Source organism: Triticum urartu, chromosome 5A, assembly GCF_056163025.1.
Source record: "Triticum urartu cultivar PI428250 chromosome 5A, HENAU_Tu73, whole genome shotgun sequence".
NCBI classification, from domain to species: domain Eukaryota; kingdom Viridiplantae; phylum Streptophyta; class Magnoliopsida; order Poales; family Poaceae; genus Triticum; species Triticum urartu.
In genome coordinates, this window is record NC_141877.1 from 494795292 (window position 1) to 494867380 (window position 72089).

A 72089-nucleotide genomic window follows, 5' to 3' on the forward strand; every position below is an offset into this window, starting at 1 on the left:
AAGCTTGACCACGGCAGAAGAAAGAGGAAGGACGAAGGTCGTCCCCTATGCTCTTGTCATAGGCTCTATACGGTATGCCATGCTGAGTACCGCACCTGATGTGTGCCTTGCCACATGTCTGGCAAGAGGGTACAAAGGTGATCTAGGAGTAGACCACCAGATAGCGGTCAAAATTATCCTTAGAGGAATAAGGAAATGTTTCTTGGTTATGGAGGTGATAAAGAGTTCGACGTAAAGAGTTATGTCGATGCAAGCTTAACACCTGTCTGGATAGCTCTGAGTAGAGATACCGGATACGTATAATGGAGCAACAATTTGGAATAGCTCCAAGTGGAACGTGGTAGCAGCATCTACAATATGACATAAAGTTTTGCGAAATACATAGGGATCTGAATATGGCAAGACTCGTTGACTATAACCTCTCTCACAAGCATAACATGATCAAACCCAGAACTCATTGAGTGTTAATCACATAGTGATGTGAACTAGATTATTGAGTCTAGTAAACTCTCTGGATGTTGGTCACATGGCGACGTGACCTGTGAGTGTTAATCACATGGCGATGTGAACTAGACTATTGACTCTAGTGCAAGTGGAAGACTGTTGGAAATATGCCCTATAGGCAATAATAAATTAGTTATTATTATTATATTTCACTGTTCATGATAATCGTTTATTATCCATGCTAGAATTGCATTGATAGGAAACTCAGATACATGTGTGGATACATAGACAACACCATGTCCCTAGTAAGCCTCTAGTTGACTAGCTCGTTGATCAATAGATGGTTACGGTTTCCTGACCATGGACATTGGATGTCGTTGATAACGGGATCACATCATTAGGAGAATGATGTGATGGACAAGACCCAATCCTAAGCCTAGCACAAAGATCGTGTAGTTTTGTATGCTAAAGCTTTTCTAATGTCAAGTATCATTTCCTTAGACCATGAGATTGTGCAACTCCCGGATACCGTAGGAGTTCTTTGGGTGTACCAAACGTCACAACGTAACTGGGTGGCTATAAAGGTTCACTACAGGTATCTCCGAAAGTGTCTGTTGGGTTGGCACGAATCGAGACTAGGATTTGTCACTCCGTGTAACGGAGAGGTATCTCTGGGCCCACTCGGTAGGACATCATCATAATGTGCACAATGTGATCAAGGAGTTGATCACGAGATGATGTGTTACGGAACGAGTAAAGAGACTTGCCGGTAACGAGATTGAACAAGGTATCAGGATACCGACGATCGAATCTCGGGCAAGTATCGTACCGATAGACAAAGGGAATTGTATACGGGATTGATTGAATCCTTGACATCGTGGTTCATCCGATGAGATCATCGTGGAGCATGTGGGAGCCAACATGGGTATCCAGATCCCGCTGTTGGTTATTGACCGGAGAGTTGTCTCGGCCATGTCTGCATGACTCCCGAGCCCGTAGGGTCTACACACTTAAGGTTCGATGACGCTAGGGTTATAGGGAATAGATGTACGTGGTTACCGAATGTTGTTCGGAGTCCCAGATGAGATCCCGGACGTCACGAGGAGTTCCGGAATGGTCCGGAGGTAAAGATTTATATATGGGAAGTCATCATACGGTCACCGGAATAATTCGAGGGTTACCGGTATTGTACCAGGACCACCGGAGGGGTTCCGGGGGTCCACCGGGAGGGTCCACCTGCCCTGGAGGGCCCTATGGGCTGTGTGTGGAGAGGGACCAGCCCCTTAGTGGGCTGGGCGCCTCCCCCCTAGGGCCCATGCGCCTAGGGTTTGGGGGAACCCTAAAGGGGGGCACCCCCCTTGCCTTGGGGGGCAAGGCAACCCCTCTGGCCGCCGCCCCCTCCTCAGATTGGATCTGAGGGGGTCGGCCCCCCTCTCCCTTGCCCCTATATATATGTAGGGAGTGGGAGGGCAGCCGCACCCAAGTTCTGGCGCAGCCCTCCCCCTCTCCCAAGTCCTCCTCCTCTCCCGCGGTGCTCGGCGAAGCCCTGCAGGATTGCCACGCTCCTCCTTCACCACCACCCCGTCGTGCTGCTGCTGGACGGAGTCTTCCGCAACCTCTCCTTCTCCCCTTGCTGGATCAAGGCGTAGGAGATGTCACCGGGCTGCACGTGTGTTGAACGCGGAGGCGCCGTGGTTCGGCGCTTAGATCGGAATCAACCGCGATCTGAATCGCTACGAGTACGACTCCTTCATCCGCGTTCTTGCAACGCTTCCGCTTAGCGATCTACAAGGGTATGTAGATACACTCTCCTTCCCCTCGTTGCTAGATTACTCCATAGATTGATCTTGGTGATGCGTAGAAAATTTTAAATTTCTGCTACGATCCCCAACAAGAAATAAAAGCGACAGACTGCATAATAAAGGTCCATATAACAAGTGGCAATATAAAGTGACGTTCTTTTGCATTAAGATTTCGTGCATCCAACCATAAAAGTGCATGACAACCTCTGCTTCCCTCTGCGAAGGGCCTATCTTTTACTTTTATCTTCTACCTTACATAAGAGTCATGGTGATCTTCACCTTTCCTTTTTACATTTAACCCTTTGGCAAGCACAATGTGTTGGAAAGATCCGATCTATATAGCTAATTGGATGTGAGTCTTCATGAACTATTATTGTTGACATTACCCTTGAGGTAAAACGTTGGGAGGCAAAACTATAAGCCCCTATCTTTCTCTGTGTCCGATTAAAACTTCATACCCATAAATATTGCGTGAGTGTTAGCAATTGTGAAAGACTAAAAGATGGTTGAGTATGTGGACTTACTGAAAAGCTCTTATATTGACTCTTTCCTATGTTATAATAAATTGCAATTGCCTCAATGACTGAGATTAGAGTTTGTTGGTTCTCAATGAAGTTTATGATTCATACTTGAAAAATTGTGATTGAATTGTTACTTTAGCATAAGAGATCATATGAATATATATATATATATGTTGTTGTTCTAAGAATGATCATGATGCCCTCATGTCCGTATTTTATTTTTATCGACACCTCTATCTCTAAACATGTGGACATATTTTTTGATTTCGGCTTTCGCTTGAGGACAAGCGAGGTCTAAGCTTGGGGGAGTTGATACGTCCATTTTGCATCATGCTTTTATATCGATATTTATTGCATTATGGGCTGTTATTACACATTGTGTCACAATACTTATGCATATTCTCTCTTATTTTACAAGGTTTACATAAAGAGGGAGAATGCCGGCAGCTGGGATTCTGGACTGGAAAAGGAGAAAATATTAGAGACCTATTCTGCACAGCTCCAAAAGTCCTGAAACTTCACGGAAGTTATTTCCAGAATATATAAGAAATACTGAGCACAAGAAGTACCAGAGGGGGCCACCCACCAGCCACGAGGGTGGGGGGCGCGCCCTACCCCCCTGGGCGCGCCCCCTGCCTTGTGGGCCCCCGGTGGCCATCCGATGGCCATCTTCTGCTATATGGAGTCCTTCGTCGAGGAAAAAATTCATAAGCAAGCTTTCTGGAGGAGACTCTGCCGCCACGAGGCGGAACCTTGGCGGAACCAATCTAGGGCTCCAGCGGAGCTGTTCTGCCGGGGAAACTTCCCTCCGGGAGGGGGAAATCATCACCATCGTCATCACCAACGATCCTCTCATCAGGAGGGGGTCAATCTCCATCAACATCTTCACCAGCACCATCTCATCTCAAACCCTAGTTCATCTCTTGTATCCAATCTTTGTATCCAAACCTCAGATTGGTACCTATGGGTTGCTAGTAGTGTTGATTACTCCTTGTAGTTGATGCTAGTTGGTTTACTTGGTGGAAGATCATATGTTAAGATCCGTTATGCATATTAATACCCCTCTGATTATAACATGAATATGCTTTGTGAGTAGTTACGTTTGTTCCTGAGGACATGGGAGAAGTCTTGCTATTAGTAGTCGTGTGAATTTGGTATTCGTCCGATATTTTGATGAGATGTATGTTGTCATCCCTCTAGTGGTGTCATGTGAACGTAGACTACATGACACTTCACCATTGTTTGGTCCTAGAGGGAGGCATTGGGAAGTAATAAGTAGATGATGGGTTGCTAGAGTGACAGAAGCTTAAACCCTAGTTTATGCGTTGCTTCGTAAGGGGCTGATTTGGATCCATATGTTTCATGCTATGGTTAGGTTTACCTTAATACTTCGGTTGTAGTTGCGGATGCTTGCAATAGGGGTTAATCATAAGTGGGATGCTTTTCCAAGTAAGGACAGTACCCAAGCACCGGTCCACCCACATATCATATTATCAAAGTACCGAACGTGAATCATATGATCGTGATGAAAACCAGCTTGACGATAATTCCCATGTGTCCTCAGGAGTGCTTTACATCATATAAGAGTTTGTCCAGGCTTGTCCTTTGCTACAAAAGGGATTGGGCCATCTTTCTGCACCTTATTTACTTTTATTACTTGCTACTCGTTACCAATTACCTTATCACAAAACTATCTGTTACCTATAATTTCAGTGCTTGCAGAGAATACCTGGTTGAAAACCGCTTATCATTTCCTTCTGCTCCTCGTTGGGTTCGGCACTCTTACTTATCGAAAGGACTACGATAGATCCCCTACACATGTGGGTCATCAGTGAGCATTCCATCCACTACGTCAGCTCATCTTCTGACAGCGGCACCATGAAGGTCTGTTGCTAGAGCTAGGGTTAGGGTTTGTGATTTGCGGATTTCTCGAAGGAGCTTGTTCTGAAGTTCTTTTACAAATCTTTGGCTTTCCTTTGCACGCGCAGATCCTTGCTACCACAGGAGGACTCCAATTTCGAGGGCCTTGAAACTGACTTACATGTTTTGTGCCACAAACACAGGAAGGCAGTAGAGAGGCGTGTTGCTTTCGAAGGCATTATTAGTGGCAGGAGGTTCCTTGCTTGTGTTGAGAAGGTATTTGTCAAACTGATGCTAATTGTAAGTTCCTGGATTAAATATGCTTTTTATGTCATTGTTCAGTATTGAATGTGTACTGAGCAGATCTGGCATGTTTAGTTTGGTAGTTAAATAGTTGGCCAATGCTAAGTGAGGTCATTGTTTACTTTGGGTCTGTACTGTGCATAGGGTTGCGGCATGTTTATATGTTCTTTATATTTTAGGACAGTGTGGATGCATAGGGTTGTGGCACCGTTAATTGTTATTTTAGAGCATAGCTTGTAGAAGCACTCATAATTTACTTTGGCTATGTACTCCCTCCATTCCCTTATACAAGGCCACTATCAAAAATACATTTTGCATCAATACAAGTCCACCAACAGTAATCGAGGTAAAAATTAATGATGTTTTCTCATACTAGCAACTTTTTAATACTTTCATGCATGTAGTCATAATGACACTCAGCCACTTCCTTCCCATTCATTCGTTGTTTGCTTGTGGTGTATTAATGATCCCGATTAGTGAAAAGAAAAGTTGACTTGCAAAGAAGTCATTAAATTTTATCTTGGTACCTGTAATATGAGTTTGTGGCCTTGTATAAGGGAATGGAGGGAGTACTATAGACTTCCAAGCACTTAGTTTTTAATTAAGCTTTGCTTAGAGGCTGGTACTGATTTAGTTGATTATGTAGTTAACATTGAATATGAAATGTGTTCTTCTCTTGGAAGTGAACTAATTGCGGCATATAGCTCATATCTTATAGTTTAACACTGTATTTCTTTAGGAAGGTAAAAACCCATGAAACCTAGGATTCTTGCTTGGATGATCCTTCAAATATTTTGTTGTAACAATGCATCTAGAACCCTGGATTAGTATCTAGCACAACCTATAAGTAATCTCTAATCCTGGTGTACTGGGCCTTCTGATATCCTAAAACAACTCTCTTAGCTACCCTCTTACCCTATAGGGCATGTGGGTTGATATCTCCACTCCATACTTGCTCTTTTTAGTGTTAATTATTGTTGTGATTGTTGTGCATGGGGCATTCCTGATTGCCTCCTGACAATGTTCCGCAACCCACTTGGTAGTGGCTTTGGTGTTCTCTAACACATAAGGGCATGTGTGCACCAAATACTACTTCCTTATGGTAAATGTCTTCTCATTTGCAATCTGAGAAGCTGTTATATAAAAAGGGCACTGCTCATCTGTGCACACAACTATAATCCTATCATTGTAGTTTCTATGGTACTGAAAGTTGTTCTCTGTAATCTGCAGAGTTTCAAGGGCACTTCTGAACTGGTAAACATTAATGAAGCAAAGATGCTTCACAAATTGCTCCTGTGGGCGATCTCTATCCTCATCATACCATGTCCTTGGCTTCATCTTCTTTGCTCTGCTCTTCCTACCATTGGGCAACACGTATGCAAATGCCTTAGCCCCATCATCATCTTCCAGACCCAAGACTAATGGTTTCCTATTCTCATAAGATGATGGTATCCAATCCACCTCAAACAAGTGATCTAGACTTGCATGTGCTTTGCTTGTTGGGCCTTTTCTGACTCTCTTTGCCCTTTTCTTCTTCTGCACCTCTTGTCGCACCTCCTCATGTACTTCCTCTTCCTCAAATCCCTCCTCTTGCTCATCTTCCTCCTCTTCTTCCCCCTTTGGCTCATACAGTTCCTCCTCCTCCCCCCTCCTCTGTCTCATACATTTCCTCAACATCTGTGTCCCCTTCAAAATGCAGTAGTGGATCATCTCTCTATCTTTTCATCTCCTCAAGCCTAGCAATTATATCACCATATTCTGTCAGATTATCATCATCACTATCCTCTTGATTGGCCATAACTTCAGCTTTCCTTTTCAATGAATTGCCCTTCTCTTTTGGTTTCCGATTCTTCCTAAACATTTCAATCTCCTTTCTTCTAGTCTCCTCCATAGTTTTTTCTATTTTCTCTTGATCCTCTGAATTATTTGTTACATGATCTTCTACACCACCTAAAGCAGGCTACAAGCTCACAATGTTTGTGCTCTGCTATGTTTGAAACTGTATTGGCATTGGCTCCCATTCTGCTGTTGCGTCTGAATTTTCTGCTTCTACATCTATATTATATGCATTAAACAAGACTCCTTTCTCATCTATCTGATACAGTTTGGGCTCTCCAATTTCATCTAGAGGGACCTGCTGCTCAATAACATTGGCACCGTTGTTTACTTGTTTATATCTACCAGTTTGGGAGGATTGGCCCTAACAACTATTACATTCAATATTTTCTGCTTCTACATTACTAAGTGGTCTAGGATTTCCTCTAGCTTTTCATCATCATCATCATCATCTATTTATTTCATTCCTTCTATCCCTAGGCCAGGATCCCTTACATGATACATGAAATCTCTCACACCATATTCTTCTGTCTCTACCAGTGCTACTAGGTTGTAAAATGTGATGTCGGACAACATAATAGTTCTCTCAAGATCGTCTCTGTCATGAAAACGCATTCGCAATTCCCAAACCTCATCATCCAGACTACCAATAAACAAAATAACATAACAGTGCAAAGTGCTTAATTATAACTGTAAAATGCAAATGAAACAAAGTAGTGCAATATAAGTGCTTAATTTAAAAGGTGACAATGCAACATTGATGCGTATAAGAGAGCAGTGCAATATAAATGCTAAATTCATACTCTAAGCATCACAAAAATCGAGCAGTAAATTTCTGTTACACTAAATTCAAATTGGCCCTAACCCTAAATCACACATATCACCTAACGCTGGCATTCAACAGCACACTAACCCTAGAATAGCATGGCCAGACTATAATATGGCATTCAACAAACAGTACCCTAACCCTAGGGTTCAATAGCAACCCAATTTGAACTAAACGCACACAAACAGTATACAAAATTGAACAATTGGCACAACATAGCATTCAACATCACCTAATTTAACCTAAATCAGTTCGAACATTACTAAATTACAAACAGTAGGGATTTCTCCACAGTAACAGTAACACTAACCCTAGTCAAAGCAGTAGAGAGGGGAGAGGGGAAAGGGGAAGAAGAACTCATTATACGCCACCGAAGGATGACAAGAAGTGGTGGCTTCCCGTCGGATTGGCCTTCACCGCCGTGGCAAACACTCTCGCCGATGCGTATTCGACCGAATACTGTGGCGGCGTTGTCTCCATCGGCTTGCTAGAGTTTGAGTTCCCGCAAAGCTCGCCTGGCTCAGGATCCACGTCGCCTTGGCTGCCGCCTGGTTCACCGGAGTCTCCATCTATGGACTGAGAGCGGGGAGGAAGCGGGAAGGGAAGAGAATGGTGATGCGATGCGAGTGGGAGGGAAATAGATTTGGTCTAGACGTCTTCGTCCATCACTGTCTAACGGCGTGCGGCACGGCCCATTACACCAAATAGGTAGAAAACAAGCCACATCTATCATAAACGCACTCAACAGAGCCAAATTCGCTGATCAGTGTTTTTTACAAAAAAATACACAAGACATGATGGTTTTTGCCAAAAATATATAAAGTGTGTTTTTGGCTACCTATCCTTCAATGTGGTGGGTTTGTGCAATTTTTTATTTCTATACTACTTATAAAAGAGCAAACATTATCTTCTCTAAGTGCACCCCACAAAACGTACACGGATACATTACCACCGTATGATTAGTCCTACTAAACTCAATCTAACGGCTAGCCTTAACCTAATTTGTTATCTGTGTGCACTTAGCAATTTACATTGACTGACCGTACTCCACCGCGTAGGAAAATATGAAAGTCCACGTCCGGTCAATTAGGAAACTATAATCATGGACACTCCTATTAAGAAACTAATCACGGGCACATCTAATTATTAGGAAACTAATCACAAACGCATATTAGGAAACTAATCACGGGCGTATCCTATTATTAGGAAAATAATCACACACATCCTATTAGGAAATTAATCATGGACGCATCTAATTATTAGGAAACTAATCACGGACGCATCCTATTAGATAACTAATCATGAACGTATCTAATTATTAGAAAACTAATCGCGAGCGCATCCTATCGTCTCGGGAATTGCGATCGCGAGTCGTCTGCCGTCACTAGCCCACTACCCACGCGAGCCATAGTGGGAGACGTGCGAGGAGGAGCTGCGGCTTCCTCCGAACACACACACACGTGTCGTCGCCGCTTTCGTCTTCTGCCTGGAGGCCAGGTCAGTTTTCTACTGACTGCAACGACTTTGTCCACGTCCTGGCATGCTCTCCGGGAACCACCGGCATCCGCGTCGACTTCAGCTCTGTCCACAACACCCACACTGACAACCACCCACCGCCGACGCCCTTCAAGTGGGGGCAAAGCTGAGTATTCTGGACTAGTATAAGCGGGCCAAAAAAATCGAGTGAGGGGCGCCCCGGTGCATGCAGGGCGCCGCCTCAAAGCTGGATGACTGATTCACCTGCGTCGACAACGCCGCCCAGCTGGTGAGAGGACACGGTCGCCGCGGCCGCTCGCATGCCTGGACGACGGAGACGCTCGCCTTCACGCGAACGCGCCGCACGCACGCACTAATCAGGTAAGCACCGAGTGTTTTTTACTGTCATTTCTACCTCGCCGGTGGTGACACATCTAGAAGTACAGGAACTAGAGATGAGGCAATGAGAAATAGAGGCGCGCTGGAGCACACACAGTTAGATTTCAGGAAACCAATGCCTTCTTTCTTTCTTTATTTTTTCACTAATTTTCACGTACCTGTAATAGGCATCCCTGTTTTTTTAAGTACTGACTACCGGTTATTACATGGCCAACTCACGACTACGCAGTAGACTCACAGAAGAATTCGCTGAACCGAGACCTTACTTGCAGTCATGAAATTACGTGAAAAAAACCCAGAAGTTTGCATAAGTTTTAGTGGAAAAAAAATAAAGTTCGCATAAGTTTTACTAAAAAACCCTGAAGTTTCACATGTATTTGTTTGTCCAGCAGATACATGGCAATTGTAATTTTACATAAGCATTTTCATACCGTCCTTATATATAGTTGAGTTAACATGTTTTCCTGATAAAAAACTTGGACCACATACAAGAGAAGCAAAAAATGCATGTTGATTATGATGATGACGAATGTAGGATATTTTGTGGTCATGATAAATTCTCATATCATTTATTCTATTTCATTATTGCACTCTACATTACATACTACGCGCGACCACTTTGGTAGAGGTGACGAGTTCGCATCATACAAAGAGACCAACCATGTTTCTCCGAATATCTTGAATCATGATACTTATGACTTCATCTCTACTACTTATAAAAAGTACATTTTTCGTTTGACTATTTCCTGACTTGAGAGGTAAGGTATGTTTTACTCACTAGAGTTGCTAAAATTGGAAGCATGTCTGCAGTTTTTTCTTTCTAAACCGGCATTTGTTGGCCTTTTTTTGCCACTGTTATTCTTACAAGAGGTGACGAGTAGCCTACGCATGTTGAAGACCATTTCCAAATTATTTATCTTCATATCATTATTACTACAAACTGAGAGGATATTTGTTATATTGTCAAAATTTTAGAATGTTGAGCCCTTAAAGAAATGTGTAGTACTCAAGTAACAGTTCCAAGTTGTCGTACTAATGCTTTTGTCCAGCGAATAACAAGTATAATTATGCAATTTATCACTGTAATTTTTATTTGGTTTACATGTTCTATTTTCATAATAAAGTAAATCACTTTTTTGCTTCCAGACATTACGACACTTGTGTGCAATAGTAGAATCGGATGGTCCAACTAGCATTTTTTTGTCTTGTTTCACAGCTGATTCTATGCAGTCAAGACATCTCTACACTTCTTTATCTGACAATGGCTTCCTCTTTTCAACAAATCATTGAGGTCTCTTCCCACTATTGTGGTTGACACTCAATTGTAATAATAATTCTTGACTGGAGTTTGTTGGCAGTGAAACGGTTCCTTAGCTTGTCCTAAGTGACATTTTCATGTGTGATTATACTTGCATAAATGTGTGCATATGAAGAATCATGATGAATCTTCTAAATAATTTTGAGTTTTATACATTGGGAACACTGGGTGGTCTTTTAATACAGGAGACATGTTGATTAATGAGAAACGATATTTCAAATTGTTTGTACGAGTAGGGAATAAGAGATTGTGTATTTTATAGGGAAAATTCAAATTTATGAATAAGTTGCCTTATATTAAGTTTAGTATAGTGTGTTAATTCAAATAGACGCGTGTTGCACGTTCACACTTATTAGTTCAAATAGACGTGCGTTGCACGTGCACACTTACTAGTCTTGGAAAAAGACATAGCAGAGGCAAGAACTTCGTCTGATGGACCCGGAAAAAAAACTTCGTCCGATGGAATACCAGTACAATACGAGAGGCCAGGTAGACAATACAGGCGCTGAGGCGCAGCCCACAATACGGAAGTCCCACGCACGGACTTGCCTGGCAGGTTTTTTCCCAAAACCCTAAAAGCTCTGGCGGCGCCCAGGGCGATTAGGGTTTTTGGAGTGGAATCAAGATTTCGCCCGGGGATTCGTCGCCGGTTCGAAGCGAGACGAGAGAGAAGGAGGGCGCGCTGATGGCGGGCCGTGGCGCCGCAGGGAGGGATCCCGAGGCGGGCGCTGGTGCGAGGAAGAAACTGGAGGAGGCCCTGGGAAAGCTCGATATATCTGAAGAAGAGGCGACTCCTCTGGTTCTTGATGACCGGATCGAGGGAGGACTGGAGAAGTGGCTGTTGGCAGGGAAGGTACTGCACCGGAACCAGTTTCATATCCAGACTATCACCAACGCTCTTCGGCCAGCGTGGGGGAACCCGCGTGGGTTGCAATTCTGATCTGAAGGAATCAACGTGTTTGTGGCTGAGTTTGAAAACCAGCGAGATAGGGATCGTGTTTGGGGAGGATCGCCATGGCACATCAACAAGAATGCTGTGGTGCTAGCTGAGTTTGATGAGTGTATGAGGCCGGATGAAATTAGGTTTGACCGGCTGCAAGTTTGGGCTCGGGTCATAAACTTACCCTACAATTTGAGGGATGAGGCATGGTGGAATCCAATAGCCAAGAAGATGGATAAGTATGTGCAACTGGTGAAGTTTGATCACAATGGCGGATATCTGCGGGCGCGGGTTTCCATTGAGGTAGCAAAACCGATCAGGAGGTGGATCTTGATAGACTCTGCCAGGAGAAAGAAGGTGGACATGTACGATATTCAGTATGAACAGCTACCGTACTTCTGTTTCTCCTGCGGCAGATTGGGGCATTCAGATCTATATTGCCCTACCCCGGGCTCACGTGATGAGAATGGGAACTTGCCGTTTGGCCCTTCGCTTCGTGCACCGGATGAATTCAAGAAGCAGGGTTCCAATGATAACTCCTCTAAGGATCCGAGAGCAGGTGCCCAAAGCAAGGCAACCACCAAGAATTCAAGCACCAACAAGGATTCGGGAGAGGAAGTGGTGTCTCCGCATAAGAACAAGCAACAGCCAAAACGCAAAGAGGCTCCTACACATGTTTATAGGCCTGTAGCTAAAACTTTACTTCTTACTGATGGAGGAACAGCGGCGGATGGGGCAGGTACAAGCTTGAGCAAAGATGATACAACCTCAGCTAGCAATGAAACTAAGAGCGAGGGACTGTTCTGTGAACCGAAGAAAAAGAAACCCACTCCAGAAAACTCGGCAGAGACCGCGGCGCGGTCCTGCCAGGAGCAATGAGCTGTTTAAGCTGGAACTGCCGGGGGCTTGGGAACCCCGAGGCAGTTCGCAAACTTCGCAGTATTGTGAAGTTGGAAGGACCCACTCTTCTCTTTGTAATGGAAACGAAAATCAAAGCAAAAGGAGTTGAGAATTTGAAGCACTCGCTAGGTTTCAGTGGGTGTTTTGCTGTAGACAGTGCCGGCCTTAGCGGCGGTATTGGTCTCTTTTGGTCCCGAGATGTATCTATCGAGTTAAAAAACTATAGCCAGAATCACATTGATGTGGTTGTCAAGAGTAATATTCAGGATTTGACTTGGCGTTTCACTGGTTTTTACGGAGCTCCACGAGCAGAAGATAGGCATCATTCCTGGTGGTTCTTGCGTACACTACATACGTTACCACATGCTGCATGGTTCAGCATGGGAGACTACAATGAAACATTATACCCCTCTGAGCACTTTAGTAGATCAGCGAGATCTGAAAATCAGATGCGTGCTTTTCGGGAGGTGATAGATGAGATCTCTTTCCAAGACCTGGGCTGGTCCGGTACAGCCTATACTTGGGATAATCACCAAGCTGGAAGAGCAAATGTCAAGGCTAGACTCGATCGCACTTTTTCAAATGAAGCTTTCAGGCAGCTCTTTCAGCATATACGTGTCAGGCATATTCCCTCGGTAGAGTCTGACCATTGTTTCATATTTGCGGAGATTAAGGAGAACTTGTCAACGTCAACTCGGAAACAGAAGCAATTTAGATATGAGAACGTTTGGCAGACTCATGCAGATTATGACCGGTTGGTAAGTGATACCTGGCGGGGCATACAGTGCACACCAGGGCTCCGAGGCGTAGCGTCCGCGTTGAGTACCTTGCAGGCAACGCTGGAACCCTGGGGCTCCAAGGAGTTTGGCAGCCTGACATGCTCTGTTAGGCAGTTGCAGAAGCCTCTGGATCGTCTTCGTTGCCGGTCCATTGGTACTGGTCCGACGGAGGAGGAGAAAACTGTCGTCAAGAATCTAAAGGAGGCCTTGCATCAGGAAGAAATCTGGCTTCGACAACGGTCCCGTGTTCCATGGCTTCGGGATGGCGACCGCAACACTTCCTACTTTCAAGCTCAAGCAGCCCAACGCAAACGAATGAATAGGATATCGGGACTGAGACGTGCCGATGGATCTATTTGTGCTTCTGAAAGTGAGGACAAGGAAGAGGTACAAAATTTTTATCAGAATTTGTATCGCTCCCAGGGTTGGGGAGACTCCAGTTTTCTACTATCACATGTACCGAAGAGAGTCACCCCAGCCATGAATGATGAGTTGAATAAACCCTACACGGGAGAGGAGGTTAAGGTCGCGTTGTTTCAGATGGCGCCCTCCAAAGCTCCTGGTGTGGATGGTTTTACTGCAGGGTTCTACCAGCGTCACTGGGATTTGCTAGGTAACGAGGTGACCTTGGCAGTTTTGGATTTTCTTAATGGAGGGGAACCACCGACAGGCCTGAATGACACTTCGATAACACTGATACCTAAGGTACGTCACCCCCAATCGATCACACAATATCGTCCCATTGCTTTGTGCCCGGTGCTTTACAAGATTGCAGCCAAGGCTATAACGAACCGGCTACGAAGCTGGATGGATTTGATAATCAGTGAGGAGAAAAGTGCTTTCGTTCCCGGACGTCTTATTACTGACAATGTACTTGTGGCTTATGAAAGTATCCATACAATGAAAAGGACAAAGAAGGGAAAGAACTTCTCTTGCGCGGTTAAGCTTGATATGATGAAAGCTTACGACCGTGTCGAGTGGCATTATCTCGAGGCAATATTGTTACGTTTGGGTTTCAGTATGGGCTTTGTCAGACTAATAATGAAGTGTGTTTCCTCTGTCCGGTTTTCCGTACGAATCAATGGGGAACTACTTCCTTATTTTACACCCTCCATAGGTTTTCGGCAAGGAGATCCAGTGTCACCATATCTTTTTCTACTGTGTGCCGAAGGCTTTTCCTCATTGTTGAAACACTACAATGGGGGAACCATTGATAGGGGACTACGGGTGAGCTATAGATCACCGTGGGTAACCCATTTACTTTTTGCAGATGATAGTCTCATCTTTATCAGTGCAAGCAACCCAAGTGCTCTCCGGTTAAATGACATCTTGAGGATTTATGAGGAGGCCTCGGGTCAGTGTATCAATAAGGAAAAAAGTGCTATATACTTCAGTTCAAATACTCCCACAGATCTGAGACAACTTTTGAAGACAACCTTGAATATCCAGGTTGAGGCGTTTAATGAGAAGTATTTGGGTCTCCCTACTGCTGTGGGCCGGATTACGAGTGGGACATTTGATCACATCAGTGAGAGAGCCAGGGCCAGAATGCAGGGATGGTCGGAAAAATTACTCGCTTGTGCAGGCCGCGAGACCTTGTTGAAATCAGTGGTTCAAGCAATTCCGACCTATCCAATGAGTACCTTTCTGTTAACCAAAAAAGTTTGTAAGATTTTGACGGCTCCTATGGCCAAATATTTCTGGAGTAGTTCTCTTGACAAAAGATCATTGCATTGGGTGTCTTGGAAGGAGCTTGCAACGCCCAAGTGCAAAGGCGGTATGGGTTTCAGAGACCCACACTTATTCAATCTTGCCATGTTGGGGAAGCATGGATGGCGTTTTCTCACGAACCCCAACTCCCTTTGTGCAAGAGTATTGAAGGAACGGTACTTTCCTGACACGGATTTTATGCATGCAGCCTTACCCAAGTCGGCTTCGGCCACTTGGAAATCTATTATAGCATGAAGAGAAGCCCTTCGAACCGGCTTGATCTCCCGTCTTGGAGATGGCGCTACTATTGATGTATGGAATGATAAATGGATTCCAGGTACTATATCTATGTCACCTATCTCAAGGCCACCAAACACTGCTGTCCGAATGGTGGAAGATCTCATTGATACATCAAACTAGACTTGGAAGCATGAGGTGGTCCGGGAGACTTTCATTGCCCCGGATGCTGAGGCCATTCTTAATATTCCTATTCGGCAAGGGGGGGATGATTACCTTGCTTGGGCATTCGAAAGATCAGGCAACTACACTGTGAAGTCGGCGTACCGTGCTCTTGTGACTCAGAACGAGCATTTGGCTCTAGATGAAGGGAGGGCTACTGGTATCTTCAATGATGAACAACAGATGTGGAAAGCCTTGTGGAAATTGAATGTTATCCCAAAAGTGAGAGTTTTTTGGTGGAGAGTTCTTCGAGGGATTCTTCCAGATGAAGCTACTCTCAAGTACAGACACATTGCAGAAATTCATAGATGCAAAGTTTGTCTTGCTATGGATGAGGATCTAAAGCATGCATTGATACATTGCTCGCATGCTAAGCGCTTTTGGGAGGAGGCGTGTGCATGGTTCGGGCTCCGTCTTCCACGGCTACATCCGGACTCGTGGGCTCGCGACATTTTATGTGACCCGCGCTTTACAGATGATGACCGTGCAAAGATCACCACTATTATGTGGTCTATCTGGCATTCCAGGAATCATATCAAGCACGGTGAAGAAGGTCGAGACCCGACGACGACTATCCGAGCTACAAAGGAGGCCATTGCACTTCTTCACTTGCCGCGCAAGGATACGCTGGTCTTGCCTGACTACGGGTGGCGGCCTCCTGATGATGGGTTTGTGAAAATCACAACCGTTGGAGCTCTCAACCTGGCGGATGGCAGGGGAGGCGCGGGAGGCATTGCTGGATCTCCTACGACTCTTCTGGGTGCCTAGTGCAAGCCATATGTGGGGATTTCGGATCCCTTGATCATGGAGGGACTTTCTTTGCGAGATGGTGTTCGGTTCGCTTCTCTTCGTGGATTCTCGCATGTGATAATGGAAGTCGATTGCTTGGAGTTGGTGACACTCTGGACCACTCGTCACAATTCTCGTTCAATTGTGGCTCCTTTACTTTTAGAGATTGGAGAATGGAGAGCTTAGTACTCATTTTTCCTTTTTTGTTATTCAACATGTAAACAGGTCAGCCAATTTACCGGCTTACTTGTGTGCAAAACGTGCATGCACATTTAATGTGACCGAGAGTTGGCTTGACGAGACTCTAACTTTTTGGTGTCCAGCCTCATGGCTGATTGTTCCAAGAATGTTTTTACTCAATAAAGCTCTCTGAATTTCCCCGCAAAAAAAAAGGAAGTCCCACGCACGGCAGCTCTGAGCATCCACCGGCCCGTCTAGCGCGCGTTCCGTTCCGTACGTCGCCGGCCTCCGCTGATCGAGCAGGCAGGGGTTGCATCGTCCATGGAGGTGGTGGTGCGCACGGTGCCCGGCGTCCGGAGCTGCTTCGTCGCGCTCCCCCTCCCCGTCATCCAAGCCCTCGAGCGCACCGCCGCCGGCGGCTCCCTCCCCGCGGTCCTCGCCCTCGAGCTGCACGGCCCCGACAGGGCGCGCTGGCGTCTCGCCTGGGCAGGCGCCGTCTCCGCCTCCGCCTCCCCAGATGCCGTCGAGGTAAACTAAAAGCCGCCACCTTTAATGCGCCTCCTTCCTCCCATCGTACGCACGTAGTGCCCAGAGAGGATGGAAAGTTTTGATTACAGTTCAGCTGTGGTTCCTAGTGGAGCTTGAAATTCACTCTCCCTAAATTAAAATCGTGAGAAAAGATGCAAGCTTCAGAAATCCTTTCATCAATCAAACCCATAAACTGGGTAATCTGGTAGTGGCTGAACTGACGATGCTGCATGTTAGTTTATATTCTGACAAGTGGCTGAATTTTTGAAATATGAATGGTTCAGAATTCGAAGGTGTTTGGTATATGTTTATGATCTTCACATCGAATGGGTTCGGTGTTTGCTTGTTATTTGTGCAAAGCATGCAAATCCCAGAAAATCGAATTTCATGGATGATAAAGAATCTGAAATTCTGAATTGCCAGCAATGTTCACGCACATTCTTATTTCTAGGTTTCCCAACAATTTGCTGCATGCATTTTGCTACCTGACAATACGAAAGCATCACTGAGTGCTGTTTCTGTGTTGCCAAAAGCCAAATTTGTATCTGTGGAGCCAATAAGTGAGGAGGACTGGGAAGTATTGGAGCTTAACTCAGAGTTGGCAGAAGAGGCCATTTTGAAACAGGTAACATCATATTGGTCGGCGCATCTTAACCATTCAATTATCACCAAATCAGCATTACGATAAAATACTAATGAACATTTCTTTGGAGGAAGGCAAGATGAACATTTAGATTGCTGTTCGACGGTATTGCTCCATAAAAAGTATAGTGATAAATCGCCGAAATTTATTAGTTCTGTTCCTCAAAAAAAAAGTTATGATGCCATTGCAAACTTACGTACAAAATATTACATACATGGAAGCATGTTTTTTATTAGTTTTTCACGAATCAGGCTAGTCTAGTTTTACATGTGAAGCATCCTATGTAAAAAATCATAAGTTGTAGGCTGCCCATATATCCGCATCTAAAGCTTTCGTTTTCTTCTTCTTAACTTTTTTATGCTTGATGGCCACTTTTGGTTTTTAATGTAGGTTGGTATTGTTTATGATGGTATGAAATTTCCCTTATGGTTGCACGGCGATAATGTAGTGGAATTTCTTGTTATTTCAGCATCACCTAGTAACTCAATAGGTGAGTCCAATTAACTAATTATCCATCATTTTTAATGCATGTTAACCTTTTTGTTCCCTATTTTGTTTTCTTAGTTCAACTTGTTCCTGGAACTGAAGTTGCTGTTGCACCAAAGAAACGAAAAGGCGATGCATATTCTATCGAGTGTGCCCCTAAACAAGATTTACTCAAAGCACAGCCCCATAAAAAGGCACTCCTCCATGTTCAGGAAGCAGGAGGGAAATATGTAGATCGATTTGAATATAACGGAATTCAACTGGGTGTGTTTGTTACATATGCTGTACAGATTCACCCAGATAATGCTGTAAAATTGTCTCTCGGTAATCTTCAGTTGGTGAGTATCACCCCTAAATTCTCTCCAAAGGATAGTACAGAAAATGGAAAAGGATCTGATCAGCAGATCAAGGGTTCAGTGCCTGGTATGAAGAGGAATAGTCACATTGTCGTCCACATCATATTATCAGATTCTGTTGCTAAAGAGCATATTATGCTTCCTCAATCCATCCGCTGTTACATTGGAACATGTGTTCATTCATGTAAGTATCTTTCAGATCCTGACATAATGTGCTACACCCATTCTTTTTTGTTTTATTTAAATAGGTTGACATAATGTGCTACACCCATTCTTGTAAATAGTTTGTGCTGCTTGTACAAACTCTTTCGGACTTTTAACTAAAGAGCAGATTATGCTTTCCCGATACATCTACTGTTTCATTTAAATAGGTTGATATTTATTTTCTTGTTTCTGTTTTTTAAAATAAAATATAATGTTATAACTATTTGTGAGGCATATTGTTCTTCTCGAATCCATCCTCTGTTTCATCGGTTTAGTACAAAAATCAAGAAATGGAGAACAGTATTCATTCATATAAGTTTATTTTAAATCTTGATATCTATTTTCCAATCTCTTTTTAATTATATAATGGATATATCTGTGATTTATGAGGTAAGTGATGCAGTTGTATTTTTTTGATCAAAATTGTCTTTTCATTGGTTTACTTCTTTTGTTTTGGTTATGATTTCATAGTAAGGTGTGTTGTGTTCTGTGCACTCCATAATTGCAAAAGAAAAGTAAGCACCACTCTCAAAGACCTTAATTTTTAGTTAAAAGGCCGAAAGAGTTTGTACAAGCAGTAAAAACTGCTTTACCCTAATATTGCTGCAATTCAACTCAAATGGTATTTCTATGTGCAACATAAATGAAAATAAGCAGACAAATTAACAACACAATTTAGCAGAACACTCTACTGGCACTTCTAAACTTTATTTTAGTAGGAATGTGCTAACGAATGAAGTTTATTTGTAGGGGTTTATGTGCAGAGATTCTCACCCGCTGTAAATAAGAGTACACCGTCAATAACAATTCATCCACTCCACTTTAAGATGCCGGAGAGAAATTCTGATGATAACAGTGCATTAGACTGTCAAGAACAGGATATTTACCCAACGGTGGGTGAGATATCTTTAGCTGATGATCCTCCCACGGACGATAACATCAACATGTTGCGTGGGTTTAATGATATTACTGCAGTTGCAAATTGGGAGGAAAGTGTTAAGTTAAAACAGGAGAGGTCTTTCATCAGATCATGGCTTATTGGGCAGCTCAAGGGACTCTCCTCTCAGATTGCCCAACCTGAACTAAACACAGTGCTTCTGCCATCTGAAACATTACTTCACTTTCAAGTGATTGATCAAACAAGAGGCAGTCCTGTTGACCTCATTTACCTCTTGACGACTACCTCTGATTTTGGTGTTAATCACAAGAAAATTGAACTTGGCATGGCAACTGAGTTTGATATTGATAACTTTGAAGAGGCTCTTCAGAAATTGGAGTTGAATAAGGCTATATCCCTTGATTCAACAATGGAACGAGCAAGGAAAATCTCTGACAGAGGTCTTTCTAATTTAAGTTGGCTGTAGAACGAATTTTCTGATATAGAAAAAAGTAAATCCTTTTTTAGACTTGCATTCAACCTTTTGTATGGCATAATTCATGCTCCTGATGACCATTATCCTACTAACAGTATCCACCATCTGACTGAATCTTGATGCACTTCTCTGTAGGGTTAAGTGTGGTTTTGTCTTCAGCATCTCTAAAATTATTGAGTAGAATAAAGTGTCCCTATCCAGGAAATGTTCTTGTATATGGCCCTCCAGTAAGCACACGTTCTTACCTCTTAGGATTAATTGAAATCTTATATGAATCTAGTTCAAAATATCTATTTTGCACTAGGGTTCTTCTGAAATGTCTTCATTTCTTCCTGTTTTTCCGTACTACTCTTTTATTTGTTACTTTTGTCTCATTTCAGGGTTCTGGGAAAACAACCTTATGCAAAGCTGTTGCAAGACACTTTGAATAGCATAAAGAAATTCTGGCTCATGTGTAAGCAAATTAGTTGCCAATTTGTCCTACTTGGTTGATTATGTTTTGACCTTTGACTGCCAAGTGCCAAGTTGTTGGGTGCACTCATAGTTGGCTAAGTGCAGTTACCTAAGTTATAGATTATCATAAAAGTGACCTTCCTTTTCTTCTTTTACTCATATTTTTAAAGTTGAAGTGCATTCTCATGGAGCAAAGCATGGTATACTGTTGGTTAAGTTTTTCATTTTTTTATGGGAGAAAAATAATGGCGTAGTATTTCGTAGTGTTGATAGTAAGCGCCAGATGGTTTCGAGTTATCAGAATAAGTTGAGTAGTTGGCAATGAAGTAATTGCTGAGTGTAATTCAGTCAAAAAAATTCAGGCCTTCTATTGCTTTAAAGCTGGTCTGTTTCTTTTGCAAAATTGTTTTCGTTTACTTTTGGGCAAATGGATTGAGTGCTTATGTGCTGATGAATAAAACATGTTAAGCCAAATATTTTGTTTAAACTGATTTTGTTTTCGGAGCTGTGGTGAACCTGAGTTAGGGCGTCATTTAAGTTTTAAATAAATATGTTTCCATGGCACTAAATATTTCTTTACATGGTACTAATATATGCTTGTTTTTTCATATGTAGGGTTTATGTAGACTGCTCAAAGCTAGCTACTGAGAAGAATAAGAAGCAGCTCCAGCAAATTGCAGACTATATCTATGAAGCTATTGTTCACTCCCCTTCAATTGTAATATTCGATGATCTGGACAGTCTAATTTCATTCTCCCCGGACAACCTAAAACCTCAGTCGTCCAATTCTAGTGCTATTGTGAAATATTTGATAGACATGCTAGATGAGTACAGAGTAAGTCTGTCCGGAAGTTTCACACTCTCATTATCTATTTAATTTTCTGTGAGGAAACACCCATCAGCTCCAGGGACACCTAAATTTCCATTGGATACAATAACACTTGTCATTGTACTGTATGTTACCGATTTTTTTTCACTAACGTGTCTCCATGCTCTGGTTAGGATAAAAGTCATGGCATGTGTGGGTATGGACCTGTTGCATTTCTGGCTTCAGCTAAGTCACTTAAGTGTCTTCCTCAAGAGTTGACTTCCTCAGGTTTTTATCCCTTACCTATTTCTCTGATCTTAAAGCTCAATCATCTTCTTTGAGAATACACAGGAAATCTGTATATCATTTTTTTCCCACTGGAGATCATTTCATTCATTAGACGAATTGTAAACACAGCAAGTTGCCTGTAGGCATGACAACTTAAGACAGTAGTTTAACAAATACAAGATATAAGTTGACCCCTAACCTACTGCCCACCTAAGAGCAGCTATCTTTCTATCTCACATTTGAACAACCTGTCTAACGGTGCTGGGCCCGCCAACCTCCAAAGCCTGCATACTTTCTTGATCTCCACCATGAGTGCCATCGAAAATGCAGTCATTATGCTGCTTGCAGATCAGCCACATAGGGAGAGATTCTAATCGTTTAAAAACCCTTTATGAAAAAGTATTTACACTCTAATCTTTATTGCAGGGAGATTTGATCTTCATGTCCAAGTTCCTGGTTTGTCTGCGCCTGCTCGTATAGAGATACTGAGGCAGACAATTGTCAAGCTTCACTTACTATGTACTGCGGAAATCATCAGCAACATTGCTTCGAAATGTGATGGTTATGATGCATATGATTTGGTAGTCTTATTTTTCCATAATGATGCATTTCATGTTATGATTTTTTTTATGAAGAGTCATTTATTTCTCGCTTGGAATGTTTTGGCATTTGGAGTCTGTTATAAGAAAAAATCAAATTTGGTTACTTATTTTTCAGCAACTTAATCTTTTGGGTGTATTAGTTACTGCGTAAAACTTTGTATGGTACCATAGAAAGATGTCCTAACGGTTGGAACCTGGCTAAGCTTTGAAGTTCACATCATAGACCTGATGGAGCAAAGACATAACAGGAGCATGCTTCTGTTTTGGTCTACACTTGTGCTCAGGGTTATTTTGTATTCTTTCTTGCTTGTATTTTTTAGTTTTGATCATGCCTTATGTACTCCTGTATTGTAGGGAATTTTGGTTGATAACACTGTGCTTGCTGCTTCGGATCGTTTGCTTGGGTCTTCTACTGTAAATCTGGTGGAGGAAGACTTCCTGAAAGCCATGAGGAACTTTTCTCCTGTTGCGATGCGTGATATTAGTAAATTTTCCCCTGAAATTAGCAATGGATGGGAAGATGTCGGAGGACTTTCCGAAGTTGTAAATGTTATTAAAGAGGTATGCACACATAATAATTCCAAATGTTGGAGGATTGTCTCATCAAACTCAAAGTTTCATGAACAGAGAGAATGAAATATTCCGTGTTTGTTGCTCAGGAGCTTCCTGCTTACCTTTTCTCATTCTTCATTGCAGACTATTGAATTGCCACTAAAATATCCGAAGTTTTCTGCTGGAGCTCCTGTAAGGTTGCGATCGAACATCCTCCTGTATGGCCCAACAGGCTGTGGCAAAACCCATGTTGTGAAATCTGTAGCTGCTGTGTATTCTTTACGGTTCATTCCAATCAAGGGGCCAGAATTGATGAATATGTACATTGGTTCTACTGAGCAATATGTGAGGAACCATCATTCTGAATTTGATTATCTTTTTTCTGAATCAACGGGCAGGATTGCAGTGGCCTAATTAGTTTACAGAAGCAAAAGAGTCGAACGATTTATCATTCCTTTTGCTCTGCCACTACTAGCATTTCACGATCCATTAGAGGTTTACCTTCCATACTATGTTGCATAGTTACACATCCCTAGTCAACCATAAGCTGTAAATCAGTAATAGATAAAAAGCATTCTAAAAACTAAACAATGTATAATTGGGTTCTGATTTTAAGTTTTTTATGCATAGGTTCGTGATACGTTTGCAAAGGCAGCTGCTGCGGCACCTTGTTTACTTTTCTTTGACGAATTCGAGTCTCTTGTACCACAGCGAGGAAAACATGGTACACAAGTTACTGACCGTGTTGTCAACCAGGTAAAATCAACGCACGCTCCTGCTTCTTAATAACATCCATGTTACCTAATTGGTTTGAAACAAAATGTGATTGCTTACTTGAATTACTTTTGTACCATTTGTGCAGTTTTTGACGGAATTAGATGGTGTAGAAGCTCTGACGGGAGTATTTGTATTTGCTGCCACCAAGTAAGTTACTGCAAAGGGTAACAGATGCATTATCTGCTACCTGTAAAAAAGAAAACAAATTCTAGAACCTCCAAAATAATTTTTAGAAAGAAAAAAAAACAGTCATTTACCAGCAGGCAGGATTCGGCAGGTTTTCTTAGTCTATACTATTACTATCTAACCTTCTAAAATAGCACCATGATACCAAAATACTGCTCCTGTGGGAAGTTTGATCCAAAGCATGAATTTCCGGTCAATAGGGGCATAAAGTGCATACTTTGCTAAGTACCCCATTCATTTTCAAATAGAAGTAACTTCCCCAAGTAAAGAGCCATATTGATTCTCTCACGTGTTGATTATGAAATTGCTTCTGGCTACCTTTGCTTGCATTCTTTCCCCTTAACTCAAATTCTTCTATAGAAATCACTCGTGCCTGTGAAGAATAATTTTGGTTATTCCTTGCAAATACAGCAAGCCGCGCGAAATTGATGCTGCACTATTACGACCTGGAAGATTTGATCGGCTTGTATTTTGCGACTTCCCGCAATGGAATGAACGTCTGGACATTCTCAGGGTGCTCTCAAAGGAGGTAAGATTTCTTGTAGAAAGTTACTTCTGCTATCACTGTAGGTATGACATGGTGTGTCCAATTTGCTTTCTGTTCAACATGATGAGAATAAACTTGAGATTTACCTCTGTGGGTTGGGTGGTGACATATATATGCTCCTGTTTACGTACTTGGAAATACACGCTATGAGAACAAACTTTGGCAAAGATTGTCGTTATTCTGACTGGTGGCAGAACTGTGGACATTGTCTCAGCTTCCTCTGGCAAGCGATGCCGATCTTGAACTTGTCGCATCAATGACGGAAGGGTTCAGCGGTGCTGATCTCAAAGCTATACTCACGGACGCTGGGCTGGAAGCCGCCAAGGAGGCTGTGCGATGCCAACCAGGAGACGGTAGTGGTGATATCCCGCAAGAGCTGCCTCTTATCACCAGTGGAACTCTCATGTCTGTTGCTTCAGAGGCTAGACCATCGACCTCGGAGGAGGATAGGAGGAGCTTGAGGGAGATGTTCAGCCAATTCTCAACTTCTAGGAAGTCTTCGATTTCCACCGAGGTGCCGCTTTCTTTCCGCGCCTCCATGGCGTTTTCTTGCGGTCTAGTTGACTCGTGTTTACTTTTGTTACTGTGCTTGCTGCTGTACTAAGATGATATTTGTTTGTGTGATGGCAGAAGAGAAGGGAAGCAAATGGCCAGGGCCAGAGAGTAGCTGTAGCCGAGTCATGACAATTGGTTCATGTAAACTCTCTCTTGTAAACTGGCACCGTCGATCGCTGGTCTACCCGCAGGCGCGACTCCATCTCACCGGCGTAGGGTGGGCAGTGATGACCTGGCGATGGCATTGAACAGAAGCATGGAATTGATCCGACATGCCGTGTACCCATCTCATTCAGGAGCATGGGGCCATGGAGTATTTATTAGTTTGGAGCATGGGTTTTGTAAATCTCTGGAGTGCAGAGGCCTGGATGTATGGGGCATATTGGATGCACTGATGTACTAGATGACTGATTAACACCTTTAACGATGATTAGAAAATCATGAATGTTTTTGACAAGATTGACACAACATGCAATTACCATGGAAAACAGGTGAATCCAGTGCTCGTCGTCATGCATTACCCATAGAAAACAGGTGACACCGGTGTTTCATTGTTGCACTTATGAGGAGTCGGTCCAAGAGCGGCTTTGGCGGAGTGTTCGTGGGGAAGGAAGGGACAACTGGGAGGGCCGAAGTGTGGCGGAGAATGTGAGAGAGAGGTGCACCGGCAGTGAACAGTGGTTGACGGACATATGATATTGGAAGGGCCGGAGACTGCCGGGCGCCGGCAGCCTGGATGATCATGAGGTCGAGCCGCCGATGGGTTGGGCGGGCTCGAGGTCAAGGGCATCGCTGCATCAGCCCTTGACGATGTCGAAGACACCGCCTTAGGATTTGGAAGAAGCGCCAAGTGACGTACGGGTGAGCCCCAGAGGTGAGATGAGGACCCTTAGTTTTCGAAAAGGGGCGCTTTATTACTTAAAAGATTTAAGCATTACACCCGGCCTCTGCATGACTAAGATGCACACAGTCAAATAAGATCCTCTCACACAAAAATAAAAATAGGAAGGCGAATTACAACGAAACATGTAGAGTCCGTATAACGCCTAATATGGAGGGGGGCCAATCCTTAGATCATGCTGCCACCCATGTTAGGTAAAAGTATCCCTCACCGTAGCCTCCAATCATGTACACACCTCCGTAAACAGGCCTCGATTCTCCACGCGTTGTAGAGAGGACCATAAACGAAGAGTCCCGGTACATCTGTAGATAACCTGCAACAGAGAAGTACTTTTTATCGTTAAAAACCTTATCATTTCTACATAGCCAAAGCGACCAAATAATGGCAAGCGCTCCCACCCTGAGAAGAGTTCTAAACCTGTGATCAATCCCATGTAACCAGTTGCCAAATACATTAGCAACACTACAGGGAGGATACAAGCCAGAAGCTATTTGGATGACTGACCATATAGAACGAGCCAATTTGCATTGAAAGAATAAATGTTTTATTGTCTCCTCATGGTGACAAAATACACATTGCGGGCTTCCATGCCAATTCCTCTTAATAAGGTTATCTTTAGTAAGAATGACTCCGCGACGAAGATACCATGCAAAGATTTTATTCTTAAGAGGTATCTTCATCTTCCAGATCTTCTTGTTTTTAACAACTGGCACATCGGACTGAATTAACGCTCTATACATAGAATCCACTGAGAATTGTCCATTCCCATGGAGGTTCCATCGGAATACATCAGACCCATGTGACAATTGCACCGTGGACAACCGTTGGAGCAGGATATTCCACGATTGGAGTCTGGGTCCAATTAAGTCTCTTCTGAACGTCACATTTGGTGGAAATGATTCCATTACCGTGGCGATAGTATCACCTTTGTGGCGTACAATGTTGTATAGAGCCGGATATTGTTCCCGGAGTGTGGCATTTCCTAGCCACTTGTCCTCCCAGAATCTAATTTTCGAGCCGTCCTTAATCGAGAAGGATCCATAGCAGAAGAAATATTTCTTCGTAGCCATTAGACTTGCCCAAAAGTGAGAATCCCCAGACTTCCAATATACTTGGGATATCGCCTTGGAACCCACATATTTCCTCCTTAGGAGGGTTTGCCATACACCATCTTCCGTTAGTAATTTAAACAACCATTTGCCGAGGAGGGCCCTATTCTTAACCTCAAGGTCATGAATGCCCAACCCGCCTTGGTCTTTGGGACGGCAAACCACACTCCATTTAGCCAGTCGATATTTCTTACTCTCGCTATCTCCTTGCCAAAATAATCTTGATCGGAAATAATCCAATCTATGTAAAACTCCTTTCGGTAACTGGAAGAAGGAAATCATATATAGTACCATATTACTAAGTACTGAATTTATGAGTACCAATCTTCCACCCAGAGACAGCAGTTTACCTTTCCAACTGCTAAGTCTTTTTTGCAGTCTCTCCTCGACGTGTTTCCATTCAGCATTTGTGAGTCTCCGATAATGTATCGGTATCCCCAAATATGTGATGGGAAACTGACCCAACCCGCATCCGAACAGTTGAGCGTACAGGTGGGCCTCGTCTTGAGCCTCGCCAAAGCAAAACAATTCACTTTTATGAAAATTGATCTTTAGACCCGAGAGTTGCTCGAATGCTGATAAAATTAGTTTCAGATTTCTCGCTTTCTCGAGGTCATGATCCATGAAGAGAATCGTATCATCGGCATATTGAAGTATAGAGAGACCACCATCAACTAGATGATTTACTACCCCATCAATTTGGCCATCAACCTTGGCACGCTCAATCATGACCGCTAGCAATATCCGCCACTATATTGAATAGCATGGGCGATACCGAGTCACCTTGTCGCAATCCCTTCTTCGTTTGGAAATAGTGTCCAACATCATCGTTGACCTTAATGGCAACACTACCTCCAGAAATGAAGCTATGGATCATAGCGCGCCACTCTTCAGAAAATCCTTTCATTCTGAGAGTCTGTTGAAGAAAAGGCCACTTGACTTTGTCATAAGCCTTTTCAAAGTCTATTTTGAGTACCACCCCATTTAACTTTTTCCGGTGTAATTCATGGACTGTTTCATGAAGGATAACAACTCCATCTAGGATGTGTCTGCCTTGCATAAAAGCTGTCTGTGAAGGCCGAACCACATGTTCAGCAACCGAATTTAGCCTAGTAGTCGCAACCTTTGTGAATATTTTAAAACTAACATTAAGGAGGCAAATAGGTCTATATTGTTGTATCCGTTCAGCCTCATTAACCTTAGGTAATAAAATAATCTCACCGAAGTTTAAGCGGAACAATTCTAGTTGGCCAGCATGTAGGTCGGTAAACAAAAGTAGGAGATCCAGTTTGATGACTTCCCAGAATTTCTGATAGAACTCAGCAGGAAAACCATCCGGACCCGGGGCTTTGTTATGCTCCATTAGGAAAACTGCCTTTCTAACTTCCTCCTCGGAGTATGGGGCTGCTAGAAGGTTGTTTTCCTCATCAGAGACCTGAGGGATGTCATCTGTTTGATGCCAATTCCTCTTAATAAGGTTATCTTTAGTAAGAATGACTCCGCGACGAAGATACCATGCAAAGATTTTATTCTTAAGAGGTATCTTCATCTTCCAGATCTTCTTGTTTTTAACAACTGGCACATCGGACTGAATTAACGCTCTATACGTAGAATCCACTGAGAATTGTCCATTCCCATGGAGGTTCCATCGGAATACATCAGACCCATGTGACAATTGCACCATGGACAACCGTTGGAGCAGGATATTCCACGATTGGAGTCTGGGTCCAATTAAGTCTCTTCTGAACGTCACATTTGGTGGAAATGATTCCATTACCGTGGCGATAGTATCACCTTTTGTGGCATACAATGTTGTATAGAGCCGGATATTGTTCCCGGAGTGTGGCATTTCCTAGCCACTTGTCCTCCCAGAATCTAATTTCCGAGCCGTCCTTAATCGAGAAGGATCCATAGCAGAAGAAATATTTCTTCGTAGCCATTAGACTTGCCCAAAAGTGGGAATCCCCAGACTTCCAATATACTTGGGATATCGCCTTGGAACCCACATATTTCCTCCTTAGGAAGGTTTGCCATACACCATCTTCCGTTAGTAATTTAAACAACCATTTGCCGAGGAGGGCCCTATTCTTAACCTCAAGGTCATGAATGCCCAACCCGCCTTGGTCTTTGGGACGGCAAACCACACTCCATTTGGCCAGTCGATATTTCTTACTCTCGCTATCTCCTTGCCAAAAGAATCTTGATCGGAAATAATCCAATCTATGTAAAACTCCTTTCGGTAACTAGAAGAAGGAAATCATATATAGTACCATATTACTAAGTACTGAATTTATGAGTACCAATCTTCCACCCAGAGACAGCAGTTTACCTTTCCAACTGCTAAGTCTTTTTTGCAGTCTCTCCTCGACCTGAGGACCCTTAGTGGAAAGGAGGCAAGCATTTTCATATGCTTATATACGGCGGTGGGCGGTGGGGACCAAGAGGTGTAAAGAGTCTTTCATAGGGAATTGGACGTGCGGAGATGGTGATAAGAACCACATCTCCACAAAAATCACAAGGGCAGACAGAAATCACACCACCACTATTGAATTCATGCACCAGCCAACTCATCCAAAAGTCCGAACTGATGAAGGGAGGCGGGCAACATATTTCAACACTCCCTCCCACGTCTAGGCTATTTTAGTCCTTAGACGTGGGATCGATGTAGGCCGCAGAATCGTTTTATTTAATACTGCGTTGGGAGGATCTTGAACTCAAGACCTCTTGGCTCGGATACCATATAGAAGTGCATATGCTAGCCAATGCAACCAAAAGACCGATCTGATGGAAGAGACTAGACAGCACATTAGACGTCAACACTCCCCCTCACGTGTGGCTTCCTCAGGCCTAAACATGGACTGAAAGTGGGCTGCAATGTAATTGCGCCAGCCGAATCTTGAACTCAAGACCTCTTGGCTCGGATACCATATAGAAGTGCATATGCTCTAGCCAATGCAACCAAAAGACCGATCTGATGGAAGAGACTAGACATCACATTATATGTCAACAACCACGTCCCCAAATACGCATGTCCCCTGCAGACAAACCGCCCCACAGGCACAATAAAATGCCAAATGTTTGAGAAAAAAGAATGGCCTACAGAAATAGGTTCTTACAATTATTATTAATACAAACCATAGGAAACATATGAATCCAATGTCCGTTGTTACGAAAGGAAGCAAATGGATTCATCACTCACATGAATGTCACTATCTTTGCCCCGCTCCCCTCCTCTGGGTTATCACACCTCAACCATGAGTCAAGGGTAAACATGACTTCTTGAAAACTGAAAGGAGAAAAGGGATTCATCAAAAGACATTCAAACTCCTCGATGTCATCAAATTGCCAACCGGCATGGTGAGAGCAGCTCTAATCGATAGCCAAACACATCCAACCCCAAAAAGTGTTTTTTTCTTTAACCCTGTCTAGTGGATGCCCAAAAGGCAGTTATACCCCACTAAGAAGAACCAACATGTTCCACCATGGCTTAAACAAGCCTCACTCGGGGTAGTTCTTTGCACAGAGAAGGTAATCTCCCGACCTCTCTTGATTCCTTAACAATATGATGGTTGATGGCTATCAATTGACCTCTAACCGTCTAGGAGATGTGCCCTACAAAAAAAACCAGTCTAGGAGATGCACACCCTCCAAAAGTTCAAAAAAAGCAAAGTCACTTGGTACAACTCCTCAAAAGATACTTAAACAAAGTACTTCTCAAGAACCCAAAAGTAACAAGCGAAGCAAAGTCACCTCGTAGAAGTCCTCAAAGTACTTCTCTCTCACATATGATACAAATGTTGTAAGAAGATAGGAACACTAGGTGTAGGGGTTTAAGAAAAATACATGAGCTTGGCCTTTAAAGAATCATGAAAGTGCTCATGGAATCACCCAAGAACTTCCTTACTTCCATTCTTGCCTTGGGACTCTCTAGACTTGAAAGAAGTCGCAATTCAAATGGAGTGAAATGACTGATTATTTTGCCACAAGGAAGGGGTATGCAAGTCTATGTATAGAGCTCGACAGAAATCTAGCCATTATCTGAAAAAGGTAACTATCCTAGAAGTACCATAGAAATATCTCGGAACTACCAGACACGCTCAAAATATTGAACGGACAAAACATGCATCGAAATCCTCATTGAAAACACAACACTTAGAAGTACCGGGGTAAAGTAGAGCGGATGTTTTAGACAACAAAAAGGTGGGTCTTTTCTACGGGAATATAACTGACTCAGAAGTACCATGTAAAACAACGTCTCTATAGTACCATAGTAAACAACGTAGTTATCAATTGAAAACTATGCTCGAAAGTACATGAAGGATTTACCCAGGAGTACCGACCCATGTTGCAACTCGATACAAAAGTACACCGAAAGTGCTCAGATGTACTGTGAAAATAGTTATGCTCAGTAGTAGAACAAAAAGGAAAGGCTTCAAGAAACATGGGCCGACAGTGCCGGAACAAACTGAGCGATAGTTCTGACGTTGGAAAAAAATGGGGTTGCTGGAAAGGGTTAGCTCACTCCATACGGGTTCAGTATTACAGGGTAGGAAACCAAGGTGGTATTGCGGCTCGAGAAAACATAGGAGTAGAGTAGCTAAAGTGGATTATTTTGAGGACTTTGACTTTAAACAATATCTTGAAAAGTTGGAGCTAGTGGCCACAATTGATATCACTCAAAACATGAGGACTATTTTTCTTGAAATAAACTTAAAAATGTTAGTCCCCTCAACTGGTTTGTCATTGAACACCAAAATCCAATAAGGGCATCTATATGAATTTTCATGGCTCCCAACTATCATCTGTGGTTCCACCTCCGTTGATTTTTTTGCCTCCTCTTCATCTATCCACAGTTGCCCCCACATCAAAACCATCCTTTCTTAATGAGTCTGCTAATGATGGTGTGCCACATCACCACCGTATCCGTGTTGCGTGGGCATGTGTCGTCAAGCTTTGTCGCGATTCTCCTGTCATCGAGCTCAGCAACAATGACCTGGCGATGGAGGTGGAATTTAGCTCTAAGTTCGACCCCCTCTCACCTAATATGAGCAGCTCAAGCACAAGCTAGAGGAGGAGATCATTGCCATATTTGCCTCTGCCAAAGACTATTGTGCATAACTCGTCGTAAGCAATGTAACATCGAGAAGCACCACACAATCAAGGCCTCCCATGCCAAGTATCACCGAGAGCATGTGGCCCACTAGCAACACGCTACCAACGAGCGCCGCACAATAAAGGCCTCGTAAGAGAGCTCTCCTATTGCAAGCAGCGTTCTGCATACGAGGCTCCACATAGCTCACGACCAGGCTTGGGAGGAGCTACAAGGGGACATTCCTGCTGATGAGGGAACACATGAGATACTAGTGGCGGCTGAAGATTTCATCGATATTTCATCTAACGATGAGGCCTAGTAGGTGACACAGTTTTAAGTTTTTGCATATAGTTGTGTGTCATGGTATGAAGGCTTGACTTTTGTGATGTTCAATTAGGTTTTAGTTATGTTTATCTTAGACTTAACTTTTATTTGAGCTATGTTTAATTGCGTACCTTGAATTATGAAGTTGGAAGTGAAGTTCAATTATGAAGTATATGGCCAAAACAGGGGAATAGCTTTTCAAGATGTGCTTTTGGGGTTAATGTTTTGGGCATCAATCAGAAACCACCCTCCCCGTACCCATGATTTTTGGGGAGTTTAGTTTTGGGGGTGTCATTTTCGGAATTAGTTTTTGGCTATGAGTAGAGTTGATGTGAGGTGCTCCATGTTGGATGGAAACAAGGGAGAAACTCGAACATTGAGCGACTTTAAGCATAGATAACATACCGCATGTTAGATGAGCTTAATCATGTACTCCCTCTGTAAAGAAATATAAGAGTGTTTGATCTGATCTAAACGCTCTTATATTTCTTTATAGAGGGAGTATTCACCAAAGGAGAAACGGATATTGTCATGAGAACCCAAATCAAGCACTTGCAGTAGGCTTGTCTAATGCGGAAAACCATGTTAACTTTTGTTGACCAGCAAGGCAAAGTTTACTTGCTACCCCATACCAAAAACCAAGATAGTGTAGATGCTTGAAACAACCAATAGATTCTGGAAAAATTAATCATGATAATTGTGCATGTCCCCAAGATTTGTATCCGAGGTTTATAAATCTTGCCAAGTTTATGTTTGATCAAAGTGCGGAAAGGTGACAAACATATGGAAGAACTTTTCTTGTTCAGCTATTCATAATAAGTTCATAAGTGTTGCGGTGGAGTATTTAGGTAGTAGCAACAGATAAAAAAGATCAAGCACTTGCAGTAGGCTTGTCTAATGCGGAAAACCATGTTAACTTTTGTTGACCAGCAAGGCAAAGTTTACTTGCTACCCCATACCAAAAACCAAGATAGTGTAGATGCTTGAAACAACCAATAGATTCTGGAAAAATTAATCATGATAATTGTGCATGTCCCCAAGATTTGTATCCGAGGTTTATAAATCTTGCCAAGTTTATGTTTGATCAAAGTGCGGAAAGGTGACAAACATATGGAAGAACTTTTCTTGTTCAGCTATTCATAATAAGTTCATAAGTGTTGCGGTGGAGTATTTAGGTAGTAGCAACAGATAAAAAAGTGCCCTCACGCAGGATCGAACTACGGACCTTCAGTTTACAAGACTGACGCTCTACCACTGAGCTATAAGGGCTGTTTTGCTTATTTTTTGTATGTACTTTATAAATTAGTTAGCTATCAACGTCATCTTCTACTGAATTGATCATTTCATTATTTAATGTGAGATAAGACGTATGCAGCTACAATAACAAAACAGCCCTTATAGCTCAGTGGTAGAGCGTCAGTCTTGTAAACTGAAGGTCCGTAGTTCGATCCTGCGTGAGGGCATTTTTTTTCCCTCAAGTTAACAATATCTTATACTCCCTACTTTATTTTGGAACGGAGGGAGTACAAATTTCACTTTTGTCAAAAAGGTCGTGATGAACTCTGATTCCGACGAGTCGCCGGCACCAAACGATCTACACGTACGGCACCACAGAACCAACCGATGGCACAAACCGAACGTGAACGCGCGTTGCTGGTCCAGGAGCGATGGCCGACCCGACGCCGACGCGTGCGGGCACCAGAACCAGCGGCATGGCCGCGAGGAGCGGAGCAATGTTCGACACAGCGGTCGCCTCGACGCCGGCCTACGCCAGGGAGATGCTGGCCGGCGGCGTCGCGGGCGTGGCGGCCAAGACGGCCGTGGCCTCGCTCGGCCGCGTGAAGCTCCTCTGCCGAACGGGCGGCGAACCCGGGGGCGTCGGCGCCGTCCGGACGCTCGTCGGGATCTACCGCCGGGAAGGAGTCGCGGGGCTCTACCGCGGCAACGGCGCCAACGCGCTGCGCGTGTTCCCGTCCAAGGCGCTCCACTTCGCCGCCTACGAGCGGTACAGGGGCTGGCTCCTCGCCGCCACGGCCGCCCCGTCGTCGTCGGTCGTGGACCTCCTCGCAGGCTCGGCCGCCGGCGGCACCGCGCTGCTCGCGACGTACCCGCTCGAGCTCACCCGCGCGCGGCTCGCCTGCGGGGGCGACGCCGCCCGCACGAGCGTGCACGGCGTCCTCCGGGCCGCGTACGCGGAGGGTGGCGGCGTGCGCGGGCTGTACCGCGGCGCGTGCCCGGCGCTGGCGCGAGCGCTGCCCAGGGCGGGGATCAAGTTCGGCGCGTACGAGTGGCTCAAGCGGCGGCTCCCCGAGGGCTGCGACGGGCGCGCGGACGCGCAGCTGGCGTGCGGGGTGGCAGCGGCGCAGCTGGCCAGCACGGCGACGTACCCGCTGGGCGTGGTGCGGCGACGGATGCAGCTCGGACTGGCAACCGGTGGCGTGCTGCAGGGCATCCGTGCCATCGCGCGGGAGGAGGGCATGCGGCGGCTTTACGCCGGGCTGGGGATCGCGTACGTCAAGGCGGTGCCGGCGGCGGCCATTGGGCTGGTGGCTTACGACCGGATGAAGCTTCTTTTGAAGCTGCCGGCCGGTGGCCACGGCGAGAGTGTTCACGCACCCTAGGCTGGCCGGCGGCGAGTACGTAGTTTGCTGGTGAATACAGGAGAGCTGATGATCTCGTCACAATCGTCGAGCGCGTAGTGAAAGTGAAATATTAGTACGACGTAGGTAGATTCTCTTGCATGCTTTTGCTTTTTGGAAGTTAGAATTTCTGACTACTCCGTATATACTCCCTCCCTTGCTAAATATAAGTTTTTTTTGGAAATTCTAACAAATGACCACATACATAGCAAAATGAGTGAATCTACACTCTAAAATATGTGTATATATATCCGTATGTTGTTGTCCATTTAAAATATCTAAAAAGATTTATATTTAAGAACGAAGGGAGTATATCTGTATTTTGCAATCTCATAAATGTTTGGATAGTTCAACCACCGTCCGAGAGCATCTCTAACAGCCACGCTAAAAAAATCTTTTGCGGCGTGTGGATCGTCTGTTTTTGTGTGGTGCGCTTGCTTCAGCGGCCGCTGCAAAGTTTAGCGCGTGCGAGCCGATCTAGCAGACGCGCTAGTGCGCGAGCAGCCGGCGCTTGTCATATGTTGAGTTTTGGAGATGATGATATTTGAAACATGAAAACAAAAACATAAACCAAACAAGTTCATGACATAAAAGTTCAAATTCATTCCACAATATCATCTAACCAATTTCAAAATCCGAACGAAGTTCATGACAAAGTTCACACAAACGAATGGCACATCTCAACAATCATGCCTCATCCTCGTCTTCGTCCTCCTCTTTCTCCGATTCATCTTCCTCATTCGAAGACGATTCTTCCTCCTCCTCTTCATTGTCGCACGCCGCATCATCATGTGGAGCTCGGAAGGTGTTGGCAAGATCTTCAACGGAAGATGTGTGATGAGGCACACCGGAAGACATTCCGCCCATGCCGCCCGGAAGTGCTCCCGTGCCTCCCATGAGAGACGCAAAACTCATGCCTCCCATGATAGCTCCGAAGCCACCCATGCCTCCCATGGTCTTCATGGTAGCTCCGAAGCCACCCATGCCACCCATGCCGCCCATGGTAGCTCTGAAGCCACCGATGCCTCCCATGCCGCCAATGCCACCGCCACCTATGCCGCCAATGCCACCGCCTCTCATGCCGCCCATGCCACCACGAGCGCTCGAGTGTGTGGCGCGCGGAAGCGGGCACACCATATAAACGACGCGCGATGATGATTCGGACCGCGCGCTGAACTCTTTATGCCGCGTGTGTGGTTATTGCGCCTCCGCTGGAGCTCGGTTAGCGATTACGCGTGCGCTAAAAACGATGAATTTACGGTGCAACGTTTATATAGCACGGATGTTGTAGATGCTCTGAGATACATGTTGTGTCGTATGCTGCTAGCATTTGATTGACATTTAAAAGGAAATGTCACACACTCTCTTCCTAGCAAAAAATTTTGGAATGCCTCTTCATAGCAAAATCTACTTTGAAACAAGTGCGCTCTCTTTATTAATTGATGATACATAATGAACATTATGGTACAATTGAAACCATTAAAGAACATTATGCTTTTTTTGAGCTAAAAACATTATGCAATAGTACCATATGAGCGCACGAAATTGTTGGGCCGCTTACTAAATCAGTCTGTCGCCAGGGCAGCAGGGGTGCGCCGGAACTATAAGTCGCTTACTACAACCTCGAAGATAGCATCGTCTCAAAGAGTTCCCTTAGTGGTCCGGCGAGTTAGACGTTTTTCTATTCATCTTTTTCCTTCAACTTCTTTTCAGTTTTCCTTCATGGTTTCTTTTCAATTTTCGGTTCATTTCTTCTGTTCCTTTCATTTGCTTTTCTTTGATTTTCTGTTTTCCTGCATTTCTTCACCGGTTTTATTGTTTTTATTTTAGTTTTTTCCCTTTTATTTTCTCGACACATGCCTACTTTTTCCATTAGACATTGTACATTTTCATATACTTGTGGAGAATATTTTGATACACGATCAACATTTTTCAAATATATGATGTATATTTTTAAAAATATATGGTTCAAACATCTTTGTGGGATGTTTCAAACTTTTTTAGAATACATGATAAACATTTTACAATTACACATTGAACATCTTTGTAATAACATGAAACATTTATTTAAAATTGCGCAATTTTTAATGCCATGAAACATTTTTAAAACGCTCTGAGCATTTTCTTTAACATTGTACAAACATTTTTTAAAAATACCATGATCATATTTTTAAAACACGTGAATATTTTTCTAAAATTTCACATACTTCTGTTTGAAGGCTATAGCATTTTTTAGATGTTACGCAAACAATTTTTATACACCTCGTTAACATTTTAAAATATGTGGTGAACGTTTTAAGTAAATTCATTTTGTAATAAATAATATGTTTTAATAATATTTTGAAATGAAACAAAAGTAAAAAAAACCAACACTACTTGGGCTGGCCTACTGTAAGCTCGCTTTAGGCGATTGAGGCTCCATCTCGTGTCAAGGGAGATATAGGAGCCCTGGTAGGGGTGGGTGTATGCATCCGCGCATGATGGTCTTGTCATGTGTGAATCCATCTTCTCCGTGTTGAGGATATTTAGGGGGGGTTAAATGTTCATGACTACTATTCCCTCATTTTTGTTTTTTATTCTTTTTGTGTATGTGTGTTGGTCTCTTTTTGTTTGTGTGTATGTTTGTGAGAGAGAGAGAGAGAGAGATGCAGAGGACATGCCACTGGCATGAGATGCACTTCAATTTTTAAGTGTTTCGAGAGACGACTAATCTCTAAAACTGTTATTTTTTTCCTATCAACACCGAGTATAACATGGACACACACATGCAAGTTATATGCAATATATGTACAAAATCATACTATTGCCTGAAAGTTCTATGCAATCTATGTACAAAATCATACTAGTGTCTGAAAGTTCTACGATTACATGCTTGTCATCGCTATTGTGAAACAGTGCAAGTTATATAAAATCTATGTGCAAGTTTTTGTCACCGTTTCATGAAGTTTTATTTCTTCATTTTCTTTCTTCTTTTAGGTAATACCAATGCCCTTAATTCAATAACCTATCTTAGGATAACATATGTTTGTATGATTTGTTCTTGTTTAACTATGTGTCTTTGCTTATTGATAAAAAGAAAAACTGCATAAAAAGTATGTTTATTTTCTCGCTTGTGCTAATATTCCTGGCTCATGATTTTATTGTTTCTTATTTGAATTTGTAGCCGTTGGATTTTCTCCTATATTGGTGTATGCAACAGTGGTTTGATGATGCAATTGTGTGACACCACTTAAGTTTGTGTCAGGAACATGTAATAGAATTGTTTTTTTGTATTTGATCTACTTAAATCCACAATATACAAAAACAAGTGAAATCCTTGTAGAAATTTTTGTCATAATTTTTCAAGTTTTTTTTTCATCTCCTCTCTTCTTTTATAGTAATACTAATGCAAGTAGTTAATTCTACCTTGTAATAATATTTGTTTCTATTGGTACTTGTTCATATTTTTTTGTACACATATTTTTTTACTGATGAATATTCTCCTATATTTATGCATGTGGTGGCAGTTTGATGCTACAATCGTGTGACACTACTTAATTTTCTTTAGGCTCCGAGCCACCTTCTAAAAATGGAACATAGTGAGATTGGATTACTTTTTAGTTTAAAAGGCCGGAATTGCTTTATTGGATAAGAGCTAGGAAGGCCTTTTGTTGCTTAGTCAATTTTCTGGTTGTTATATCTTCTCCCATATCCGTGCATGTGACAAGGTTTGGATGCTACAATTGTATGACACTGCTTAATTTTATGTTAGGAACTTAAAATTGTACATTTTTGCAATTCACCCACTTAAATTATAAATATTGCAATTCATCCACTTAAATCATAATTATTGCTTAAAAATGTTGAAGCACAAGATTTTTTTGGTTGATCCTTAATGACAGGATCATAACAGGAATCTCTTACAGAAGATCTATGGTTATTTGCTTTGTAGCAGTTTATTGGGTCTTTTCTTTTTTGAGGGGTCACCATTTTGGCTGCCCATGCAACAACCAGCCTAGGCCTTGTCTCCCTTTGGGCTGTTGGTCTGTCGGTTTCTTGAAAATTTTATATAAACAACGACAAAAACTCGGTCATAGAAATAAAATACTGCATTTACTAAAAAAAGGAAATAAAATCCTGCAGCACAGATTTTTTTTTGGGACTACAACAGCGAAAAACATGCCACTGTGAGTGTACATACATAATAATTCCACGCATGGACTAATTCACGAGTTTAATTAACAAAACGCAGGCATCGTGAAACCAAAAGTATGTACTTATAAATAATATAATGAAGTCTGCAATGGCGTGTCAAACCGTATGAGCAGTTGAGCACATAGACACACCAACGGCTACACGTCGCTGTTGGGATATCTTACAAAATGTGATAAGGCCCGTATAGTATACAAATACATTTTACAAAGAATTTACTGAAACTGGTATTATCTTGTAGACGATGTTGATATGTATATGTTTATAGACTTGTCCAAACTTTGACTTGGAACAAACATAAACCTTCAGTTAATTTATTATAATCGCGAGAGTAGTGGTTAGTTGGGCGGGCGGGCGTGCAGTGCACCGGCTAAAACTACACACGTAGCAATACGTACACTACATATGTATAAGCCATCAACGGAGAGAGACCATTTCACGCATGTAGCCTCTCGTTTGAAGGAAAGCAACGGCTTAACCCACGCAGGGTGGCTGCAGCCTCCAACTTCGACAGGTTACCTACCTTACAACTCGTTCAGTTCAGGTCATAGCAGTAGCTCTTGCCCTTGTCTGCTTCTGCTTGCACTTCAAAACTTCCAAGTGGAGGGTTTTGTAATTCACAATGTACTTTGCATATGTCTATATACATTTGTATGTAGCTCATATTGAAATCTCTAGGAAGATTTATACTTAAGTACTATAGATAGTATTGGTCTATTGGACCATTCAGTGCATGCACCCACACGCGGCACAGATGCTGCGTGCGTGACCGACTAATTCAAGCACACCACCTTCGTTGACAGCATCCGCGAAATTGACACATATGTATAGTACTCTCAGTCTCTCGCGGTCTCACCGGTCCAAACCGCTATTAAAAACGTGTCTGTTCGGTGGCAGCTGTCTGCTCGGCGAAGATGTCTATCTGCACATCATGCGTATCTATTGACCGGGTGGACGAATTCATTCACAACTTTTGAACGACAAAACACCACCAACTGCGAAGCTAATCATAAAGCTTAACTTATGCGGTTAGTTAGTTGTGTGTTGTGCGTTGGATTAGTCTTCCCTGCAAGGACTGACGAAACTTTAAACCAATGCAACTTGCCAACCAGGTTATTCTTCTAGGCAACCAGATCGAATTACGAGTTATCTTTATAAGTAGCCTGCCTCCAAAGGGTTTGTGTCATCAGCCTCGACATTTTTTTTAAACAAAGGAAAAAGCTTTACCTCATCTATTAAATAAGAGAGAATATAGTTTGTTACAAGCAACCCGATTACACGGCATGGGAATTACTCTCGCAATATTATTGACCTTAGTTTTTTTGCACCAGCGATGATCCAGAGGCTAGCCTCGGTCGTGATGGAGGCAAGCAATGCAGTCGGTGGCGCGCTCTTCTGCTTGAACACTCCCGCGTTTCGCTCGTTTCAAATAGTCCATGAGACAAGCATGATGAGAGATGCCTTGGCTTGTCTGAATGGCATCGCTGTCGCAAGTACTTGCCCATCAAGCCTCAACCGTGTCGAACAAGGGCCAAGTGTTTGTGTCGAGCCCGAGAATGTGCTATTTGTACCAAAGACCATAGCCTTCTCGTGTAGTGGCACTTGTAGAGGAGGTGAGCCTCGACATTTGGATGAACTTGGTTGAGTTGGTTCCTCCAATTTTCATATGTAGGCTCCCGAGCTCTAGAGAGACCGCATTTTGAAAAAAAAAACATAAAATCAAAATTCAACCTTATATTTTTCTGTATCAAACAAATTTGAAAACAAACATACACGCTAGGGATGTACATTATATGAGTGTGAATTTTCATAATGAAATACGTTATGATGTGTGAGACTGAACTAGTGCATAAAGTTTTTTTTTTTAAATCAGTACGTATAAGTGACATTACTGTTCACGCCACCGCGTGGTAGGCGTGGTCAGCAATCCTCTAGACTCTAGTCATTCGGAAAAGCGCATTGCCGTTCCGCTCCTGCCTCCGCGAAGAAGTCCTGCCAATCAGAAAACGCTCGTTCAACCACAGTGCCCCCGGCATGCACGAAAGCAACAACTTAACCCACGGTGCCGGCGGCCATGTAACAACCTCGACGACCACTCGATGCACTCAAGTTGGCTGACAACATCGTAGAGTTGACACATAGTACTATTACTCTCTATCACCTGTCCAATCGGTGGCAGCTGTATGTTTGGCACTTGGCAGTGATGCCTAAAACTGGCTAATTCCGCGTATCTACTGGGGAAACCGGCAAAGACTAATCGACGAGTTCAACCGCACCACCAACCATCAAGCTAATCATAGTTGCATGCTTGGACTCGAGCCGTTGGAACATACTAATTGACATGTCAGCCCGTATGTCAACTTGTCAACACATCATACTTTAGTTTTGGAATATCTTACGTGTGGCCAGTTAGTTGTGGAGCAATGCCACACACCTACGGACGTTTTCCTACGGATTCCAGTTTAGAGAGTGAGGTTACAACATCTATTTTTGGGGCAAAGATGGCAAACTTACGGGGAAAACTGACCCCAAAAAATCCCGACGAAATTCTTGACCGAACTTGTCAGTCAACTAATATCTACTTTGATCTATAGGACTTGGTATGCACTAAATTAAACAACTTTTCCTTTTTTCTTGCGGATGAAGACAATTTTTCCTTGCTATAAAAGAGAAGCTTCTTGTGACTAGGCTGGCTGTTGGCTGCAAAATAAAAAATTCTTCTCGTGGAACTCGAATTCTGTGTCGCATTTGGCAAATATCAGGTGCCCGAAAAATATTCTAGCGTTAGTCACTTTTCTGCATCATGTGAGTCCAAAGAAGCAAGCGGTGTGAGGAGCGAAAACGACGAGCGTTGGCCATGGCGAGGCTCAGCCAGGCGAGGACAACGTTATGAGGCGGAGGCAAGGAAGCGGGTGGGTGCGGGCGCTGCCGGTGCCAAAGAACAGGAGGTCGGGGGGATTTACAGAGATAGTCGCGACGATGGCAAGCAACGACAGTGGAGAGCTTGAGGTGAGTAGATAACAGCAGGGCAGCAAGGGGCAACGCCCAGCCGCCGCAGGGGGTGAAGGCAGGTGGGCGGTTGGAGGATCAGACGTTGATATGTTCATTGGGGAGAAGAAAGCAGGCTGCAATTGAAGACAGCCGTCTAGTCATCCATTCGACATCCAATGTCTCGGATTTTCGACTGATGCCAAAAACAAATTCAGGTAGCTGACATATAGGCGGCCCATTTTTTGCTCATCTTTCTCGAGAAATCTTGCGCAAGCTGGCACAACTCCTTGATCATTCAATGCTGCGGAATGTTGATGGAGCGTCCAATGTACCGGCGTGGATCTCATAATTGTTGTATCACCGTCATCTCAATATGTCATTATATTGATGCATCAAGGCGATGCTAAATCGTTTCCAACATCTGGCTAAGGAAAATATTGAAGTTTGAGAAATAAGATCTACACACGGTGATAAACATGGAAGGGATATTTAGGACATAATTAAAAAACTGCATGATACAAATAAGAGAAGTGGAGTGGAGCACGGGGACTAGATGGGGAGAACCTTGTCCGCCATGCACGTCCTCCTGCTTGTCACCCTAATTCAGTCAATTGGAGGCTTGGAACAAGCGGCAGCTTATCGATCAAGGTAAGCCATAAGTTTTAGGTTCTTTCTTTGATCCTTCTCATTTCTAAATTCTTTTTTTTGCCAATTACCTTGCTATAAACTCAGTTAATCTTATCAAATTATCAACTATGTGTATAATGGACCAATACAATTTGGCAATTAGGTTCATTCAGTATACCTTCGCGTGATATTTTTTGTAGAATAAGTTTGAATGTGAGTACAACAAAATCTATAAGGAATTGCTGCCTCCATGTGTGCAGTTTATTTACCATTTCAACTATTTGACATTGGTGGGACCTAGATGGAGGTTTTGTTTGTTGTTGCAAAATCTACACCTGTTAGAATAAATTCGAGGTGTTCCGTCGATCTATCGAGGATCAAGCAATCACACAAGCACGACACCGAGATTTGTTAACGAGGTTCACCATCATGGCTACATCTTCGGGACATGACTACGGGCGCTCCTCCCCATGACACCTCTACAATACCGCACTCCGGCCGCCCGGGCGCTGGCACACGCCGCCGGCTCCCCCGCGTGCCTGTGCTATTATGTTGGCATAGGTTATATCGTGTGTCTACCCCTACTATATATGAGATGCCTAGGATACAAGTGTCCTACTTGGACACGACTCCGTATCCTGTCTACACACCGTACGACTCCAAATCCAACTGTAACCTAACTTGTACAATAATATTCGACACAACTCTAACAAACTCCACCTTGGCGAATATTCTTCACCACCTTGAATTCGTCCATGTGTCGAACCTCTATGTACATTGGACTTGAGATACGCCATGAGCACCGCTGCTACTCCCAGACTCTATGTGACTCCACCTGCAACTGTAGTCCCTTCTCGTCTTCTTCACAGTTAACACTTGAGCAAAGTTAAGTTTTTCATTACTCTACTTTGTGCTCCCAACTTCCAGAGTTTACGTTCAACGCCATCACACACCGATAACTTATCTGCGTGAAAATGAACAACTCACATATTGGATGTCACATACAAGAGTTACCTGAACTCAACATCATCGCTTTTTCTTGACCGTCTTTCTGAAATTTGAATGAATTTCACCGTTGCCCTGTGTCACACTGAGTCAAATTCACAGTTGTCTCATCTTTTTTTTCCCGGATAGTCTCTGACATGTCCCACAGCTATAGCACTCCGCCTCCTTCTGTCATTGTCATCCGCACTTTGTCATGTGCACTGAAACACTACAGAATATACAGCCATGTACTCTCAGCTTTTGACAATTTCAGACTTTCTGCCACTTTCTCAGATTCTCCATGGTCAACTCATGTCAATCAACTAGCACTGATAAACTCAGTCACCAACTTGAATCTGGTACTCGTCAACACTGCTTCAGCACCCCTGCACACTATGTCTGACAACATGCCTCACCATTAGTGCCTTGGTCTGTCGTTGTGTCCCGTGCTTACCGCACGCTCGCTGCTATCACTGCGTCGAGTCTCTGCTGTCCTGGTCGAGCCTCCCGGGTAGCTAGCCCCCACTGCCTCAACCCCCACTGCAGAGAACCACCGATCATCACCGACCGATGCCGAGTATCACGTCTCCATCAGACCACTGGTACCCAGTCTGAAACCACGTGTCTCTCGCTACCCCGCTGAAATAGGCTTCGACTCTCTGTTAACTTACGCCGTAGCCCCTCCATCAACTCAGAGTGTAGTCATCCGTCAGACTCCAGCTCCACCTTCAACATGACTCCATGTAGTTGCGCTATGCTACCCCGCATCCTGTCGACTTTAAGCTCTCATGTGTGCACACCCTTGAATCAACCCTGCGCCATAGTCCATCGAAGCCGCACAAGCCCTCAGGCCTGCACCACGTGTTTCCACGCCCCAAAAGTTTGGCCACCATCAGCATCACGCTCCTATGTCGTCGTCGTTGAAATCACCGCCATCTTCTGCTTTGACCGACATCCCCGTCGATCCGTCAGACAGTCCAGTCCGACCCAGTCGAAATTATCCGACTGCAACCATGCTCCACCTTGCATCGTGTCCGCCCGCACATCTTCGTGCATTGCTTGACGCCATGTGTATGCATGATCCCGCACAACGCTCTTCAGTCTCCCAAATCATCTTCCGCAAAACTCTTCCATTACATGATATTTCCATCTTAGCTCACTTGACTTCCCACAACACTAGAAACATCTCTATTGTGCCAACAATTTTTCACCTTTGTTTGAGCTTTCCCAGCTATGCCAAAGTACACGAGCAAAAAATCCTGTGTGGTATGCCTACGTATACTAGTAGCAATTCCAACCAAAATGTCTTCTAGTCTTTTCACGTGGTCCGCTCCTTGCACAATTGCCGATGCTAGCCCTTTGCTATCTCCGCCAAAAGCTCCTGCTAATTTCGATGGATGCACAGCTCAATGGATTATCTTTCTGCCGTTTGATTTGCTGCCATCGTCCGCGTCACACACGAGGGCCCCGTCCTCTCTTTCCAAAACAAATCTCACGCGATCTCTTACACCGGTCAAAACCAGCAGCCTGCTCCTCCCGATCGATTAGCTCATGGCCTCCTCCTCTGGATGGGCCCTGTGTACGTTCCTGTTGGCTCGTGCCTTGCCTCGGCCGGCTGTCTGCCCTGTTGCTGCCTAGGTCGCCTTGGCCTGAACTCTACCAGCGCCTGACCCGCATGTCCACAGCGTCCGCACGCTAGGCTGCATACGCTGGATGATCCATCGCGCTGCCGCCGCCACGCGTCTGCTGCTGCTTGCCCAGTCACCGTCAAGCCGCACGTACGCCACATTGCTTCCATCGATCTCATGCAAACTGTCTAGTTTAATCCGCCGAAAAGTGTCGCCGATCCCAATTGCTTCACGGTGCCTATATCATCGCAGGCACACCGCGCGCAGTATCAAACCCATCGCCTTTGTACGCGATCTTGGCTCCTCTCTACTTCCACGCGAACCATACGAAATTGGCATCCCTCTTCTAGATCAACAATCTGTGACCTTCGAACATCAAACCTTGTTCATGATACCATTTGTTAGAATAAATTCGAGGTGCTTCATCGATCTACCAAGGACCAAGTAATCACACAAGCACGACACCGAGATTTGTTAACGAGGTTCACCATCATGGCTACATTCCCGGAGCATGACTACGGGCGCTCCTCCCCATGACACCTCTATAATACCGTACTCCGGCCGCCCGGGCGCCGGCACACGCCGCCGGCTCCCCCGCGTGCATGTGCTATTATGTTGGCATAGGTTATATCGTGTGTCTATCCCCGCTATATATGAGAGGCCTAGGATACAAGTGTCCTACTTGGACACGACTCTGTATCCTGTCTACACACCGTGTGACTCCAAGTCCAACTGTAACCTAACTTGTACAATAATATTCGACACAACTCTAACAACACCTGCCAACATGATTGAAATAATTGATATGAACACGATTCTCCGAGGTACATTTAAATGGAAGAGAATCACATATTTTCAAGCTCAATCGAGTCAAGTTTTTTTTCCTTCTTATTTATCAATGTTTACAGCCTCCCTTGATTTTAGTACATTCTTTTCAACTTGCAGGTTACAAATTTTATTCAACAAGATCGACGTTCTCTTTTGTAGTTTAGGAACACCACATATGTTGTCATTTTAATTTAAACGGCCAAACTCACTTTGGCTTTTGTGACGAATTGTCATGATTTTGTGTGATGAAATTATTTTATAGGCAAATACTACCTCCGTTTTAGTTTATAAGTCTTACGCGTATATTTAGGTTGTCAATTTTATCACCTTAATATAAACTATATAACACAAAAATTATACGGTTTAAAAATAGAGCATCTGAAGTTTATATTGGTATATATTTTTTGTAATATATGACTTGTATTAAGTTGGTCAAATTAACGACCTAGGGGCACGCGCACGCCCTGTAAACTGAGAAAGAGATAGTATATGATTTTGTACCGGTTTTCGTATTCATCGCAGGTGATCTTCTAAGCGAATCTATACTCTCTATATTTATGCTTGTGTGGTCACTTTTTGTAAATTACCCTCGCACAAAAAAATCATACACATCTTTGCCCCCTCTCTTTTCGTCCTGACTCCGCCCCTGGCCGCCTATAGTCTACGGAGGCACTGCAGAGCTTTGATACTAGCCAACCACATGCCACATCATAGTACAACATTGCAAAATATAAATTTAACACAACCGGCTTAAGGCCGGTCGGCGCTAGCACTAAGAACAACTCCAACGGGCCGACCCAAACAAACGGCATTTTTGTCCGCTTTTTGTTCGTTTGGGTCGGTTCGGCAGACACAAACGTCCGGCGCTGTGTTTAGGTCGGCGCGAGCGCCCAACGCTGACCCGACCCATTTCATCGATGGGCCAAAAAAAAAGTATTGCAAGCATTTTAAAAATAAATACATGCATTTAATTAAACATAAAAGCCGGCCACGAAAGCCGGCCAAAGTCCACATTATATTAGTTAAAACACTAAAAACTAGACGATGTGCTGCCCTAGGCGTCCTCGGCGGCGGCGGCGGCTGCGTCGGGACCGGTGAGGTCGATTAACATCGGCGCAGGGGCGGCCCAGGGAAACGCCGTGTTCCAGACGGCGGTGATGTCGGGCTTTGTCACCGCTGCCTGCGCCGCTGTTGCCTGGGCCTGGCGCGCCTCCTCTTCGGCCTCGCGCTCGAGCATCTGCAGGCGCTCGCCCTCCCGGCGCTCCTCGGCCAGCCGAACGCGGCCCCAGTGCTCAAGGTAGGCCGCCTCCTGCTTCTCCGTCGCCCCGAGCCAGATCGGCGGAGCGCTGACCCACTCGCGCACTACTCCGGTCCAGGAGTAGCGCTCGAGGTAGACCAGCTCCTCCGGCTCGGCTTTGGGCGGGGACGGCGGGGCCACCGGTGGCACGACGCAGTCGCCCGCCGCGGAGAGGGTCATGGCCTCCGCCATGGCAGCCTTGAAAGCCGCCTCGTCCGCCTTCCTCCACCGCTCCTCCTCCTCGCTCTCCTTGATGGCCGCCTGGTAGGCGGCCTCGGCCTCCTGGTCCTCGTCGCGGACGATGAGCGCGGGCGGCGGCAGGCTGTGGTCGACGCCGCGTCGCCTCGCCTTCCCGTGCTCGAAGGAGAACCATCGAGCCCAGTTGGGCGAGTCGACGGCGAAGTGCGGGTCGGCGCGCTGCTCCGACGTCAGCAACACCCGTCGGCGCCGCACCTCTTCCGCATGGGCCCTCGCCGTCCGCGGCGCCGTCGGCACTGGGATCCTCTCCGGATCCAAATGCCAGTCATGCGGCAGCGTCACGTCCGGGTACGGCAGAGGCACGCGGTGGTGCCAGTGCCACTCGGCCTGGTGCAATGGCACGTTGATGGGCTGCCTCTGACGGGGAGCGCGCGCCGGCGCGGGGAGGGCGGGGAGGAAGGGGGAATGGCGGGCGGAGGCTTTGCCCTTGCGGCTGCTGCCGATGCCGGAGAAGAAACCCATGCTGGCGGTGGCTAGGGTTGTCGTCGGCGTGGGGGCAGGGGTGGCCAGATGGGGACGGGGGGCGAGTGGTAGTGGATGAGAGCGGCCCCACCGCACGCCCGGCTTAAAAAAGAACGACCGCCGTCGCTGACGCATGGGCCCAAGATGGACGGTCGTCATAAATTATGCTGACCGTCGTAGTTGGACGACCGTCAGGTGAGGACGCGGCGGAAGGCAAGGAGACGCACGACGCGTCCGCTTCGCGTCCGCGCCGACGCATTTCAGGCGCAATTTTGGACTGAAAATGGGTCGGTGCGGACGCCGGACGAACACGATTTGAGTTTGGGTCGGCGCGTTGGGCCGTCACTTTTGTCCGCGCCGATCCAAACGGATACGGGCGGACGAAATGGGTCACCTCATTGAAGTTGCTCTAACTGATTTCTAACTAACATAGAAACCGACAGACTACATCTTCTTCTTCTCCTCCTTCTGCAGCTAACGGCTTAGACAATGAAGACAAGAGCAAGGCAAATGAGCTAAGCATGGCCGTAATAGACCTTCCCCTACTCCCATTCCACCGGTATGACATCTGCAACGGTCACGGTTTTGAGCTCTTTCCAGCCCACAGGTATTGTGTCAAGCTGGAAGCATAGGGCCGGTGTCACCGGAGAAAATTCTTCTTGTCGTCTTAGGATGCCTAACCTGCTCCTCGAAGATGCTGCATGACACGCCACTCCGCTTCCCCTGCGCTCTTCATGCGCACCAACACGGCCGGCCAGGATGTCCTCCATTAGATGTAGATGAGGGTGACGATGAATTTGTCGTTGGTGGCTTTCCCGGACGGCGTGAAAGCCGCGTAGACGAAGCTGTTGTTCGGCCGGGCGTAGATGCAGTTGGTCCTGCAGTAATCGTTATGCAACATGGAATTAAAATGAGTATGAACTGTAACTAGTGACTTGAAGTTACTTTTTTTAGCTAAAGCTACCGCACGAAAAACAAACATAGAAGAGTGCACTTACCACTCGAAGGTCACAGTGACGGGCCCCTCGGTAGCCGCGTCGCGGAGCTCGTGTTGGAAATATGCCCTAGAGGCAATAATAAAATGATTATTATATTTTCTTGTTCATGATAATTGTCTATTATTCATGCTATAATTGTATTATCTGGAAATCGTAATACATGTGTGAATACATAGACCACAATGTGTCTCTAGTGAGCCTCTAGTTGACTAGCTCGTTGATCAACAGATAGTCATGGTTTCCTGGCTATGGACATGGGGATGTCATTGATAACGGGATCACATCATTAGGAGAATGATGTGATGGACAAGACCCAAACCTAAGCATAGCACAAAGATCGTGTAGTTCGTTTGCTGTAGCTTTTCTGGATGTCAAGTATCATTTCCTTAGACCATGAGATTGTGCAACTCCCGGATACCGTAGGAATGCCTTGGATGTGCCAAACGTCACAACGTAACTGGGTGACTATAAAGGTACATTACAGGTATCTCCAAAAGTGTCTGTTGGGTTGGCACGAATCGAGACTGAAATTTGTCACTCTGTATGACGGAGAGGTATCTCTGGGCCCACTCGGTAATGCATCATCATAATGAGCTCAATGTGATCAAGTGGTTGATCACAGGATCATGCATTACGGTACGAGTAAAGTGACTTGCCGGTAACGAGACTGAACAAGGTATTGGGATACCGACGATCGAGTCTCGGGCAAGTAACGTACCGATTGACAAAGGTAATTGAGATTATCGAGGAGCATGTGGGAGCCAACATGGGTATCCAGATCCCGCTGTTGGTTATTGACCAGAGAATCGTCTCGGTCATGTCTGCTTGTCTCCCGAACCCGTAGGGTCTACACACTTAAGGTTCGGTGACGCTAGGGTTGTATAGATATGAGTATGCAGTAATCCGAAAGTTGTTCGGAGTCCCGGATGAGATCCTGGACGTCACGAGGAGTTCCGGAATTGTCCGGAGATGAAGAATTATATATAGGAAGTGTAGTTTCGGCCATCGAGAAAGTTTCAGGGTCACCGGTATTGTACCGGGACCACCGGATGGGTCCCGGGGGTCCACCGGGTGGGGCCACCCATCCCGGAGGGCCCCATGGGCTGAAGTGGGGAGGGGAACCAGCCCATAATGGGCTGGTGCGCCCCCCCCTTGGGCCCCCCATGCGCCTAGGGTTGGGAACCCTAGGGGAGGGGGCGCCTCCACTTGCCTTGGGGGGGTACTCCACCCCCTTGGCCGCCGCCCCCTAGGAGATCCCATCTCCTAGGGCCGGCGCACCTTCCTAGGGGGCCTATATAAAGGGGGGGGGGAGGGCAGCCGCACCTGAAGCCTTGGCGCCTCCCTCTCCCCTGCTACACCTCTCCCTTTCGCAGAAACTCGGCGAAGCCCTACTGCGATCACTGCTGCATCCACCACCACGTCGTCGTGCTGCTGGATCTTCATCAACCTCTCCTCCCCCCTTGCTGGATCAAGAAGGAGGAGACGTCTTCCCAACCGTACGTGTGTTGAACGCGGAGGTGCCGTCCGTTCGGCGCTTGGTCATCGGTGATTTGGATCACGGCGAGTACGACTCCATCATCCCCGTTCTCTTGAACGCTTCGGCACGCGATCTACAAGGGTATGTAGATACACTCTCCTCTCATTGCTAGTTGACTCCATAGATTGATCTTGGTGAAACGTAGGAAATTTTTTTGTTTTCTGCAACGTTCCCCAACAGTGGCATCATGAGCTAGGTCTATGCGTAGTTACTATGCACGACTAGAACACAAAGTAGTTGTGGGCGTCGATATTGCCAATTTGCTTGCCGTTACTAGTCTTATCTTGATTCGGGGGCATCGTGGGATGAAGCGGCCCGGACCAACCTTACACATACGCTTACGTGAGACCGGTTCCGCCGACTGACATGCACTAGTTGCATAAGGTGGCTGGCGGGTGTCTGTCTCTCCCACTTTAGTCGGATCGAATTCGATGAACAGGGTCCTTATGAAGGGTAAATAGAAATTGGCAATTCACGTTGTGGTTTTGGCGTAGGTAAGAAAACGTTCTTACTAGAACCCTATTGCAGCCACGTAAAAACTTGCAACAACAATTAGAGGACGTCTAACTTGTTTTTGCAGCAAGTGTTTTGTGATGTGATATGGCCAAAGTTGTGATGAATGATGAATGATATATATGTTATGTATGAGATCATATTCTTGTAATAGGAATCACGACTTGCATGTCGATGAGTATGACAACCGGCAGGATCCATAGGAGTTGTCTTTATTTATTTATGACATGCGTGTCAACATAAACGTCATGTAATTACCTTACTTTATTGCTAAAGCGTTATCCATAGTAGTAGAAGTAATAGTTGGCGAGCAACTTCATGGAGACACGATGATGCAGATCATGATGATGGAGATCATGGTGTCATGTCGGTGACAAGATGATCATGGAGCCCCAAGATGGAGATCAAAGGAAGCTATATGATACTGGCCATATCATGTCACTATTATTTGATTGCATGTGATGTTTATCATGTTTTTGCATCTTGTTTACTTAGAACGACGGTAGTAAATAAGATGATCCCTCATAATAATTTCAAGAAAGTGTTCCCCCTAACTGTGCACCGTTGCGACAGTTCGTTGTTTCGAAGCACCACGTGATGATCGGGTGTGATAGATTCCAATGTTCACATACAACGGGTGTAAGACAGATTTACACATGCAAACACTTAGGTTGACTTGACGAGCCTAGCATGTACAGACATGGCCTCGGAACAAAGAAGACCGAAAGGTCGAGCATGAGTCGTATAGAAGATACGATCAACATGAAGATGTTCACCGATGTTGACTAGTCCGTCTCACGTGATGATCGGACACGGCCTAGTTAACTCGGATCATGTTATACTTAGATGACTGGAGGGATGTCTATCTGAGTGGGAGTTCATTGAACAATTTGATTAGATGAACTTAATTATCATGAACTTAGTCTAAAATCTTTACAACATGTATTGTAGATCAAATGGCCAATGTTGTCCTCAACTTCAACGCGTTCCTAGAGAAAACCAAGATGAAAGACGATGGCAGCAACTGTACGGACTGGGTCCGGAACCTGAGGATCATCCTCATAGCTGCCAAGAAAGATTATGTCCTACAAGCACCGCTAGGTGAAGCACCTGCTCTCCCTGCAGAACAAGACGTTATGAACGCTTGGCAGACACATGCTGATGATTACTCCCTCGTTCAGTGCGGCATGCTTTACAGCTTAGAACCGGGGCTCCAAAAGCGTTTTGAGCGACACGGAGCATATGAGATGTTCGAAGAGCTGAAAATGGTTTTCCAAGCTCATGCCCGGGTCGAGAGATATGAAGTATCCGACAAGTTCTTCAGCTGTAAGATGGAGGAAAATAGTTCTGTCAGTGAGCACATACTCAAAATGTCTGGGTTGCGTAACCGCTTGACTCAGCTGGGAGTTAATCTCCCGGATGACGCGGTCATTGACAGAATCCTTCAGTCACTTCCACCAAGCTACAAGAGCTTTATGATGAACTTCAATATGCAGGGGATGGAAAAGACCATTCCTGAGGTATTTGCAATGCTAAAATCAGCAGAGGTAGAAGTCAAAAAGGAACATCAAGTGTTGATGGTTAATAAAACCACTAAGTTCAAGAAAGGCAAGGGTAAGAAGAACTTCAAGAAGGACGGCAAGGGAGTTGCCGCGCCCGGTAAGCAAGCTGCCGGGAAGAAGCCAAAGAATGGACCCAAGCCCGAGACTGAGTGCTTTTATTGCAAGGGAAGTGGTCACTGGAAGCGGAACTTCCCCAAATACTTAGCGGACAAGAAGGCCGGCATCACAAAAGGTATATGTGATATACATGTAATTGATGTGTACCTTACCAGTACTCGTAGTAGCTCCTGGGTATTTGATACCGGTGCAGTTGCTCACATTTGTAACTCAAACTAGAAGCTACGGAATAAGCGGAGACTGACGAAGGACGAGGTGACGATGCGCGTCGGGAATGGTTCCAAGGTCGATGTGATCGCCGTCGGCACGCTACCTCTACATTTACCTACGGGATTAGTTTTAAACCTTAATAATTGTTATTTAGTGCCAGCTTTGAGCATGAACATTGTATCAGGATCTCGTTTAATACGAGATGTCTACTCATTTAAATCTGAGAATAATGGTTGTTCTATTTATATGAGAGATATGTTTTATGGTCATGCTCCGATGGTGAATGGTTTATTCTTAATGAATCTCGAGCGTAATGCTACACATATTCATAGTGTGAATACCAAAAGATGTAAGGTTGATAATGATAGTCCCACATACTTGTGGCACTGTCACCTTGGTCACATAGGTGTCAAACGCATGAAGAAGCTCCATGCAGATGGACTTTTAGAGTCTCTTGATTACGAATCATTTGACACGTGCGAACCATGCCTCATGGGTAAAATGACCAAGACTCCGTTCTCAGGAACAATGGAGCGAGCAACCAACTTATTGGAAATCATACATACGGATGTGTGCGGTCCAATGAGTGTTGAGGCTCGCGGTGGCTATCATTATGTTCTCACCCTCACTGATGACTTGAGTAGATATGGGTATGTCTATTTAATGAAACACAAGTCTGAGACCTTTGAAAAGTTCAAGGAATTTCATAGTGAGGTTGAGAATCAATGTGATAGGAAAATCAAGTTCTTGCGATCAGATCATGGGAGAGAATACTTGAGTCACGAATTTGGCACACACTTAAGAAAATATGGAATAGTTTCACAACTCACGCCGCCTGGAACACCTCAGCGTAATGGTGTGTCCGAACGTCATAATCGCACTCTATTAGATATGGTGTGATCTATGATGTCTCTTACCGATTTACCGCTATCATTTTGGGGCTATGCTTTAGAGACTGCCGCATTCACTTTAAATAGGGCTCCGTCGAAATCCGTTGAGACGACACCGTATGAATTATGGTTTGGGAAGAAACCTAAGCTGTCGTTTCTAAAAGTTTGGGGATGCGACGCTTATGTCAAGAAACTTGAACCTGAAAAGCTCGAACCCAAGTCGGAAAAATGCGTCTTCATAGGATACCCTAAAGAAACTATTGGGTATACCTTCTACCTCAGATCCGAAGGCAAGATCTTTGTTGCCAAAAATGGATCCTTTCTAGAGAAAGAGTTTCTCTCGAAAGAAGTAAGTGGGAGGAAAGTAGAACTTGATGAAGTATTACCTCTTGAACCGGAAAGTGGCGCAACTCAGGAAAATGTTCCTGAGGTGCCTGCACCGACTAGAGAGGAAGTTAATGATGATGATCATGAAACTTCAGATCAAGTTGCTACTGAACTTCGTAGGTCCACAAGGACACGTTCCGCACCAGAGTGGTACGGCAACCCTGTCTTGAAAATCATGTTGTTAGATAACGGTGAACCTTCAAACTATGAAGAAGCGATGGCGGGCCCGGATTCCGACAAATGGCTGGAAGCCATGAAATCCGAGATAGGATCCATGTATGAAAATGAAGTATGGACTTTGACTGACTTGCCGATGATCGGCGAGCCATAGAAAATAAATGGATCTTTAAGAAGAAGACAGACGCGGATGGTAATGTGACCATCTATAAAGCTCGCCTTGTCGTTAAGGGTTATCGACAAGTTCAAGGGGTTGACTACGATGAGACTTTCTCACCTGTAGCGAAGCTGAAGTCCGTACGAATAATGTTAGCAATTGTCGCATTCTATGATTATGAGATATGGTAAATGGACGTCAAAACGGCATTCCTTAATGGTTTCCTTAAGGAAGAATTGTATATGATGCAGCCGGAAGGTTTTGTCGATCTTAAGAATGCTGACAAGGTGTGCAAGCTCCAACGCTCGATTTATGGGCTGGTGCAAGCATCTCGGAGTTGGAACATTCGCTTTGATGAGATGATCAAAGCGTTTGGGTTTATGCAGACTTATGGAGAAGCCTGCATTTACAAGAAAGTGAGTGGGAGCTCTGTAGCATTTCTCATATTGTATGTGGATGAAATACTGTTGATGGGAAATGATATAGAATTCTTGGAAAGCATAAAGGCCTATTTGAATAAGTGTTTTTCAATGAAGGGCCTTAGAGAAGCTGCTTATATATTAGGCATCAAGATTTATAGAGATAGATCGAGACGCCTCATTGGTCTTTCACAGAGTACGTACCTTGACAAGATATTGAAGAAGTTCAAAATGGATCAGTCAAAGAAGGGGTTCTTGCCTGTATTGCAAGGTACGAGATTGAGCTTGGATCAATGCCCGACCACGGCAGAAGATAGAGAAAAGATGAATGTCGTCCCCTATGCCTCGGCCATAGGGTCTATCATGTATGCTATGCTGTGTACCAGACCTGATGTAAGCCTTCCTGTGAGTTTGATAGGAAGGTATCAAAGTAATCCCGGCATGGAACACTGGACAGCGGTCAAGAATATCCTGAAGTACCTGAAAATGACCAAGGAAATGTTTCTCGTTTATGGAGGTGACGAAGAGCTCGTCGTAAAGGGTTACGTCGATGCTAGCTTCGACACAGATCTGGATGACTCTAAGTCACAAATCGGATACGTGTATGTTTTGAATGGTGGGGCAGTAAGCTGGTGCAGCTGCAAGCAAAGCGTTGTGGCGGGATCTACATGTGAAGCGGAGTACATGGCAGCCTCGGGGGCAGCACATGAAGCAGTCTGGATGAAGGAGTTCATTACCGACCTAGGAGTCATACCCAATGCGTCGGGCCCGATGACTCTCTTCTGTGACAACACTGGAGCTATTGCCCTTGCCAAGGAGCCCAGGTTTCACAGGAAGACCAGGCATATCAAGCGTCGCTTCAACTCCATTCGTGAAAGTGTTCAAAATGGAGACATAGAGATTTGTAAAGTACATACGGACCTGAATGTAGCAGATCCGTTGACTAAACCTCTCCCTAGAGCAAAACATGATCAACACCAGAATTCCATGGGTGTTCGATTCATCACAATGTAACTAGATGATTGACTCTAGTGCAAGTGGGAGACTGTTGGAAATATGCCCTAGAGGCAATAATAAAATGACTATTATATTTCCTTGTTCATGATAATTGTCTATTATTCATGCTATAATTGTGTTATCCGGAAATCGTAATATATGTGTGAATACATAGACCACAATGTGTCCCTAGTGAGCCTCTAGTTGACTAGCTCGTTGATCAACAGATAGTCATGGTTTCCTGGCTATGGACATGGGGATGTCATTGATAACGGGATCACGTCATTAGGAGAATGATGTGATGGACAAGACCCAAACCTAAGCATAGCACAAAGATCGTGTAGTTCGTTTGCTGTAGCTTTTCTGGATGTCAAGTATCATTTCCTTAGACCATGAGATTGTGCAACTCCCGGATACCGTAGGTATGCCTTGGGTGTGCCAAACGTCACAACATAACTGGGTGACTATAAAGGTACATTACAGGTATCTCCAAAAGTGTCTGTTGGGTTGGCACGAATCGAGACTGGAATTTGTCACTCTGTATGACGGAGAGGTATCTCTGGGCCCACTCGGTAATGCATCATCATAATGAGCTCAATGTGATCAAGTGGTTGATCATGGGATCATGCATTACGGTACGAGTAAAGTGACTTGCCGGTAACGAGACTGAACAAGGTATTGGGATACCGACGATCGAGTCTCGGGCAAGTAACGTACCGATTGACAAAGGGAATTGAGTACGGGATTGATTAGGTCCTCGACATCGTGGTTCATCCGATGAGACCATCGAGGAGCATGTGGGAGCCAACAAGGGTATCCAGATCCCGCTGTTAGGTATTGACCAGAGAATCGTCTCGGTCATGTCTGCTTGTCTCCCGAACCCGTAGGGTCTACACACTTAAGGTTCGGTGACGCTAGGGTTGTATAGATATGAGTATGCAGTAATCCGAAAGTTTTTCGGAGTCCCGGATGAGATCCTGAACGTCACGAGGAGTTCCAGAATTGTCCGGAGGTGAAGAATTATATATAGGAATTGTAGTTTCGGCCATCGGGAAAGTTTCGGGGTCACCGGTATTGTACCGGGACCACCGGATGGGTCCCGGGGGTCCACCGGGTGGGGCCACCCATCCCGGAGGGCCCCATGGGCTGAAGTGGGGAGGGGAACCAGCCCATAGTGGGCTGGTGCGCCCCCCCCTTGGGCCCCCCATGCGCCTAGGGTTGGGAACCCTAGGGGAGGGGGCGCCTCCACTTGCCTTGGGGGTACTCCACCCCCTTGGCCGCCGCCCCCCCTAGGAGATCACATCTCCTAGGGCCGGCGCACCTCCCTAGGGGGCCTATATAAAGGGGGGGAGGGAGGGCAGCCGCACCTAAAGCCTTGGCGCCTCCCTCTCCCCTGCTACACCTCTCCCTCTCGCAGAAGCTCGGCGAAGCCCTACTGCGATCACTGCTGCATCCACCACCACGCCGCCGTGCTGCTGGATCTTCATCAACCTCTCCTCCTCCCTTGCTGGATCAAGAAGGAGGAGACGTCTTCCCAACCGTACGTGTGTTGAACGCGGAGGTGCCGTCCGTTCGGCGCTTGGTCATCGGTGATTTGGATCACGGCGAGTACGACTCCATCATCCCCGTTCTCTTGAACGCTTCCGCACGCGATCTACAAGGGTATGTAGATGCACTCTCCTCTCGTTGCTAGTTGACTCCATAGATTGATCTTGGTGAAACGTAGGAAATTTTTTTGTTTTCTGCAACGTTCCCCAACAGCTCGTCCGCGCGGCCAGGGAGCGCCATCGCCCCAAACAGTGACGGAGCTAGCCGAAAATGACTGCGCGGGGGGGGGGCTGAAAAAAATTGTAATCTAAGACTCCTTAAAAAAATTCTTCAACAGTAGATCCAAGGCTTGGGGGGGGCAGCGCCCCCCGGCCCCAACATAGTTCCGCCACTGACCCCAAGGGTGTGGATGTCGAAGTGAGAGTCGGGGGGAGAGGGAGGGGGGTCTTCGAGCGGTTTAGTTTGTGAGACGAGGGCATGCACAGAGACTGTGGATCACGGCAAGAGTCTGTGACCGTCACGGTCATGCCCTCCGCGGAGCACGCAAGATGTCCCTTACAGATTACCTGCGCATTATCGAGTGATGAAGCAAGCACAAGTAGTAATCAACATATATATAGAGAGATATGAACATAGTTCACCTTGTAACAGACCCCGCACTCACGGAATATACTCCGAATCCCGTCACTATTTTGTTGAAGGGCGCGGTAAGCACCGTTTCCCCGAAGACACATATGGCCGAGTCTTCAATTCATGGGCAAATCAACAAACGAGATGCACCATACAGTCTTAGTTGCAAGGTTAGAAACGGAAGATGGATATATATTGGTCCTAAAATTCTAGGAAGAAAGTCTAGCTCTCTTGAGAGATCCTAGCCATCAATTTTGCCTGTAAATTTCCGATGTGATTTTACTTTTTTCAATGAATCATCTCTTCAGAGATCCTAGCCGGCCACCATATAGTACGTGACGCGCTACCAACAGTAGGTATTGATCTCTAGTGGTACGGTTACGATGTATTCCCTCCATCGAAGCTAATACAAAGTTGAGTCACTTATTTTGGGACTGAGGAAGTATATGAAAGTATATGATGATGGAACTCACAGTCGGGGGGGGGGGGGGGGGGAGACAAATCATCAGTGTTTGGGGGAGGGGCATAGGCTAAAAAAATCTAATCTAAGCCTCCCTACAAAAATCTTCAGCAATAGATCCAAGGTTGGGGGGGGGGCAGCACCCCCCGGCCCCAACATAGTTCCGCCATTGGCCCCAAGGGCGTGGCCCGCCATGTCGAAGTGAGAGTCGGGGGAGAGGAAGGGGGGGGTCTTCGTGCAGTTTAGTTTGTGAGACGAGGGCATGCACAGAGACTGTGAATCACGGCAAGAGTCCGTGACCGTCACGGTCACGCCCTCCGCAGAGCACGCAGGATGTCCCTTACAGATTACCTGCGCATTATCGAGTGATGAAGCAAGCACAGGTAGTAATCAACATATATAGAGAGAGATATGAACATAGTTCACCTTGTAACAGACCCCGCACTCACGGATTATACTCCGAATCCCGTCACTATTTTGTTGAAGGGCGCGGTAAGCACCGTTTCCCCGAAGACACATATGGCCAGGTCTTCAATTCATGCGCAAATCAACAAACAAGATGCACCATACAGTCTTAGTTGCAAGGTTAGAAACGGAATATGGATATATATTGGTCCTAAAATTCTAGGAAGAAAGTCTAGCTCTCTTGAGAGATCCTAGCCATCAATTTTGCCTCTAAATTTCAGATGTGATTTTACTTTTTTCAATGAATCATCTCTTCAGAGATCCTAGCCAGCCACCATATAGTACGTGACGCGCTACCAAGTACCAACAATAGGTATTGATCTCTAGTGGTACGGTTACGGTGTATTCCCTTCATTGAAGCTAATACAAAATTGAGTCACTTATTTTAGGACAGATGGAGTATATGGAAGTATATGATGATGGAACTCACAGTCGTAAGGGGCGCTGTCCAGTGGCCCCAACCAGGTGGCAGTGCCTGTCTGCACTGCACCCCGGCACAGCACCGTGCGAGGCGCCGGCGAGCAGGACGAAAAGCACGAGGAGGAGCTGGAGCCCGCCGGCGCGGCTCAATGCCGCCCCCGCCGAGGTGATGATGGCCGCCATGGCCGCAAGCCGCACGCAATGGGTGGTGGCTGATGTGTAGCCACATGCGATAATAAAAGAAAATGATCCTAAGTGGAGTGCTCCCAAATCTGGATGTGTCAAGTTATCCACGGATGGGTCTTATGGTGATGACAGCTCAGCAGGTTCCAGTATGGTACTTCGAGATGACAAAGGTGCGATCATATTTTCTTCATGCGGGCAACTATTTTCATGTCGGGATTCTCTCGAAGCGGAGCTGAGTGCTTGTATGGAAGGACTGTCGTTCGCAATACAGAGAAGTGACCTTCCAGTGGAGATAGAAATGGATTCAATCGTTGCTTTCAAGTTGATCCAGGCCAAGGATATTGATAGATCGGTCTACTCGTCGCTTATTATGGAGATTAGACACCTTATGTCTCTTCGTGATTCTTGTATTACTCATGTTGATCGTAGCCAAAATAAAGTTAGTGATGGCACAGCCAAATTTGCTCGTGTAGGAGGCAGAACCATGACTTGGATTGGTTCGGGTCGTTCGGATGCTATGGAGCTAGCTACGATTGATTGTATGAACTGCTTTAGTTGAGTAATAAATTATTTCGCTCGCAAAAAAAAATTGTGAGAGACCAACTGAGAACGGCATGTGGTGAATCAGTGAATGAGACTCGGACGCGTGCATGGGGTCGTATATATAAGCCGGCCCCGACCGCACCGCGTATAGGCAAGTCTAAGCTGGGAAAGTATTCAGTGCACCGGTGTTTGTGGTACTACTGGTGCATCGGATGTCCATTGCGCATTTTAAAATGTTTGAACTTTTTTAAAAAAACTTAGCACATTCACACAACATCGTTCTATGTTGTCAAAAAAATTCAACTCAAAATTTGAAACAATTCTCGAGGTACAAAAATCACAAAATCAACATTGAATAGTACACGATATAAGTTGGGTTTTAGATTTGGCTCATTATCACACTAATACTAAATTTGTCATTTTTTTATCTCTTGCAATGTTTCAAATTTTGAATTGAGTTTTTGCGACAACATAAACCGATGCCATGTCAATATGCTACATTTTTTCAGATTTTTTCAAACATTTTTTAACGCGCTACAGCAACCGGTGCACCGGATACTTTCCCAGGCTAAGCTAGGTGCGCACATGGTTGAGCCCCCGATGCAATGGATTCGAGTTGTAGTACTGCTAGTACATTGCTCGTCTCTTACTGCTAGGATAGGGTTGAGTTAACTCCCATCGTCAGATCCGTTGGTTGGGTTGCCATTGGTGGGATATACTGAGATGCAGTGGCGTAGCTATGAAGGAATTTTTTTTAATAAGGCCTAGAACATCTACAGTTGGACATAGCAAATATAATTTCTTAAACGCCCGTGAACACGTCAGGAGGTCAGTGACCGGGCGTGTCCATTTTGAGCCTCTATTTGTCCATCCACGCAGCCGCAATTCTTATTTTTCTCATCATATGTCCACTCAGTTGCATGTAATTGATGGAGATGAAGAGAGAGAAATAAAAGAATAAATATAGAAAGAGAAAAGGTGGTTCAAAATGGGGCTATCCGTAAGCCCTCATATCCTCCTCATATTTGAGATGGATATGAGGGTTCGCGGACAGCCAGGGCGTATAGGGATGATATGAGGGGTCCGGTTGGGTCGCTTTTTTCTTCTCTCTCCTGTCTGGTCACTAACCGGGCGCGTCCGTGGACGTATGAGGAATGGTTTGAGGCGTTTGGCTGTAGATGCTCTTAGATTGAATTTTTTTTAGCATTTGGTCCCCCAAACACTGATGATTTATGTTTCGCCTCATGAGAGAGAGAGAGAGGGAGGGGGAGAGAAAGAGAGCATAATGTAAGCTATCAATGGAGAGAGACTATTTGATCGACGGTAGCTCAAAATTCTATTCCTACGTGAAACTTCCGAAAAACTCTTAGCACTAGTTTATTTCAACTGTAAGAGTTCCATAATTTTAGCTAACTGTGTAAGTGACATGAGGCTTTCCATTCAAAAAGTAAAACTAGTGCATAAAGTTTCTATAAAATTAATAGGTGTAAGTAACATTACAGTTTCACTTAACCGCGTGGTACGTATGATCAACAATGGTTTAATCATCCGATTCCCAAAAAGAGGGACACCGATATAAATCAAACGTCGGGTATTTGAGCATGACAAAGTGAACGTCCGAGATGACAAACTATGTTGTGGCGAGGATGGCAATTTCCTTTAGCAAACATGGAAAAAACCTCGCGACATTGGCAATTTCCTTTAGCAAACATAGCTTGTCATGTAAGTTTTTGCCCAGGATGTGTCATGCTTGCTAAAAGAATTGCCATCCTGATGACAACATAATCTGTCATACACAATATTCTATTTGGCATGCTTAAAAATCTGAATACTCTTTTTTAACATCCCTCACCGCCATCATTCTTTTGCACGATAACATGAGAACTGTTATATTCATTGTAAACAAATAACACACTGTTGTTTTATTCCTGCCTTCGCGAAGAAGTCTCATAGATCTGAAAACCCTTTAGGCTTTGTTCAGTTAAACTTCCTCCTCTCAACGCGATAACAAACGATTTAAGATGATTTGGATGGATTTTGACTTGTGGGGTTTAATCACTCTCAAAATTCCTTTCGATCCCTTTCAAATCCACCTCAACCGAACAAGGACTTAATTCAAACACAGCTTGATCTCCTCGCCCACTCGGTCGATGTACTAATTAAGAACGCAAGTCGGCTGACAACATAGAAGAATTGACACATACAGTACATGCATATGTTACTCTCTGTCCAATCGGTGGCAGCTGTCTGTTTGGCAGTGATGGCTAAAACTGGCTAATTCTGCGTATCTACCGGGGAAATTCGCAAAGACTAATCCACGAGCTCAACCAACACCACCAAACGTCAGCTAATCATTTTTTGAGGAGAAGGCCTTCATGGCTGCTTTATTAACTTATAATAAACTTACGTCGTTTGCTAAAGCATTCAGAATGAAAAAGGGGGGAGTATCCGACCACACCGTCGGTGGATTACCCCTGCCATAGCTAGCTAGCTTATGAGCAATCATGTTCGACTCTCTACTACAATGTTCGATAATGACCTTCCTGAAATTTGCGAGTAAATTACGACAATCTTCAAGAATTGGCGCTGCCACCAAAGCATACCCTTCATTCAGCCTCAATGCATCCACGACGATCAAGCTATCAGATTGAATCACAACGCTATCACACCCTAGGCCGCGTATGAACATGATTCCCTGGTGCATAGCCTCGTCCTCAGCTGCGACTGCATTCGCAACATGGGCCATTTGAGTAACTGCAGCTGCTATAAAGCCACCGGTATGGTCTCTCACCACCATTCCACAGGATCCCGAGTGATCATCTTCCATAAACGAAGCATCTACGTTCAGTACCTGTATCGCTGACTAGGGCTGGACACGAGCCGAGCCGAGCCGAGTTCGGCCCGAGCCATGCTTTAGCTCGCTCTGAAACGAGCCAGCTCGGCTCGGCTCGCTGATGCAACGAGCTGCATATGGGTGGCTCGACTCGTTTTTGCAATGGCTCGGTCTAGCCCGAGCGGCTCGTGAGTGGATGGACAGGGGTCACTGCCAGGTGGGCCCTGTTTACAGCTTCTTCCCATGAACCTCGCTGCCGCTAGATGTGGGATCACCGGCGGTGCTACGGAACTCAGGCGAGGTGGAGTGGTGCTTGGAGACGAGAGGAGTACTTGCAGACCCATAGGATGTCGATGAATCGCTTGGCGGCATGGTCGCCGCCCTGCAGCTGGTGCGCGACGGCCGCCGTGTGCGTGCCGGTGCTTGATGTGGCAAGGAATGGCGCATGCTGCGGAGTCTTTCCGGTGCTGCGCGGGCGGGCTACCGGCGCCGCTCGACAGGCTACGCAAGCGGTGGAGGAGAGGCACGCGGCAGCGACGTCGGCAGATCCGTGTGCGGCGCTGGCGGCGGCGTGGCGTTGAAAACCTAGCGTGTTACTGCCGCACGAGAGAATTGACCAGGATGGGCTGCGGGGAGCTTTCTGGCCGTGCGGGAGTTCACAAACTAGTGGGATGGGCTGCTTGGGCTGCCTCATGCGCGTTTGGGCTTTGCCTGAAGCGAGCCACCCGAGCTGGACCGAGCATTTTTAGGCTCGGCTCGTTGGCCCAACGAGCCCAGTTTCCAAACTCGGCTTAGTAGGTTTTGTTAGCGGGCCGAGCTGAAACGAGTTTCGAGCCAAGCCAAAAAGCTCGCTCGGACGTCCAGTCCTATCGCTGACAGTGGCTTCTTCCAAGCATTCTGACGAGGCAATGGATTCGGTTTCCCAGCCGCTCGGACGAAATTCAAAGATAAGGCCTGGATGGCCATAGCCGTGCGGATTGGGTTCTGAACTTGGTCACCTCTTGCCAGCTCCCTTCGCTGCCACCAAAGGTACCAGCTGGTAGAAGCTACTACTTCGGGTATATCAATGACCTCCATATACTTTCGTTGAAACCTGTCATCGTATAAGAGAGACTCCAATACCCTCGCACCTGATCTGTCGATTGGGATCACCTCATCTATCACAGTTTTCAAGCCCAACTCAGACCATATTGACCTAGCCCGGGGGCACGTGAAAAGCGCATGTTTAATGTCCTCCGTCCCCTGCTGGCAAATTGGACACTACCCACTTGTAGGTATGTGTCTGTTGGCTAGTGTACACTTAAAAGGGATGGTGTTGTGCAGGCAACGCCAGACGAAGATTTTTGCTTTTCCTGGTAGCTTTAATTTCCACAGCCTCTTCCAAACCGGATGATCAGGTGTGCTCGACTGTCCAGCCTCGCCCCCAACTTTCATACCATATTGATTTTCCCATTCTCTGTAATAGCCAGATCGAACGTTGTATACTCCATTTTTTGTGAAGTGCCATGCAACAGCGTCATCCAAGACATGATGGGATAAGGGAATCTGTAATATACGATCTGCATCTATTCTCCAAAAGTTGTCCCTGATAATCTGCTCGTCCCACTCACCTGATATAGGGTCTGTCAGGTCGCTCACATGTGTTAATAGGCAATTACCTCGTCGTGTCAAGACCTTTTTTGTTGGGCTGTTTGGTATCCAACTATCCTCCCAGATATCAATCTTTGTGCCGTCCCCAACTCTCCAAATGCTTCCTTTCTTGAACGTTTGTATGCCTGCAAATATGCTCTGCCATACAAAAGATGAACCCTTCTTTAAAGTGCAGTTTAGAATATCATCAGTGGGATAGTATCGAGCACGCAACACTCTTGCACAGAGCGAGTCATAGTTCTCAATCAACCTCCAGCATTGTTTTGCTAGAAGTGCAAGATTGAAAGCATGGATATCTTTAAATCCCATTCCACCTTTTTCTTTCGGGACACACATCTTCCACCAAGCGACCCAATGCATTTTGCGCTGGTCGTCCTCATCACCTCACCAGTAGTGCGACATTGCATCAGTGATCCCTTTGCAAATTTTCTTCGGGAATTTGAAAACACTCATCGCATACGTAGGGATGGTTTGGGCCACCGCTTTAATTAACGCCTCCTTGCCTCCAAAAGATAGGGTATGCTCCTTCCATCCATTTATAAGTTTCTGGATTCTCTCAGTAAGGTGCAGAAAACAGTCAGTTCGGTCTACACCTATCATAGACGGCAGCCCCAAATATTTCTCCGATAACGATTCAGTCATAATATCTAGCACTTGACATACCTCGGCTTTGACATCCACATCCGTATTAGGACAGAAAAAAATTGAGGATTTAGCCACAGTGACCATTTGACTTGACATACCTCGGCTCGTTCAACCACAGTGCTCCCGCATGCACGAAAGCAACAACTTAACCCACGGTGCCGGCGGCCATGCAACAACCTCGACGACCACTCGATGCACTCAAGTTGGCTGACAAAATCATAGAATTGACACATACTATTACTCTCTATCACCTGTCCAATCGGTGGCAGCTGTATGTTTGGCAGTGATGCCTAAAACTGGCTAATTCTGCGTATCTACTGGGCAAATCGGCAAAGACTAATCGACGAGTTCAACCGCACCACCAACCATAAAGCTAATCATAGTTGCATACTTGGACTCGAGCCGTTGGAACATACTAATTGACGTGTCAGCCCATATGTCAACTTGTCAACACATCATACTTTAGTTTTGGAATATCTTACGTGTGGCCAGTTAGTTGTGGAGTATCTACTTTGATCTATAAAACTTGGGAGTACTAAATTAAGACAAGTTTTCGCTTTTCCTTGCGGATGAAGACTATTTTTCCTTGCTATAAAAGAGAAACTTCTTGTGACTAGGCTGGCTCTTGGCTGCAAAATAAAAAAATTCTCCTCGTGTTACTCGAATTCTGTGTCGCATTTGGCAAATATCAGGTGCCAGAAAAATATTCTAGCGTTAGTCACTTTTCTGCATCATGTGAGGCCAAAGAAGCAAGCGGTGTGAGGAGCGAAAACGACGAGCGTTGGCCATGGCGAGGCTCAGCCAGGCGAGGACAACGTTATGAGACGGAGGCAAGGAAGCGGGTGGGTGCGGGCGCTGCCGGTGCCAAAGAACAGGAGGTCGGGGGGATTTACAGAGATAGTCGCGACGATGACAAGCAACGAGAGTGGGGAGCAGGGCGGCAAGGGGCAACGCCCACCCGCCGCAGGGGGTGAAGGCAGGTGGGCGGTTGGAGGATCAGACGTTGATATGTTCATTGGGGAGAAGAAAGCAGGCTGAGATTGAAGACAACCATCCAGTCGTCCATTCGACATCCAATGTCTCGGATTTTCGACTGATGCCAAAAACAAATTCAGGTAGCTGACATATAGGCGGCCCATTTTTTGCTCGTCTTTCTCGAGAAATCTTGCGCAAGCTGGCACAGCTCCTTGATCATTCAATGCCGCAGAATGTTGATGGAGCGTCCAATGTACCGGCGTGGATCTCATAATTGTCGTATCACCGTCATCTCAATATGTCATTATATTGATGCATCAAGGCGATGCTAAATCGTTTCCAACATCTGGCTAAGGAAAATATTGAAGTTTGAGAAATAAGATCTACACACGGTGATAAACATGGGAGGGATATTTAGGACATGATTAAAAAACTTCATGGTACGGATAAGAGAAGTGGAGTGGAGCCGAGGCGAGTGACAGGTAAAGATGAGAGGTAGGAACATAACATGATGACTGGGAAATACACTTGTGTTCCTGGTGGTATATGCACCCTATATGGGGATTTATTTTTAATTTTTTTAATAAAAAGTCAAAATAGGTAAGAACTATTTTGACAAAATACTTGACTTACTTTTGCACTAGTATAAAAATCCTGACGAAAAAAACAAAAGATGACCTCACAGCAAAAAAGACAAAATTTATTTGCTATTATAGATCACTATTCACACTATTTTAGCCAAAAATTTGTCTTTTTTAAAAAGAAGTCAAAGGGATATTTTCTCATGGATTTTTTTCTCACGAATACAATAGAAGTTCAAGTTTATTTCAAAAATATTTTCAGGAATTTTCGACTTTTTGTTGAATTACTAAATTTTTTTCCCATATAGGGTGCATATGTCCCCATAGACCAAAAGTTCCCCTCCGATGACTTGCAACTAGATAACATTAAAACATTGCATTATTTGAACCGGCATGAGCTTGCACTGCTAAAGAAACAGTTGCTTGATGAATGTGGCTAGATCTTAGTCGAATGAGACTTAATCAAGTCCCAGTCAAGAAAAGAAAAGGCTAGGTTTCTTCTGTCTCCCGTCGGCTCCGCCGCCGGTCCGTCTTGTCTCCGGTGGCCTTAGGGCCATGGCGGCGCAGTGAATCCCAGCCCTTGCCGGTGGGAGGGCTCCGTTTGTAGATGTTTCTTCAAGTTTTGTTAGGGTTTGTGTCCTATTCAGGAAGACGAGACATCGGCGGCTTTCTAAAGATGGAATAAGGTTCTCCCCACCTAGTCCCTGTTCCGGTGGTGCGTCTAGCATCGTCGGTGGGCATGTGAAGCTATGTCTCCGGTGGATATGTCATTGGTGGATTTGCTTGGATCTTACCGTAGTTCTTCTAGGTTCGTGTGTCTTCGGATTTGATCCTTCCGATCTATGCTACCCTTCAACGGCGGCAGTTGTTGTTCGGGTGCACTGGTCCTACGGAGCCTTAGCACAACGATTTCCTAACTGTCTACCACAACAAGGTTTGCCCAGCTCCAGCGAGGGAGGGGCGATGATGGCGACGCGCCATCGGCTCGCTTCAATGCTTGTAGTTGTCGTTAGGTGATCTATGGATCCGTCCCCTCCTACAGTCTACATAGCCACTTCAGAGCTTTGATCCTAGCCAACTACATGCCTCATCACAGTACGACATTGCAAAAAACAAATCTAAGAGCATCTCCAGCCGCGCCCCCAAGACGCCCCCCAGACCGCTTTTTTTAGCGTCGGCGCCGAAAAAGCGGCCCAGTCGCGCCCCCAAGACGCCGAAATCCACCGGATCGGCCCGTTTTCTGACCCGGCGCGCCCAGGCCGAACCCGGCGCACTGGGGGCGCTTGGGGGCGCCGGCGGAAGGGAAAATTGCCCGGGTCCCCACTGTCAGGCGAAAAGTCACACTGATTCGCCCCATTTTCCCCTCTCCTTCCCCGACACCTTGCCGATCCCGGCGTCGCAAGCCACCTCTCCGCCGCCGCCGCCGCTATCTTGCCATTCCTCGCCGTGAAACAAAGAAAGATCGCCCCGATGCCCTCTCCCCCCACTTTCCCCGAGTTTCCCTCGCCGCTCCGGCGCCCGCCAACGAGTTTGCGCACGACGCCTGCTACGTGTTCGGTGCTTTGCCTGCCCCGGCCGCGATGGACTCCGACGACGAGGAGGTGCTCGCAGCGTTGCTCGAGGAGGAAGCCGACGCCGCCGCCCAGGACGAAGAACACCTCATGGTCCTCGCCGTCCTGGCCGGCTTGCTTGCCGGCGATGCAAAGCCGAGGCGAGGCAGCTCGGCGCCGGGGCGATGGAAAGCAAAGAACCGTCATCGGCTCGAAGGCTATTGCATGCTCTACTCCGACTACTTCGCCGACGCTCCACTGCACGGCGACAAAGTTTACTGGCGCCGTTATCGGATGGGCCGAAAGCTTTTCCTCAGGATAGTCAATGAACTCAAGGAGTACGCCAACTACTTCAGGTGCAAGAAGGATTGCACCGGCACACTTGGATTCACCTCAATCCAGAAGTGCACGACAGCTATGAGAATGCTTGCATACGGGGCTCCAGGTGATTCACTCGACGACTATGGGCGCATGGCCGAGTCCACGATCATTGAGTGCACCTACAAGTTCTGCATGGCTGTGGTGGCAGTGTTTGGACCAAGGTACTTGCGATCACCCAATGCTGAAGACACTGCTCGGATCCTGGCACAGAATGAAGCAACAGGATTTCCTGGTATGCTTGGAAGCATCGACTGCATGCATTGGGCATGGAAGAACTGCCCGTTTGCTTGGCAGGGGATGTACAAAGGTGCCAAAGGAGCTCGCAGTGTGATACTTGAGGCAGTGGCCACACAGGACCTCTGGATTTGGCACGCTTTCTTTGGTATGCCAAGAACTCACAATGACATCAACGTGCTGCAGTGCTCTCCTATTTTTGCCAAGCTCGTTGAGGGCCATTATCCTCCGGTGAACTTCGAGATCAATGGGCACCAATACAACAAGGGGTACTACCTAGTAGATGGCATCTATCCGAGATGGTCAACATTTGTGAAGACTATCTCAAGCCGTGTGCCAGGAGGCAAGAACTCTCACTTTTCGAAGGTTCAGGTGGCTTGCAGGAAGGATGTCGAGCAAGCATTTGGCATGCTCCAATCTCGATTTGCTGTTGTCCGGTACCCCGCTAAGACTTGGTCGAAAGATCAAATGTGGGAGATCATGACTTGTTGTGTCATTTTGCACAACATGATCATTAAGAGCGAGTAGGAAGAGCCAGTGTTTGACACTGAACCATATTACAGGCAGGGTTCTCTTGCCCAAGTGGATCACCAGCTCCCTGCAACATGGACGGCCTTCCTCAACATGCACCAGGAGATCCGAGACCCACAGGTGCATCATCAGCTGCAGCAGGATCTAGTGGAGCACCTATGGAGGCTCAAGGGCAACGCCTAGCTGGACGTGCAATGAAATATGAGTGTTTTTATTATTTGTGATGATTTTATTGATGATTTTATTTGAATGAGCGCCGAAACACGCCGAAACACATCGAGCGTGGGCCGTTTTGCGCCGGAAATTGGGCCAATCCAGCGCCGAAAATGGACTGAAAGCGCCGATACTGGGCCGATATCGGCGCCTGGGGGCGACCTGGGGGGCGGCGGTTGGGAACGCACTAGCACCCAAGCCTAAAATAGCGCTGGCTCGCCCCCAAGCGGTGGTTTTCGGCGCGTCTTGGGGGCGCAACGGCTGGATATGCTCTAACACAACCGGCTTAAGGCCAGCCGGCACTCGCACTAATTGATTGCTACCTTAACATAGAAACCGACATACTACATCGTCTTCTTCTCCTTCTGCAGCTAACCCCTGAGACAATGAAGATGAGAGTAGGGCAAGTGAGCTAAGCATGGCCGTAATAGACCTTCCCCTGCTCCCATCCCACTGGGATGACATCTGCAATCGTGACGGTCTTCACCTCTTTCGAGTAACATGGAATTAAAATGAGTATGAACTGTAACTAGTGACTTGAAATTACCTTTTTTTAGCTAAAGCTACCGCATGAAAAATAAACATAGAAGAGTGCACTTACCACTCGAAGGTCATAGTGACGGGCAGTGGCAGAGCTATGTTGGGGCCAGGGGGGCGATGCCCCCCTAGCCTTGGATCATTTTTCTGAAGAAGTTTTTTTAGAGAGACCTATATTAGAATTTTTCTCCCAAACACTGATGATTTGTGTTTTGCCCCCAAAGATTTCTGGCTAGCTCCACCACTGGGGATGGGCCCAGCGGCAGCTGCGTGCGCGGAGCTCGTCTGCTTGGCCTGGAAGCGCCATCGCCCCAAGGGCGTAGCCCGCCATGTAGAAGTGAGTCGGGGGGGGTTGATACGTCCATTTTGCATCATGCATTTATACCGATATTTATTGCATTATGGGCTGTTATTACACATTATGTCACAATACTTATGCCTATTCTCTCTAATTTTACAAGGTTTACATGAAGAGGGAGAATGCCGGTAGCTGGGATTCAGGGCTGGAAAAGGAGCAAATATTAGAGACCTATTCTGCACAGCTCCAAAAGTCCTGAAACTTCACGGAAGCTATTTCCAGAATATATAAAAAATACTGAGCGCAAGAAGTTCCAGAGGGGGGCCACACCCTGGCCACGAGGGTGGGGGTGCGCCCTACCCCCCGGGCGCGCCCCCTGCCTCGTGGGCCCCCTGGTGGCCCTCCGGTGCCCATCTTCTGCTATATGGAGTCCTTCATTGAGAAAAAATCATAAGCAAGCTTTCGGGATGAGACTCCGCCGCCATGAGGCAGAACCTTGGCGGAACCAATCTAGGGCTCTGGCGGAGTTGTTCTGCCGGGAAAACTTCCCTCCGGGAGGGGGAAATCATCACCATCGTCATCACCAACTATCCTCTCATCGGGAGGGGGTCAATCTCCATCAACATCTTCACCAGCACCATCTCATCTCAAACCCTAGTTCATCTCTTGTATCCAATCTTTGTATCCAAACCTTAGATTGGTACCTGTGGGTTGCTAGTAGTGTTGATTACTCCTTGTAGTTGATGCTAGTTGGTTTACGTGGTGGAAGATCATATGTTCAGATCCATTATGCATATTAATACCCCTCTGATTATGAACATGAATATGCTTTGTGAGTAGTTACGTTTGTTCCTGAGGACATGGGAGAAGTCTTGCTATTAATAGTCATGTGAATTTGGTATTCGTTCGATATTTTGATGAGATGTATGTTGTCATCCCTCTAGTGGTGTCATGTGAACGTCGACTACATGACACTTCACCATTGTTTGGGCCTAGAGGGAGGCATTGGGAAGTAATAAGTAGATGATGGGTTGCTAGAGTGACAGAAGCTGAAACCCTAGTTTATGCGTTGCTTCGTAAGGGGCTGATTTGGATCCATATGTTTCATGCTATGGTTAGGTTTACCTTAATACTTCTGTTGTAGTTGCGGATGCTTGCAATAGGGGTTAATCATAAGTGGGATGCTTGTCCAAGTAAGGACAGCACCCAAGCACC

At 45.4% G+C, this 72089-nt stretch overlaps 2 protein-coding genes, 2 non-coding genes and 3 pseudogenes across 5 annotated transcripts; 4 read left to right on the top strand and 3 right to left on the bottom strand.

The window, feature by feature from the left end:
- Positions 1 to 6019: 6019 nt before the first annotated feature.
- LOC147972225 (uncharacterized) lies at positions 6020 to 6830 on the bottom strand (annotated as a pseudogene).
- Positions 6831 to 16768: 9938 nt separating this feature from the next.
- On the top strand, positions 16769 to 25312 carry LOC125556392 (peroxisomal ATPase PEX1-like; annotated as a pseudogene). The gene is made up of 17 exons (XR_015603394.1): positions 16769 to 17070; positions 17522 to 17695; positions 18104 to 18203; positions 18278 to 18739; positions 19510 to 20148; positions 20268 to 20359; positions 20513 to 20586; positions 21201 to 21420; positions 21588 to 21681; positions 22108 to 22262; positions 22638 to 22844; positions 22980 to 23180; positions 23466 to 23591; positions 23698 to 23759; positions 24210 to 24327; positions 24560 to 24859; positions 24976 to 25312. The product of XR_015603394.1 is annotated as a peroxisomal ATPase PEX1-like (transcript).
- An 8211-nt stretch (positions 25313 to 33523) lies between these two features.
- TRNAT-UGU (transfer RNA threonine (anticodon UGU)) lies at positions 33524 to 33595 on the bottom strand. The gene has a single exon. It is a non-coding gene; the product is annotated as a tRNA-Thr (tRNA).
- Positions 33596 to 33717: 122 nt separating this feature from the next.
- Positions 33718 to 33789, top strand: TRNAT-UGU (transfer RNA threonine (anticodon UGU)). The gene has a single exon. It is a non-coding gene; the product is annotated as a tRNA-Thr (tRNA).
- Positions 33790 to 33862: 73 nt separating this feature from the next.
- On the top strand, positions 33863 to 35248 carry LOC147972226 (mitochondrial carrier protein CoAc1 pseudogene; annotated as a pseudogene).
- Positions 35249 to 47268: 12020 nt separating this feature from the next.
- LOC147972227 (uncharacterized) lies at positions 47269 to 48231 on the bottom strand. Its single transcript, XM_087524263.1, has one exon. The coding sequence runs from the start codon at positions 48229 to 48231 to the stop codon at positions 47269 to 47271; it is 963 nt and encodes a 320-aa protein (XP_087380389.1).
- A 20479-nt stretch (positions 48232 to 68710) lies between these two features.
- LOC147972228 (uncharacterized) lies at positions 68711 to 70009 on the top strand. The gene is made up of 2 exons (XM_087524264.1): positions 68711 to 69360; positions 69859 to 70009. The coding sequence occupies exons 1-2, from the start codon at positions 68711 to 68713 to the stop codon at positions 70007 to 70009; spliced, it is 801 nt and encodes a 266-aa protein (XP_087380390.1).
- Positions 70010 to 72089: the final 2080 nt, after the last annotated feature.

What these genes read in the sequence shown, in the direction of transcription:
- LOC147972227 (XM_087524263.1), bottom strand. Translation starts at nt 48,231, where the DNA reads ATGGGTTTCTTCTCCGGCATCGGCAGCAGCCGCAAGGGCAAAGCCTCC.
- LOC147972228 (XM_087524264.1), top strand. Translation starts at nt 68,711, where the DNA reads ATGGACTCCGACGACGAGGAGGTGCTCGCAGCGTTGCTCGAGGAGGAA. An exon ending in CCGTTTGCTTGGCAGGGGAT is followed by an intron (nt 69,361 to 69,858) that starts GTACAAAGGTGC and finishes ACCATATTACAG; the next exon opens with GCAGGGTTCTCTTGCCCAAG.